We start from the raw sequence: 71,289 nt of genomic DNA, 5'->3' as shown, positions 1-71,289 counted from the left end.
CGTGTCTCGCATTCCAGACGTTAGGTTTAGCGAGGTGTCCATAGTATCGGGTTCCATATTCACCAAACTGGTCCCTCCCGGATCCAAAATCGACGGTCGGAGGGTGGCGGAGGGTTGCCCTTGATCCATGGGGCCCTCTCCGGGGCGCGAGTGCCTTTTAAACTCGGAGTTATAAATATATGTCGGCGGAGCTAGGAAAACCACGTCCGTTAGAACGAGCGCTTCGTCGTCGTCCCCCCCTTCACTTCTGAAATGCCACCAAAAGTTATGAAGCAGTAAATACCCTGGAGCGCGAGGTCTCTGCCTTTGATGACAAGCACCCAAAGCGCGGCGAAGGGCGCACAGTCGCAGCACTCGAAAAATCGATAATCTTGCCACGGTTCACAAACCGCGCAGTCGCAGCTAAAATCGAGAACAAGACACGAATTAGCTCGTGCCCATGGGCGTGTGAAGATTGGGACTATTGCGCTTATGGGTAGGAATTTTTGTAAGATTAATTACGACTCACGAGACATAATGGCGGGAGTGCCACGGTGAAGCACGGGGTTCCGGATTCACTTAACGGCTTAGATAATCTAACGTATAAGCCACAAGTCTGCGAGAGAATATGATGGTGTACAGAACGTCTTACCTAATTTTGTCATAGAGCAAAGAGGTTGACGCATGAGCAAGAGGTCCGAGGATGATTCGGGGAGACGCCAATGCAGCATATGAGATTTGTCCAAAATTGGCACGGTAAGAAACGGGAGTGTTTAAAACAGTTTTTGACGTCGTAAATTTTGAAAAGCAACTAGGACACCGAGATCCGGGTTATGTTGTGAATTCGTATTATGGTTGAACCCTAGAAATATATTCCAATAAGTCACCAGTGTGACTTAAAAAAATTCGAATATAGTGTAACGTATTAAGGCAATCAGTGGCTCAGTGCATACGGTGAATTAACAATATTTTTTTGCAATTGTAAGAAAAACTCTAATAACTTTCCGATTATAGTATCTAGTTTTTAAAATGAATGTAAATGACTCAAATTCATTCAATAGAGAGTGAGGTTATAAACCAACACAAACGTTACTGAAGGTAGCATCCGATTTTTGTTTTAAAATTGAATGCCAATGACGCTGCAATATCGTTAATATTGGAACCCTAATACAACTTGCTATCCAATTTATCCAGTGTGGTACCATAACTGCCCATTTCTGGAGAACATTGGAAGAACGTTAGGGCTTCATGGGACGTGGTATCCATTTTATCCGATGGGGTGCCAATGACTGCGCAATATTTAACAATATGGCAAACTCATTACCAGTTCATTGGAAGTAGTGTTTATTTGATACAATAAAGTGCCAATGACAACCTAATTGTTTACAACTTTGGAAGCTTGTTAGCAATCCACTGGAAGTAGTATCCAGTTTATTCTACGGGGTGCCAGTGACTGCCCTATATTTCAAAACATTAAAAGCCCATTGTCGCTTTAATTGAAATACTGTCTAATGTATCCAAAGGAACTTCAACGACGGCACAATATTGGAAAATATTGGAATCTGGCACTTCGTTGGAAGTGGACTCCAAATTCTCCAATGGGATATTGTCACGAATTAAGGCGACGAGAAGTTTAAAATGAACTGAAAATAAAGATTTAATGGGCGAACTTGTGCCAACCAAAAATAAATAACAAAAGAGCGTCGAGGTAGCAGAAAAGCGGACGGCGGTTCGGCGGCACTACAGAGCGCTAGCGAAACTGGGACTGACTCGACAAGGTCGCGGGAGCCGCTTATCTACCCTGCGTCACTATCTCGAAAGTTCGGCAAAGAAGGTTCGAGCGTCGCGCGCTCGGGGCGAGGATGAACTGGCACTTTCGAGAATAACAAAGCAGAACGAAAGTTACGTCTGCTGCGAGAATGACCGGGAATCTTCTAGAAGACCGTGACCGAGCGTTGCCTTCTCGGCTCTGCGGGTGGCATTATCCCCCCTTTAAAAGTGCATCGCCCCGATGCAAAACGAAAGGAAAACGGAAATGGCTAAAACAATTACGGCGAAACAAAACAAACATGCAGTTTCACAATCCTAACGCGCGTAGAACGGCTTGAGTCGAACTACGTGGACGACTTCGGGTCGTGGCTGGCGGCGTCCTGATGGGCGAGTTCCGTCGGGGAGCACCTCGTAGTTCAAGTCCCCAAGGCGGCGGATGACCTTGTAGGGTCCGAAGTAGCGTTTTAACAGTTTCTCGCTGAGGCCGCGGCGGCGAATGGGCGTCCACACCCATACCCTGTCTCCGGGCTGGAACTCCACGTCGCGGCGGCGGAGGTTGTAGCGGCCTGCGTCGACACGTTGCTGGTTCTTTATTCGAAGACGGGCTAGCTGTCGTACTTCTTCTGCTCGTTGGGTGACCAGCTGGGCGTCGTCGGTGCCGTCGTCCGTTGGATCGTGGGGCAGCATGGCGTCGAGCATCGTCGTCACCTTTCTGCCGTGCACCAGCTGAAAGGGTGTAACGCCGGTAGTTTCTTGAATCGCCGTGTTGTACGCAAACGTGACGTAGGGCAGCACTTCATCCCACGTCTTGTGTTCCACGTCCACGTACACAGAAATCATGTCGGCGATGGTCTTGTTTAGTCGCTCCGTCAGCCCATTGGTCTGCGGGTGGTATGCCGTGGTCCGGCGGTGGTCGGTGTGGCTCAGGCGGAGTATCTCTTGTGTCAGGTGCGCCATGAACGAGGATCCTCGGTCCGTAATCAGGACTTGGGGAGCGCCGTGTCGGAGGACGATAGACTCCACGAAGAATTTGGCTACTTCCACGGCGGTCCCCGACGGGAGTGCTTTTGTCTCGGCGTACCTGGTGAGATAATCAGTTGCCACGATTATCCACCGGTTTCCCTGCGCCGACGGTGGGAAAGGTCCGAGAAGATCCATTCCAACCTGCTGGAATGGTGCAATCGGGGGCGCGATCGGTTGCAGGAGACCTGCCGGCTTCATCGGTGGTTTCTTGCGTCGTTGGCATTCGTGGCACGAACGGACGTAGAGGTGGACAGTCTTCGGAAGCTTGGGCCAGTAGTATTTTTCTCGGATCCGTGCAAGGGTCCTACTGTAGCCAAGGTGACCAGATGTTGGGTCGTCGTGGCAGGCTTGGAAGATCTCTTCTCGAAGACTGGCAGGAATCACCAGCAGCCACGTCGAGTTGTTGTCCCTGAAGTTTTCTTTATAGAGGATACCTCTCCGGACGGTGAATCTTGGCAGGTCACGTGAGAAGGCTCGGGGAATCGTACCCCCTCGTCCCTCCAAGTGGTCGATCAATGCACGCAACTCAGGATCGTCCCGCTGGAGCGCTGCCATGCCGTGAATGCTCACCGCGCCAAGAAAGTGGTCGTCGTCGTCGCCGTCTTTGGCACATCCGGTAGCTGACTCGACAGGGGCTCTGGACAGGGAGTCGGCGTCGCTGTGTTTTCGGCCTGACTTGTAGACCACGGTTACGTCGTACTCCTGCAGTCGTAGGCTCCATCGAGCGAGGCGTCCCGATGGGTCCTTCAGGCTCGCTAACCAACACAGCGAATGGTGGTCGGTGACCACCCGAAAAGGAGTTCCGTACAGGTATGGGCGGAATTTCGTAATGGCCCAGACGACGGCCAGACATTCCTTCTCGGTCGTTGAGTAATTGCGTTCCGCGTTCGACAGCGTCCGGCTAGCGTATGCGATCACGCGCTCCGCACCGTCTTGTCGTTGGACCAGTACCGCTCCGAGTCCTGTATTACTGGCGTCCGTGTGGACCTCCGTTTCGGCTGATTGGTCGAAGTGGCCGAGAATCGGTGGTGACTGCAGCCGTCGCTTTAGTTCGTCGAATGCCTGTTGTTGTTCTCCACCCCATTCGAAGTTCACGGCGTCTTTCGTAAGGCGCGTTAGCGGCGCAGAAAGCTTGGCGAAATCCTGAACGAATCGCCGGTAGTATGCGCAAAGTCCAAGGAATCTTCGGACGGCCTTTTTGTCGGTGGGCGGTGGAAAGGCCGCTACGGCGCGAGTTTTCTCAGGGTCAGGACTTACACCTTCGTTGCTCACAACGTGGCCCAAGAACTTCAGTTCGCCGTAGGCAAACCGGCACTTCGTCGGCTTGAGTGTGAGTCCAGCGGTCCTGATTGCCTCTAAAACGGCCCGAAGGCGTCGCAAATGCTCGTCGAAGTTGGCCGAGAATACCACGACGTCATCGAGGTAAACAAGACAGCTCTGCCACTTGAGGCCTGCCAGGACGGTGTCCATGACACGTTGGAACGTTGCCGGCGCCGTGCACAGTCCGAAGGGCATCACCTTGAACTCAAACAGTCCATCGGGCGTGACGAAGGCAGTCTTTTCTCGGTCCCGTTCGTCGACTTCGATCTGCCAGTAGCCACTCTTAAGGTCCATCGACGAAAAGTATCGGGAGTGGCGCAGCCGGTCCAGCGTGTCGTCAATGCGGGGGAGCGGATACACGTCTTTCTTCGTGACCGCGTTGAGCCGCCGGTAGTCAACGCAGAATCGAAGCGTGCCGTCTTTCTTCTTTACCAGCACGACTGGAGAGGCCCACGGGCTGCTTGAAGGCTGAATGATGTCGTCGTTGAGCATCTCCTGTACTTGTTCGTGAATGGCCTCTCGTTCCTTTGGGGAGACCCGGTACGGCGGCCGATGCACAGGGAGCGCGTCCTCGTTGGTAATGATGCGGTGTTTCGCAACTGTTGTCTGGCGCACCCTCGACGTCGTCGCAAAGCAGTCGCCGAACTCGGCGAGGAGGTCTCCGAGCTGTCGTCGTTCCGTGGCGCTGAGCTTGGGGTTAACGTCTAGCTGTGGCGGCACTGTACTGGACGGCTGACATGGCGAGGGCTCGTCGGAGATCGCGGCGATTTCGGCGTCGGCCTGGAGTTCCTCGACGTGTCCTATAGTGGCACCTTTCGTGAGATGCTGCGTCTCCGGTCGAAAGTTCGTCACGAGGACCACACAACGTCCATCCTGCAGCTCTGCTACGCCCCTTGCGACGCCTATTCCTCTTCCGAGAAGCAGTTGGACGTTGCCTTCCAGAAGGACTTTCCCGCTGGCAACTGCGTCGGTAACGACGGGCACAAGAACACTCGACCGTGGCCGCAGGTTCACGTGGTCCGCAATGACTCGGACGGCGGCTGGCGACGTCTTGGATCCCTCTGGAGGTAGCACGGGCTTTCGCAGCGTCAACCTGTTTGCTCCAAGGTCGATCACTGCACCGTACTCACAGAGGAAGTCCATGCCAAGGATGACGTCTCTCGAACAGTCTTTGAGGACGACGAACTTCACGGGGCAGGTCTCTCCGTGGATGTCCACGCGCGCAGTACACCTTCCCACTGGTGTGATGAGATGTCCACCGGCGGTTCGTATTTTCGGACCTTCCCACGGCATCATCACCTTCCGAAGGCGGCGAGAGAGCTTCCCACTTAAAACCGAATAGTCTGCTCCGGTGTCGATGAGCGCCTTCGCGTCGTGGCCGTCGATGGTAACGTCGAGGTTATTCGACACCGTCGAAGAACCGTCGTTCCTATCCGTCTCGCGGCTAGTGTGGGAGCCCTCCGACGTTTGTGGAGGATATTGGCGTCGTTCGTCATCGGCAATACCACCTCCCGGTATTGCCGCACTCAGTTTTCCCGGCGGGACACGGGAGACAGGCTCTCTCGGCGGGACCTACGATGAGGCGATGCAGGGCGTTGCGGTGATGGCGATCGGTAACCGCGGCGGGGAGACGGTCCTGGGGATGGCGAACGGCGGAGGTATTCGTCGATGTCCCTAGGTCGCTCTCCGTAACGTGGTCGCGGGTCGTCGGGGTGGAAGCCTCGTAACCCCAGCTGCCGGTACGGGCAACGGCGATAGACATGATCGGCTTCCCCGCAATGGTAACAAAGCGGGCGTCGGTCGGCCGTTCGCCACACGTCGGTTTTCCTGGGTGCTGGTTTTTCCGGGCGCACGTACTGCCGTTCTTCGCGACGTTGGGAGTACTGTGGCGCTGGAGGTTGACGTCGTGGTGGCATCGTAGCTTGGCGGGGAGCTTGCGGCGGTCGTCTGGCTATGGCGGCGTAGGTCAGCCGCGGTTCCTCAGGGGCTTGCTCGTTGACGGGAGTTTCAGGCTGCAAGGCCCGCTGTACCTCGTCGCGCACGATCTCGGTGACTGACAGCGACGCCGGACGCTCAGCAGCGGGTAGCAGCTTCCGGAGCTCCTCTCGGACGACGTCTCGGATAGCGTCACGTATGTCGCGGGTACGGGCGCCGATGTCGTCATTAAGCAGTGTGGAGGCAACGACGCCGGGATGTCGTTGGTAGTAGGAGGCGCGTGCTTGGAGGGCGCGCTCCATGTTCGTAGCCTCCGTGACAAACGCTTCGACGGTGGTCGGCGGGTAGCGGACGAGGCCCCCAAAGATGTCGTCCCTCACCCCGCGCATAAGAACACGCAGCTTCTTGTCTTCGGTGGATTGTGGGTCGGCACGCGCGCTCAGTCGCAGGACGTCTTGAACGAAGCTGGTGACGCTTTCGTTGGGGCCTTGCGTCCTCGTCCGAAGGAGGTCTTCGGCTCTCTCCCTGCGGTGCTGACTGGCGAACGTCCCTCGGAGCTCTCCTTTCAGCTGGTCCCATGACGTAATCGAGGTTTCACGATTCTCGAACCAGTGTCGTGCCGTTCCCTCGAGGGAAAAATAGACGTTTTGCAGACGCTGTTCCGGAGTCCATTGGTTGTGCAGCGCCACCCGTTCGTATTGCTGCAACCAATCTTCGACGTCTTCGTAGATCTCGCCGTGGAAGGACGTCGGTGTACGAGGGGCGACGGGCAGGTAGACGACGGGGGCGGCGGTCAGAGTCTGTGACGACTGGGGGTCCATTGTCGGCTTCGTCGACTGGTTGGTCTTCTTCGGCAGTAGACCGAATTCCGGGGCAACCCTTGAATACGGCGGCTGGCTCGATGCTCCGAGTCTTCAACGGAAGGTCGTCGGGAAATGGGGCTTGCTGATCGAGTTCTTGTAGGGGTACACTACACGGGTTTTGGTACCCCGCACCTCCACCAGAAATGTCACGAATTAAGGCGACGAGAAGTTTAAAATGAACTGAAAATAAAGATTTAATGGGCGAACTTGTGCCAACCAAAAATAAATAACAAAAGAGCGTCGAGGTAGCAGAAAAGCGGACGGCGGTTCGGCGGCACTACAGAGCGCTAGCGAAACTGGGACTGACTCGACAAGGTCGCGGGAGCCGCTTATCTACCCTGCGTCACTATCTCGAAAGTTCGGCAAAGAAGGTTCGAGCGTCGCGCGCTCGGGGCGAGGATGAACTGGCACTTTCGAGAATAACAAAGCAGAACGAAAGTTACGTCTGCTGCGAGAATGACCGGGAATCTTCTAGAAGACCGTGACCGAGCGTTGCCTTCTCGGCTCTGCGGGTGGCAATATCAATGGATTCCCAAAGTTGGTAATAGAGAGGATAAAGGGGTCCGATCATTGCTGTATTTTTCCAAGTCATTTTCAATATTGGTTACAGTGAGAGGACGTAATGGACCGATGATGACCCGGATTTTTTTCAAGGTACTCCCATTATTGATAAATGCCCTGTGCTGCCTGGGTTAAGGTCATTCCAGAGTATAGCTATTGAGTCACGCACAGCTTTAAAAAAAACCTGAAAAGAAACCATTTTTTATGTCTGGTTGCGAGACGCGATTTCGTTGATTGTCACCTCCCTTCCCCCCTTTTTTTTTTTTTCTCTCGGCATTTCGGGTGCGTGGAGGAGAGGTGCATCGCCATGGCCATCACGTTGAGGTAGAGAGAGTGTATTACCATTCTGCGACGTCATAATCTAACTCATCTGGCGTCATTGAGCGGGTGAACAGATTTAAATATTTAGGAGTGTGCCTCTCTGAAGACTTATCATGGAAGAGTCACGTCAACTACATTTGTTCTAAAGCTAACGAAACATTAGGATTTTTCAGAAAGCATCTTTTTCTCGCAAACTCCTTCGTTAAATGTTTAGCATATATTACACTTGTTGGAACTAAGCTGGAGTATGCATCAGATATATGGAACCCTGATCAAAACTATTTATTTAATCAACTGGAAGTTGTACAAAATCGTGCTACTCGTTTTATCACTCGTAACTGCGCTAGGAATAGCATCTGTTCTTTAAAACAGTCCATATTCCTACAAACTCTCGACACTCGTAGAAAAATAGACCGGCTCTCGTTCATGCAGGGATTGTACTATAACACGTGGTCTCAAAAAACCTCTATTTCTCCGCCCCATCATATTTCTTTTCGTCTCGACCACCCTGTAAAGTTTGAGCCTATTTCTTCGAAGACCAACACATTCAAATACTCACCTCATCCATTATGCACATCAGAGTGGAATAGCTTGCCCGCAAGCTTGGCAACCTCCAGTGGCCATAAATGCTATTCGCAGCTGATGTCTAAAATGTTTGAATAATGTTTATATAATGATGTTTCCTGAGCTTTTCGTCTTTTTTTTTTCTTGTAGTGTTTTTTGTTGTCTTGTTTTTGAACCTTTAATACGACACTCCCCTTATGTAATGCCTCCCTCAAGAGGGCCTTAAGGTAATAAAATAAAATAAAAAATAAATAGACTTGGCGCGCAAAATTTAAAAATAAGTCTCGCCCCGTAAATATTGCACTCATTTTTTTTTTTCGTGCAACATAATTTTTGACACGCGTGTCCCAACCCAAGTAATTTAAAAAAAAAAATAAACTCTTTTTTTATTTTAGGGGTTTCTTTTTTTTTACAGCAGGGCGTGGCCGATTATGTTAATGCTTGGTGCTCCGTGATTGGTTCGCCAGCGTTCGTATCGGTCAATGCCTCACCCTCATTGGCTGTGGAGCAATGACGAGATGCAAGGAGCTCGCCACACCCTGCCTTTCTTAGGTTATCCGAGACAACAGTTGTCGCACGTCTTTACTGATAGACCGCTTAGCTCGCTTCCGGCGTAAAACAATAATAGACCCATGTCACCAGCTCCCGACGTAGATCATAGAGCCTGACTCAAGCAAGTGCTTTGCTCGAAATTACGGGGGGGACTACTCTTTGCTGCCGATAGTTGGCGTAAGTAGTTGGGACGCCCTAGAGGCATGTATTGGGAGAGTTTCGCCATTCATTGGTTTGAATAGGCGAGCATCTCGTGGCCAACCACAGGCCGCGAAACAGCCCCCAGCTGTGGTAAAAAAAATTGGGTTGTGTGGTATGTTTATACAGCCTAGAACTTGGCCTGCCTCACAGGGGCGACGAGTCTCCCAGCTGTAGATGAGCAATTTAGCCAGTGCAGTACAACCGCTAGCCTGGGGTCTTTAACGTGCACCACGCAGTAGTGATACACGACCGCACGCCGGTACGATGCTCATCCAGATCGAAACGGGCAGGGGTGGGGATTGAACCCAGGATCCCTGAGTTCTGCAGCGCGAGCTTTCGCTCCACGTGCTCCGAGCTGGTGTGCGCTAGCCCACTCGGCCACCGATCCCCCCCCAGCTGTGGTAGTGAGCTATAAAAAAAAAAAAAAAATGCGACTCTACTCATTTTAGCCGTTTTAGCGTGGCTAGATTAAAAAGGTGTAACTCTTAGCAACTGAAAGCTTGGCGCAAGTGAGGTTTTCGTCACGTCCATGTTCAACGATAGAATGAACGAACATGCAGTCCAATCCGGAGCAAACTGCGCAGTTGCGATTAGAGCCACTAAATAAGCTCTGCTTAGAGGATCCGCACTCCGTTCCCCGACATTGTTTTGGGTGCCGCCATTTTGGTGCTTGTGCAGAGCAGGCGCAACTGCCGATCGTCGTGATTGAAAAGTGCGACTTCTTCAGCATTAGATTCAATGTTAGAAAGCTGATGTAATATTGTTTTGCTTTGTCGCGAACTGTTTAAACATTTGTGGAGGACGGTAAGCGTTTCCTGTGATTTCAGATAAAGCTTCAGATAACTGGCAACCATTATTTTAAGCCACAATAGGCCCGAGTGTCGTTACTCTGAAGCGTAGCTTATCTAGTGGCACTAGTTTCGATCATTGCTGCTGACTTGCTATTGACGCCATTGTCACCAAGACGCCGAGATTGAACTCTTCTTTTTTACGCTTTAAATGTCGTTTCAAATGTTGTGACGTCGTGGTCTGCTGATCGGTCGACGTTGTCTCACATTTTTAGTTTACGCTCTAACCTAGAGGAGAATATTCGGCGCTGACGGCTGCCTTTGCTCCGCTCATTGGCCAAACTCTCCCAATATGCGGCTCTGGGACGCTCTAGAGTCTAGAGCCTGTATTGGTGAAGAAGCGATCACGTGCGCTGAACTGGATCCAACCTTCATGAGGAAAAATGACCTTGAGGGAGCCGAGTTTTGGGCGGAGCATATTTCTCGCTTAGCGTTTGAGAGAAACACACCCTACGCCAGAATCGAATGAATTTCAAGGTTCCTTGACCATTGACCATTATATGTAGCCACTGCGTACAGTATTCCCGCGTTGATTTATAACGCGAGTGGTGTATCAAAACCTGTTTCCAATGTCTGGGAAGCAGACATCACGGAGGAGTATTGCGTTGCTCGCGTCTGCGGAGATCTCGGAGCGGTACGCGACCTGCACATTTGGGCACTTTGGAACAGAAAACAATGCGTAGCTACGGTTTTCAAAGGGACGGCGTTTCCGTGGGCTACTGGGTTCTACCGATGGCATAAAGACAAATAGGAGACAAATGACTAGACGACGGCGCACGGGCGGCATGTCGCCGCACTATATCTTCTCGGCTCCGCACGTCGGAGGACGTCGCCTCGCAGCCACGCCATCCGCGCCTCCGGATCTCCTGGAAAGGCGACGGTCGGTTTTCGCAGTGTGGCCTAGAATCCAACATGGCCGCCCTGGGAGCACCATTGCGATACTGTCCTCCGCAAGCAAAGCATATACAGTTACTCTAGGACGCGCTAGAGCTCCCGTATAGGCTCCCCAGGGGAGCCCGAGTTGCGCGTCTGTTTTCCACGTGCCGCATTGCCGCTATTCGCCGATATCGATCACGTGAGGCGCAGAGAATAGACCGATCTCACCAGCCAGTTTGACTACGCCACCGCTGCCGCGATGCATCGAGGGAACTTTAGTCTTTCTGCACGTGCGACAACCTCGCTGGAGCACTGCGCGTGTAAAGCACGAGAAGGCACGAGCCCTCGCTTGCAAGGCCGTCTGCCTCCTGAGAACTAAAGTTATGGCGGCGTCACGCATGCGCCGAACGCTTAGTGAGATCGGTCTCGCTTCGCCGACGTTCTACACGCGCCCCGGCGTATGTTCCCCAGCTTCTGCCTCCTCCTCTTTTCTTGAAGTGTTGTAAGCTGGGCGAGTTGGTATGCAGACATATTGAACAGAACAGCGCACAAAACGAAAAGGACAGAAAGGAGGAACTGACAACACGCAAGCGCTTACTCACAACTGAATTTATACACTAAAGAAAGAAGAGGACGTTCTGAAAGCCACGCAAGTGCGTGTCACACGCGACACGACACGATTTAACCGTGGGGGCAAAGACATTGTAGTTAAATAGTGATATGTCGCGTGTGACACGCACTGCGTGCACTGCGAGTCTTTCAGAACGTCCGCTTCTTCTTCCGTCTGTGTATAAATTCATTTGCGAGTCAGCGCTTCTGTGATGTACATGTTCCTTCTTTCTGCCCTTGTCTTTTTGTGCGCTGTGCTGTTCAATATGTCCTCTTTTTCTCGTTTCCCGTATAGACGAAATAGCGGCGCGCGGAGCCGCTATTTCACGACCACAATCGACAGAGCACTGCTCCAACAAGCGCGAATATCGTAGCTTCCTGCACGACTTAGCATTTCAAGATAGCCCAACGCGCAACTCTGTTTTCTGTAGGCAGCCAGAGATGGCCTACACACAGGAACTCCAGGATGTGCGAGTGTCCAGGAATAAGCTTCGGGTTTGGATAGAAGTTTCAGACTTCTTAGAGTGTATACGGATGGGAGCGTGATCACGTGACGAACGGTTAACACGTATGGCTGGTTGAATTAACGAGCATGCAGCTTCCGCCCCACTGTCAGCTTTGGAATGCAATTCTCTCCTCATCAAAACAAATTTATTGAAGAACAAAAAACTCGCGCTACTCCGTTTCATTTTAAACATGACCGCACTTAATCAAGCAGCGTCAAAAGTGCACCATCACGGCTGTCGTCGTCTTTGTGCGTTTGCTATATTGTCCCGAATGACAAGTGATGAGGCGACGAAAACTGAAGCAAACTGAACGTTTAATAAGGCAAACTTGTGCCCAAAAAAAAAGAAGAAAACAGAATAAAACAGAAGAAAACAATTGAGCGGTCGCGGGCGTCGATAGCGCCGTAACAGCAGGATCGATCGCTGAGGCGAGACTTACTGCGGCTTGCCACGCGTAGCCCCTTTTGTACATGCGTGGGCTTCTCGAACAATCGGCGTAGAAGGTTCGCACATAGAACGTTCTAACCTCGAACATGCATCAGAGCTCACGAATTTACGAGAACAGTAAATTGCAAGAATAAATAAAGGACGTCGCGCCCAGGAATCGAACCCTGGCTCTTGTCGTGGAAGGTAAGCACGATAACCGTTGAGCCACGGCCGCGCGGCCCGCTTGACCAGCTACGCCCGCGGTATCACTCCCCCCTTTAAAAAGTACATCGCCCCGATGCGACGCGAAACAAAGCAAATAAAAAGAACCGCAAACTAAACAATTGTTTAGAACACATAAGGTCCACAGTCCTATCGCGCATAGTACGGCTTCAGGCGCACGACGTGGACGATTTCAGGTCGTGGTGGGCGGCGTGATGATGTTCTTGTTCCGTCGAACATCACCTGGTAATTGAGATCCCCGAGTCGGCGATGCACTTTGTAGAGTCTGAACTAGCGCTTTAGGAGTTTCTCGCTGAGACCACGGCGGCGGATCGGTGTCCACACCCACACCCTTTCTCCGGGCTGGAAGTGGACGTCCCGACGACGAAGGTTGTAGCGGCCAGTGTCGACAAGTTGTTGGGCTTTAATCCGAAGTCTGGCGAGCTGATGGACTTCTTCTGCCCGTTGGGCAACCACCTGGGCGTCGTCGCTTCCGTCTACAGCCGGTTCGTGGGGTAACATCGCGTCCAGCACTGCTGTTATCTTGCGACCATGCACCAGTTTAAAGGGTGTCACCACGGTGGTCTCTTGTACGGCCGTGTTGTAGGCAAATATGACGTACGGCAACACTTCGTCCCATGTCTTGTGCTCCACGTCAACATGCATGGAGATCATGTCGGCGATTTTCTTGTTGAGTCTCTCCGTCAGCCCGTTGGTGTGCGGGTGGTACGCTGTGGTGCTCCAACGGCTGGTGTGGCTGAAACGAAGGATTTCTTGCGTCAGCTGGGCCATGAACGATGATCCACGGTCTGAGATCAGAACTTCGGAAGCGCCGTGGCGGAGGACGATGGATTCGATAAAAAACTTGGCGACTTCCACAGCAGTCCCTAAAGGAAGGGCTCTCGTTTCGGCGTACCGTGTGAGATAATCTGTGGTGACAATAATCCATTTGTTTCCTTGCGTCGATGTTGGAAAAGGACCAAGTAGTTCCATTCCGATCTGCTGGAACGGAGTGGCCGAAAAAAACCAATCCCGCACAGTGCCTGATTGGTCCCATCAGCTTGTGACGTCGGCTGCGTCTGGATTAAGGTGAAACGAAGTGCAGAGAATATTCGCTGGATGCAATATTAGAGGGCGATGTTTAGAGCACATGCTCAGTATGAGCTCACATTGATAGCTAAAGCCCCTTCATGTTTCAAAAGTAGCGCAATGTTCGTCGATGCACGAGGCACGCGAATCGTGCAGCCCTTTGGAAGACCATGGCGGCGCAGCGCAGCACTACAGTGTTGCAGCACTGAGCTAGATTTCAGACGCCATGAATTTCCCAGAAGTGGCACGCGGCACGTGCCTCGAGAATGTCTACAACAATGAATGGCGCCGTCTTTGCCAGGATAGAGGTGCTTTAATTAATAGCCTGCTAAGAGCGACAGTCTTGATGGTGCGGAATGCACATTGCAAAAGAACCGCGGAACAGCTCGCCGTCAGATCACGCTCAGAAGCCGCGCTGCACACAGCTATATGGCCGCCAGAGAATACTCCATATAGTTCATAGCCCGCTGTGATATGGATGTTCTTTAAACACGAAGAATGTTACAATGCGCGGGCCAACCAGACAGTATATAAAGGCGAGAACAGGAGCATTCGAGCGTGCCTCAGCAGCCGCTGCCATTCATTATGTAAGGGTTCGGGGCGGCGCGGCGTGGATCGCCGCTGCGCTCTTGGTTCGGGTCCAAAACTTTCTTCCCGCAATTCAGGCAGACCTCCGCTGCGTTTCACATTACGATGGACCGCAACGGACGCCTAGCGAGGCGGAGGAGCGAGTCGAATCCTTGGTTTTTTTTTGTCGTACTTTTACCCTCGCTCCGATTTCATGAAAACTGATAGTGTACAATCTTCGCGCGCGCTCTAAGATCAACTATATGCTTCATTTGTATGGGATCCTCATGCATAACTCGCTCGTCCTGTCTCTGGAATCCATTCAGAACCACTATTCTCGTTTGATCTTGTCTAACTGTTGTACCCGCTTAGCTAGAGCGTCGCGGATCAAGAAAAAAAAATTAAATCCACCTGATCTTTCAACGCGACAGTGTATGCGTATTTCATAAAATATAATATACCTATATCTATCAAAACCAGCTCTTTCTTACAGTTTTTACGCGTGAGTACCCACCTTCAACTGAATGTCGGTGTACAAAATACTAAAACAAACTTTGACTCTTTCGTTCCCAAACACAAGTCTGCACTGGAACCACGTCTATCCCGTCACCGTCGCCTCCCTCACCAACCCTTTTGCTTTCGAATCTGCAGTTTCCAAGCATCGGTCGTACCAGGTGTTTGTACATATGTTGTTTCAAGTTTTGTTTCGTCCACTCCTCGCTGTAACGCCCAAAGCCGTGGTAATGCTACTAATGCCTCGCACAAAGGACAGTCCGCAGACACTGACCCTAGACAGTGTCTTGGGACACCAGGCGCAGTGTCTAGAGACGTTCTAAATTACAAATAGCGCTAGGACAAGGACAGACGAAGAAGTGGAGAGGACAGGCGCTAACTCACAACTGACGGTTTTATATACAACGAGAACGAGATTTTCTAGGGACATTGTTTAGGGAGATTGTCTAGGGACAGTTTCTGAGGACACTATTTCTAGGCACTATCTGAGGCGCCTTTCTTGTATGACGTCAGATTGCTCACAAAGAAACTACCTACAGAAATGTTCGAACCATAAATATGCGTGAAGGAAACCCACTTAATTCGATCATGCCTGAGGCCTGTCCCCGGATAATTCTGTCGTCACGTCCGGAGCGTACACCGTGCCCTTTTGTATGATGTTGGAGCAGTATGACCCCGGCTTTACGGCCCTGAGGAGAGACAATATATGAATAAATATAGCCTCAGTGTGACCTATGACATTCGGGAGCGACGCTTGCGCGCGGCTCGAAGTCACGTGACATATTCGCAGCGCTAGATTGGCTGGAATGACTCGTAGCCTCGGCAGCAGTCCACATCGTGAAGGCGGCAAAAGCCGAGCGCAGCGTCCTCGGCGGTGAACGAGAGGAGAATCCCCCGGCGCAGCCTTTCGATACGCAAAAAAACTCGGAGCCGGACTCGTGAATGTTTGATCCCACGGCGCACGTCGCGGCGGTTTCTATGTCTGAGAATAGGGAAGCCAGGCTGGCACAGTCAAACAACATAAACAGGAAAAAGGCAAAAAAAAAAAAGCAATGCGAGAACGGATTGAGGAACTCTCCAAAGTTTCCATCTCTCGTCCTCGTCTGCTCTGTGCCTTTCCAATAATAATGATGATGATGATGACAATAAAAATTATGATAATGATGGTGATGATGATGTTGATAATAATAATGAGACAAGCTAGACAAATGTACAGGGAGGGGGGGGGGGGGGCAACACCGGATTGTGGTGAGCTAGAAGGGAGGGAAACGAGGAGGGGTGTGGAGCGGGAAACCGTGGAGGCTATACTCTGTTTCATACTCGGTGTGCAAGGCTGCCACAGCTACTGGCGCGAGCGCGTGACTTCATCTATGGGTTTGTTTGCGCGAGAACACGTGCAAATGATCAACGAGATTCAGCCCCACGGCTGTGCCAATAGCTTTGACAGCGTTGCACGCTAAGTTTGAAACAGAGTATAGTGTTCTACTCCCGGACAACATTCTGTGACATCTCAGAAGTGAACAGTGCGTGTGCGCAGCTTTAATCGGCGCTCAAAGTTGCGTGGGCGCCCGTGGGAACATAGCGTTGGTTGCATAGCCACCGAAAGAGCCCCGGACGCACAGCAAATCACAGCTCTGAGCACGTGTAGCGAAAGCTCGAGCTGGAGGACCCAACAATCTCGGGTTAGCAGGGCGACTGGCCGGCGCCATGCTTCTGCCCGTGCGGGCAAGTACGTGCAATTGCAAGCTTGCCAAAGCACGGCCGGACTGGAAGCGCACGTTGCACATGCTTGCACGCACATTTCGGGCACCAGTCAAGATCCATCTTTGCAATATAAAGACAAATCTCACCAGCCAGTTTCGTTAAGCCATCGCTGCCGGCGTGTATCGTGGGAACTGTAGTCCTGCACGCGCGACAACCCTGCTGCGGCTCGGCACGAGCAGACCACGAAAAGGCACGGATTGTCTCGTGCACTGTCGCCTGACTTTTGTGATCTACAGTTATGGCGGCCTCACGCATACGTAAAAAACTTACTGACACTGGTCTATGGTCTATAAATGCGTATTGAACCGCCGAGTGGGTGTGTGTCACTACTGCATGATGCAAGTTAGAGTCACTGAATGTTGCCAGAGTATCGCATCCGATCACGTCCGCTGTTACTGTCCAATTTTGTCTTTGATGGGTCCTTTTGGCACCGAAACATATACAGGGGAAGGGGTTTCAAAAGAACATTTTATTTTCACATGCACAGGTTGTATAAGTCGTACGCCAGCATGTATACCATGTAACAACTACAACATAATTCGGTGAACAAATTTACACTCAAAAAATGGCACGTGGCACGCAGGCCACACGGGCTTTGATTCGAGACGGTTCACTTGAGCGCAGTACAGTTTCGACTCCTAATAACCAGAATAAAGTGGTTGGGGACGGCAGAACCCCACCGCCGCGTACTACAAAGAAACGGGAATGCCGTCGCCTCAGGAACTCCTGCTCCCCGAGTTCCCACACCTCGTTCTCTATGTGGTCGGCTAGCCGTTCCCGCAGCGTTCTGAGCATTGGGTTCAGCAGCCTAAACCGCTGGTGCTCTACCATAGCATGATTTTTGTGTTCGTAGAGGACTTGTCGCGTTAGAGCCAGCAGAAGTCTGGTGACGCGATGGCGCTCACCTCTTCGCGTGCGAAACCAGGCCAAGAAAGGTGCGCGCCACAACACAGGTCACGAAAACGTTGTCGTTACTTTTAGGGGACGCACAATTGAAACAAGTGTCATTCGCGGTGACCACCCACCGTAATAACCTGTCCCTGGTCGGTTGGACGTTCCAGCCGTGCTTCCATCCAGTGTCGGTCGCCCGCACTGGCCCGTCGGTCGCGACACCAGATCTCCACACTGTACTTGCGCACTCCGTGCCAGGTAAGGGGGTGACACCTCAGCGACATAGAGTGCTTCACAGACCCTAAATACGGGCGACTCAAGGGCACTGACGTCGGGTAATTCTTGAGTTACCCGCCTTGGCATCGCGACACTTGAGGCGTAGTGCGGCATGGGGCTGTCGGCTGCAGGACGCAAATTTCCGAGTCCCTGGGGTACGAGGGTACAGAGCGGGTATCCCAACCAATACAAAACAAGACTGCGCCCTACATAGTGTCTTTCAAAATGTTTAAAACACACTTTAGAGCTAGGAGTCACGAGAAAGTAGCCAGACACGGCATATTACAGCCACCGTCAGAACGCGGCAGGCGCAGCGACTGTCTGGCTAAGAGTTCCCTCTTTCCGTCCCCGGAAGAAATGAAACACAAGGGACGTCAACCTACTCCCCACAATGGAAGCGGGAGAGCCACCCTAGCCAAGTACCACAACTTGGCGCACATAACCCATTTGATCACAAATGGCTTGCATTGAAAGAAAGCTCAGAACCCGAAGAGACTCGTACACAGCTCTTGGCGTGGTCGATTATCTCCTCTCTAGCAAGGGGCGCAACCTCACCTTGATCAAGAGGCCCCCCAAAATCCCGTACTATTGAAACAAAGGAAATAGCATTCAAAGAGACAAAGGGAGAAGAACCAAAGCGCAATGCCTTACTCTTGGCGTGGTTAATTTGATCCCCGGATAGTACGGCATAGCTTTAAAAAAAATATTCTTAAACGCCGAAAACAAAGAAAATGTATTAGGATCACGTAAAAACAGACACATTGTCGGCGTAGGCGCAAACAGATACTGTGCCAAGGCCTCGAAGAGCAAATCCCATCATATTTCTCACTGTCGGGAATTCTTAGCAACAAAGGGTTCAGAATTAGGACAAAAAGGAGGTGCGACAAGGGGCAACCTTGTCGCACGCCCCGCAAAACAGAAAAAGCATCAGTGAGACGACCGTTTACAACAAACTCGTTAGACATGCCGCAATAAAAACTTACAAGTAACCCTATAAAGTGCTCACGAAAATCAAAGGCTGCTAGAACGTTGTAGAGGTAAGAATGCTCAATCCGATCAAAAGATTTTAAATGATCGAGAGACACAAAAGCTCCGTTCATTTGTCGTGATAATGCATACGCGAATAAGTCCCGCGTCTACGACAGAAAAGAGAAAATAAAAACAATGTTACATCCTGGGACGCTACACGTATGAAACCAAGTAATGTCTGCTGGTAGAATACTGCGAAACCTTTACTTAAGAAGGTCGCGAGGATTTCATCATCTGCATTCAGTAAAGTGATAGGCCGCCAACCCAAGGATCAGACAACTGATCAGAATCCTTGGGCAGTAAATTTACTCTGTCCGTCTTAAAGGACGTGGTGACAAAGCCAGTACACTCTTAGAAAAAAGGGTATAGATAGTCCTCCCTTAGGGGAGGAACGGTCTTGTAACCTATGTTCCTTTAGAAAGGGAGAAACGTTCGTCCCTGAAGCAGGGGAGCAAAGTTCCTACGTCGCTTTCATCCCAATATGGCGGCCCCGAATCGAGCAAATCGAGCCCAACAAGGCTTGACGAGGACGCTTCGTCTCTTGTACGGGACGAGAGCAGCAGCAAATAAAAGCGTAACACGAACTTTCCGCAAACTGTGCTTATTTCCGAAGCCAGATTCCCCCCACAGGTATAGAAACTTGCCTTTCGAAAGCAGTTACTCAGTCTTCTCGTCGACAGCACTGCGATGTTAAACGGAGTCAGCCGATACCCAGTTACTTCGCGCACTTTGCGTCTTACCTTTGGTGTTCCTCGGGTCACAATTCCTTCGTCAACCGCATATCACAGAGGAGGGCAAACTCAATCCGCGAAACCAAAAGCTGCTCTCGAAAGAACAAACTCGAAGCCGCTGTTTACCGCGTGGCGTGAAAAGTTAAATCGCTAGCCACCAGATGGCGGGGTCAAGCAGAGTAATTGCAGGTAGCTAGGCTAGGTGGCGCTAGGTACCGCCCAATTCATGTTCTACAAAAAATAGTTTACTCTTCTTAGGCCACTACTGCGCTTGAGGATCCTCTACTATACACAGTATACACACATTACGGTGATTACAAGTATCAGGTGAACATACATTGAGCACATACACGGCACACCACGACTATCAATACAACGTAACACCACACTAACACCACACTAACGCGAACACTACACCCGTGCTCTGCGTTTCCGTCTTTTATACTGGTCGTTTTGAACGTACGGAACTTTTCGGTGACTCATTAAGCAATAAAACATATTCCCAGCATGTTGATTTTTTCCCAGCAATCTCATACCTCTGAGAGTATTTTGAATGGCTCAGGGGATTAATCTCTTATTAAAACGTAAACGCTCGATCATGCCGTAATTATTTGAAAGCCAATAAATCAAGACGCTCCAATGCGGTTGGAAGCCATGAGTTTGTTTCCCCACACGGCACGCCGTAGCCTGTATTTCTATTGTTTTTTCTATTTGCGATGTTCGCGCAGAGCTGCAATTGCCGTCTTGAATTAATCTCTGTAGAGCGGATATTCACTCAGCTGGAAGTGATGCTTCACGGGCTGAGAAATCGCTTTTCGGTCAACTTGAATGCAGTCAAAGCCGCGACTTGCGGTAGGTGTTAAGAGTACGGAGCTACGCCGTGGCGAGCCCGAAAACTTCTAGCGCTCATCCCAGCGCGCCACTTGGAGGGCAGTTTCTCCAGCAACCGTAGTATATTTAAACAGCAATATAAAGGGTAGCTTTTTTTTCGGTTTTACCTACTATTGTTTTTTAATGCCGAAATTCCATACTGTAAATACACGTACTTTCCGTCACGATTTCGTACTGTTCAGTCCTTGCCCCAGAGCGCAATCGCTCTCGGGGTCGAAACAATTCCCACAGTCACATTGGCCACTGTACGATAGCGATAGGAGCTTCTACTGTTCAGACCAGCGTTCCAACATGACTATCCGCACGTTGATCGATTGCACGTAATCCCTCAAGTGGTATTAAAGTTTTTAATGCAAAGCGGAATGTCAACCTGCGACACCCCGCCCCCTCCTATCACGGCCCGACCAACAGCATCAATGCCCGACAGTTTACGATCTCATCTTGTTACACCACTGATACGCGAACACACGGTCACATCGGCGATAATTCGTCTTCTGTTCACAACCCACAACACTGCCATCACGATGTTGCAGCTATGTTGCTGACACGCACAAATACAGAACCACGTTGAACGCCGGTTGCACTCGGCATCGGAAAACAGAACCGAACTCAGGAGGGAAGGCACCAAGGCAGCCGGCAGCAAAACCCGCCTGTCTTGGACGCAGTTCCCGCGGTTTCCATAACCTCGAAAATGTCGACACAGTTCCGTGTGGTTTCGCTTCTGTAATGACTGTAGTTCCGTGCCGCGCGAGTCCCGCAATCCGGAGACGGCCATCCCCCAGTGCACGTGGCGCTGCTGGCACTGCTCCGGAACTTCGCTGTTTCTAGCGGCTTCGTTTGCTCGTTTGATAAAATTAGTGGTAAAAACGTCAATGCAACCGAAATGTTCTGCGCGTTTGGACTAGAAGACGGAATTACAGGCGGCCTTCGCTGCCGCTGAATTTTAATCAACTCAACATTAATTTATTAAACAACGTGCGCGACCTGCTCGAAAAACGAAACCGAAGGAAGATTAGTCGGGAGGGCAAAAGCTTTCTCCCGTCTGCCTGGAGAAGGAGGAAAACGTCTCGTTCTTCCCTTCTTCTCGTGTCCGCTTGGAGGCGCGTCAGTAGAAGGGAGGAAGACGCGTCGTTGCTACTTTTTTCCTCCATTTTGTTCTTAGAGTGTACTCAAAAAAGTGTTAATAACATCAACATGCGCGTCCCCCGGACGTCCCAAAACTTGGAGTAAAATTCCATGGGCAAGCCGTCAGGGACCGCTGGCGGGGCCGGTCTTCATGGAGCGCAATGTGTCTGCAGATCTCGAGTCGAGCCGCCGGACGCAAAAGCTCCTTGTTTATTTCAGCCGAGTTGGGACACCAGCGCACAAAATTACCGCACGGCGGAAGGCAGAGAGCTCTGATCACCGTTTTGCTCGGAGGAGAACAGGTGAGAAACTTAGCACTTAAAGATATCCTCGACATCTTCCTGCCTAAAGGACTCGTGTACGTCCGACAAGGTAAGCCCGGACACACTCGTCGGAGGGTCTTCTGTACCCCCCGGGCACGCGGAGGTAGCGCAATACCTCCGGATCAGGCACGGGCCTACCCTTTAGAGACTGGACACTGGCAGTACGCGAGCTGTACCGGAACAGACGGCTGTAACGGGCCCGGAGCATTATGACCTCATTCAGAAGGGCAGTCTGCGCCACCCTGCGCCGCCTGCCAGCAGACACTAGCAGAGACTGCCAGGTGGTCTTCAAGCCGTCCCACTGGACGGCGTCAAGGGGCTGCCGAGACAGCGTCTCAGCAATACAGCCACGCAACTCGGCCGTAGCCATGGTTTCTTGTAGAAGGCTCACGTTCATGTTCCACAAGGCGCTATGTTCGGACTGAAACTCCGGAACTGCGAGTGTCCCAGTAAGTGCGCGGTGGTCCGAAAAGTACCGCGTGCCCACGGGGAGAGGCAGGATCTCACAGCGGGTGACCGCGAAGGGAAAGCGTATGGGGAAGACTCGGTCCAAGAGGCTGTGAGAGCCTCTCCCGGACCCATGTATACTCGGATACCTTAGGGTGCCTAACCCGCCAAGGGTCCTCAGCTAAAAATTTTGTTTTATACTTACTATATTTTGTTTCACCTTATGATGTACCGCAGGAAAGGCTACAAGCGCGAGCTCCTTGCTCTGGGGCACATCTCGGCGGCACAAGCTCTCGTGAGTTAAGAGCAGCTGCCAACGCTATGAGCTCGCGCTTCTAGCCTTCGCTGCGGTACAACATAAGCTGAAACGAAGCATAGTTCCTTTACGTTTTACGCAAATCGGCCCCATCCCGGCCCTTGTATGCCCGCGTATGTACCTAGTACACAGATGAAATTACCTAAAAGGAAAAAAAAAAAGCGTACTTGTCAAGCAACGAAGTGTTTAGCGTCCGAAAAAACCTGTTCAAAAACGCCGGCTGCGCGAGCGCATAAATGTTGATAGCCCGAACTCGTTGGCTCCCAAGATACAAAAAAAAAAATGATAACGCGACCATGAAGGTCGAACTTGTAAAAACTGCCCTTGAGTATGGAATGACAAAAAATTATATCCCCCACGCCCGTGAAAGAGGTCGAACTGTAAGAAAAGAAACAGAGAACTGAAAACTGAGACTTAAAAGCTTCAACCTCTCGTGCACAAGAAAAATGTGTTTCTTGAATAAAAAGTAAATGACTGTCCAAACTACGGGCAAAATGAAAAACTTCGCACTGTTCGCCGGTGTTTCTAAAGCCCTGAACGTTTAAAGAAAGTAAACGAAGGGCAATACAAAAGAAAACAACAAAGTGGCGAAGACGTTAGAAAAACGGGCGATGATGGAAAAACTAATTTTAAGACTTCGTGGCAAGATGTCCGAGGATCAGACGATCCTCCCATCGACACACCTTGTTCAAGTCCGGTGCACGATCCGCCTCTCGTCCAGAGGTGTCGGAGCCCGACGTGCTAACGTGAGATCTTTTGTCCCGGCGGTCCAAGGCAGTGGTTTGTCAGTGTCGGCCCCCGAAGTCGAGGACTCAGAGCTGTCCATTCGTACCACGGAGACCTCAAGGGAAATCCGCCGAGTCACACCAATGCACTTGCCGACGAAGTTGACGTTCTGGCTGTTTACTCTGGGCTCACCGGTGACTTCTCTTGCGCAGGCTCGTTAATGTCTAACGACCCGCTGTCCGAGGAGTCCTCGACGGGGTCCACATTGGCACAGAGATCGGCCTGGGGTTCCTCTGACGCCTCGATGAGGGCTGTATCGGAGCGCGCAAGGGCTCGAGCTTGGGGGCGTCACTCGCCGCTCCGGAGGGAGCCGGTCTGCCCGCCGCTGTCACGTAGACCACAAGCTCGGGAGGACCGACGGCTTGAGCTACCGCCAAGTAGCTTCGCCGCGCTTGCAGTCTGTGGTGGCGTGGTTGAGGACGCAGCGCTTGCAAGGAGCGGTGCAGCCCTCGATGGTGTGGCCGAATATTCCGCAGCGGTTACATCGCGGCGTGCTGCACGCCGCTCCGAAGTAGCCCTCTGGACAGCAGCGGTCACAGACTCGCCGCATGCCCCGGTACTCGCACATGACACGGTTCCCAGCGGCGTTGGTGAAGTTGGGCACCGCTTTCGTCATTTTCATGCGGACGACCCTCGTGCCAATTAATAAGGTGAGGTTTTACCTTGTACGTCGGGTGCAAGACCCCGGGGATCTTGCCGTGCGCCCCGGGGGCTGCTTGAAGAGCGTCGTCCGGGACGTACGGAAAAAGTCGGAAAACCGACTCGTAAACGGTAAATGACCCCACAGGACCCAGTGCGACCACGATGCTACCAAGCAGCAGGATGCCCTACGCAACCGATTTCTCGGCCGCCTCGGTGGAGAAAACTGCGGCAAACAATTTGCTTCCTCCGTTGTGCTGAATATGCGACCAACCGCCCTCTCCAACAAGAGCGTACAATTAATGCGCCGACGATCTGGTCGACTGGAACCTCGGACGGCGCCGAGAACAGGAAGGACTCCGTCGTCGACGATGAACGAGTGATCTTGAAGGACGGCAGGGGGGGGGGTACCGATGACACTCGCGACGATGTTGGACGTGGGCCACAGGGATGCGATTCACGATAGCAAACTTGCTCGGGAACAGCCAATGCCTACCCCCCGTTTCACAAGCGGACGCGCTGCAAATAATCGCCGAAGTTAGGTCACACCCAGGTCGGGAGGCGCTCCCTGAAGTCACCAGTAAGACGTTGCTTCATAAAACAACATTTTTTGTGCCGCAAGGCCCTGTAATCTAAAATTTAAGGAAAACATCACGCTCCTGCCCTTTTGTACTAATCTCCAATAAATTTTCCATAAAAATATCTTCGTGCCGTCACGCGTGACGTCACAAGGGTCTCGCGCGGTGCATTATGGGACATTTCCCATGATGCAACGCGCGAGAAGGAGGAGGAGGGTGGAGCACGGAGGAGGATGAGGGGGAGGGGAGGAGGAAGGAGGCGGAGGAGGAAGTAGGAGGAGGGAGGAGGGAGGTTTATTGAAAAGCGTCCAAACAAGACGGTTAAAAACTGTATGTATATTTATTCTGAAAACACATTATCATGTAGATATAAAATGGAGGGGCCAAGTGAGCTGCTACCGGTAGGGCCGCCCCTGCCATTACGTGGTATATGGTCGCAAAGGCCAGTACCCTGGGCCTCTAATGCCCACATAGCGCCTCTCCAGATGCATTTTTATTGCTGTGCGGCACTGTGCAGGCAGAAAGGTGTGAAGGATAACCCCCCTAACAGGAAGAGATTTACTGTTGTGCTGTAGATAATTCGAATAAAAGTACAGTACAGGAAGACCACGAATTTTCAAGCATTCGGACTGAGCAGTAGACGTACAAATGAAAAATGAAAGACGTTTACAACTCCCTGTAATGCCGAACTAGAGCGCAGCTCTTGAGGAGGAGGAGGGGGGGGAGGATACGGAGGGGACGGTATACCTCTCCTCCTCCCTCCTTATCTATTCCTCCCTGCTCGTTGCCTCCTCCTTCTCTTCTCTTACTCCTCCCTACCTCCTCCCCTACTCCTCCTTCCTCTTCCTCTTCCCCTTTCTCCTCATCCTCCTCCCTTCTCTTCCATCCCCCTTCCCCTCCCCCTCCGTACGCCGACGCCGACGCGTCACGAAAAAGCGTTACGTCGACGCGTTACGGTTACGCCGACGGCGACACCACTCAAGCCGGAAACGGCGCCTAACAGCTGCGCTCTAATGTACTTTTTCGTTTGAAAAACATGCATTCTAAATGCTTATGGTGACCATAGTGAACAAAAAAAGATTGAACCACCATCTGGGAGCCTCGAGCCTGGGAGTTTCGGTACATTCTGTGACTCTAATGCAAGTTAAAGACCGAATGCTACCAGTAGTGATGTAATTGGCCTAAGCCGTTTTGAAGCACCTTTTGGAGCAGCCAAAACAGTGTTTCGGAGCAGCAAAAGTGGCTTTTGGAGCAGGTATTCTTAGAAAAAAAAATAATAATTGTTTCAAGTGCTGGACAAACCAAGGACACTTTGCTCGCCGCAATAAACAAATTATAGTCCATTTAGACCCACCTGGGAGTCTCTAAACACATAACTGAAATGTCAATGACATGACACATTCTGCAATGCTTCAATTAAATGATACGTATGTAGGGACCCGTTTGCACGGTGTGCATAGAAGACAAGAAGGACAAGCGCGTGCCACGGGACCAGAACGAGCTCGAGAGACGGAACGACCGACGTGACATTATAAGCTCTCTGTGATCGCAGCTACCGTTCATGGACTCCGCACATCTAATGTAAATATTGTAAAATATTGTAGATAGAGTATTAAAGAGTCAAGTACCGCGTACCTACACGTATATATATATATATATATATATATATATATATATATATATATATATATATATATATATATATATATATATATACCCGCTATAGGTAAATAAGAACCAAATTGCACATATTAACATTTATTTGAAAATGACCAGCTCAGTATGAATAGCACAACATTAGGTTGACTAGTGATAAAATAAATTAAAGCAGTCTCCAACTGATGAAACACGTGACGTAACTACTGCAGTGCAATACGAAATTGTCGCACGATCGGAGATGGCCTGTTCGATCGAAACCATGCCACTCCGCTCCGTCGCCAACTGGTTCCCAAAATTGCATGCAAAATGTAACTGTCCAGCATACGACAAAAAACAGTCCAGCGGCACGTGCTTGCCAGGCCGACAGGCAAAGTACAAGCAAAACACACAGAAAAAAAAAGAAAATAACCTGAGCACATCGATGCAAGACATCACGAGCCAGGGTGAAAAAGTTCTTGGAGCGCTTCGTGCAACGACTGAACTTGAGACAAACAAGCGCACTGAGCGGGTTCAGCCTGTAGACATTGCATTCTTTTCTTTGGCTTACTTCCCTTCACCAACTTTCTTTCGCGGCAGATTTTTCACGTACCGGGGTCCCTTCCGAAAGAAAACCCGCCGAGAAAAACCTAGGTAATCAATATTTCGACGCAGAAGTCTTTAAGCTAAAGAGGGATTTTTTTAGTAGCGTATTAAATAAGAACAGGAATGTTGATGAACATGCGGCGGTCTTTAGTTTCATTTTAGAAAGCGGCATATCTGCAGCGACGTGGGGACGGCAACACCCGACGTCGCGCGACCACGGTGACTGGCAGGCAGGAACCAAATATAGTTTTCCCATGGCCGTTGCTTTCAGGAGCGAGTGCTTCAGCTCACTAAGGAACTCCCGCCGCGCAAAAACGTGGTTTCGTTTCATAGCATGACGACATGGCTGGTACACTAGCACGTTAGCATCGGAGCGCCGCACACGTCCGCGTCTATCGTTAAAAAAAAATAATAAAAAATTTTAAAAACGCGAGACGATGGGGACGCGGAACGAGACATGACGGGAAAATCGTGCAAGACCGGACGAACGATTGATGCAGGGTACTTTGTGTCGGGCGGCCGCTTGCGCCACCTAGCTCCCCGTGTGCTCAATTGCGGTACTCAGTTTAGTTTCGGTTTATAAAGGCGACCAAAATTGGTCCTTTGGCGCAAGCTTGGCGCAGATTGCCCATATCTTGGCAAAATGTAGCAGGATGTAGCAGGGTTAGCCCCTTGGCGCAGTTTGGCGCAATTGGCGCAGCAATCACATCACTGTACCTGTCCAGGGGATCGGTGGCCGAGTGGTCTAGCGCACACCAGCTCGGAGCACGTGGAGCGAAAGCTCGCGCTGCAGAACCCAGGGATCCTGGGTTCGAGCCCCACCCCTGCCCGTTTCGATCTGGATGAGCATCGTACCGGCGTGCGGTTTTGTATCACTACTGCGTGATGCACGTTAAAGACCCCAGGCTAGCGGCTGTACCGCACTGGCTAAATTTCTCATCTACAGCTGGGAGACTCGTCGCCCCTGTGAGGCAGACCAAGTTCTAGGCTGTATAAACACACACACAACCCAATTTTTTTTTTGTACCAGTCCAACACGACGTAAACAGAAGGCCTCCACACGCGTCATCATAGTCAGATCGATCGAGGCGAGAGATTGGGCACGAGTGCTGCGTCAGTGTTCGGCCGCGGCTCGTGGCCAATCAGCGCGTCGAAGGTCGGACTCGGGTCCAATAGCCGACCGAGCGCGATCCGACTGTGATGACGTTTCATAGAGGAAGAGGAAGCCATGCGGAGGCCTTCTGTCTAGGTGGTGTTGACCAGTCGCACTGCACTGGCTGAATTCCTCATCTACAGCGTAAACCAGTGTCGCAAAACACTGGTTAATGGCAGATCGATCCTAAGCTGTCGTCGCCCCCCCCCCCCCCCCCCGCCTCTCCCCTTTCCCAAACGAAATACTTCCGCGCATGCCCAGTTCGATGTCCCCAGCTGTTTGTATGACAGAACACGTAAGTGCCTCCTATTTCTTTATATAACTTTTCTGAAATGCAGTCTGGAAACGTCGATAACTATCATCATCCGAGTGTATGGTGTCTGTCCATGACAAAGGCGTCCTCTTGATGACTGATGAAGAAAAAAGTTAAAAACAGATCTCTCTCTGGAGCCTGGGCAGCGAAGACGCAAGTCCGCCATTTTGTTGCACAATGTTAACGTGAGGATAATAATGGGCGTTGTGTGGATATTTAGACAGGTCATCCATTTCAAAGTTGCGACGAGTCACTCATTGTAGATGAGAAATTTAGCCAGTGCAGTACAACAGCTAGCCTGGGGTCTTTAACGTGCATCACGCAGTAGTGATACACGACCGCACACCGGTACGATGCTCATCCAGATCGAAACGAGCGGGTGTGGGGATTGAACCCATGATCTCTGGGTTCTGTAGCGCGAGCTTTCCCTCCACGTGGTCCGATCTGGTTTGCGCTCACCCTCTAGGCCACTGATTCCCCTTCAACGTGAAGGCCGCGCGTTTTAGGGTGCAATGTGAATCCTTGAACTCGTCGCCTTCAGAACGGGTCAAGCAGATCATAAGAGCAAAGTAGCGATTCTTTTGGACTCTCGTCCAATAAATCTGTTGGCACACACTCGGACCACAAGCCCGTTGATGTGGTAAAATCTATCGATATTTATTCAGCTAAACGCATCGTACAAAGTCGCAGCTTTTTGTCTCCGTCGAAACTCAAACGCATAGATAAAAAGTTTTGCTGCGAAGAGCAGCGTCACCTTTGCAAGTCTGCCGTTGACATAAAAACCGCCATTAGCATACATAAAAGTTAGACTGATATTTCAGCCACTCAATGGCACTAAACTTCTGAAAGGGTGAGAAGGAAGGGGTTCATGTTTATGTAGGTGAGGTTTAGAATAGGTGGCCCCAGCAGGGCTTAGGGGACACGACACGTTGACATCCTTTATTCGATAACTCCCCTCAACAAGACATAACTCGATCAACTTTACCCCTATCTCTTTATCTTTACCACTACCAACTATAAATTTTTATCTGTGTTGGTTTAAAAATGTGAGTTCGATTCAAAATGGCTCACAGCGCAGAAAAAGAACTCCTTAGGACTTCAAGGTTGCGTGCGGGACATCCTTGACGATGCGTGGTGTCCTTTTTCGATCGGTTCGGTCTCGCAATAAACTCAGCAACGAATAACGGTCGGCCGTTACCTTGATGACGCCGATCGTAAAGCGTGGTCTCTGTTTATTGACGTCCGTGGTCCCTATAGTGGCCGCCTCGTTTCTTTTTTTTTTTTTCTTTTTTTTACGGGCTGTCCCATTTGAGTGCCGCCGGCATTTTTATTATCGCTCTTGACCACCATCTAGATGATCGCTTCATTTCGAGGCGTTAAGTATCAGTATATTCGGATGCTGCACTGGCGATTTTGATTGAGCGTCTTAAAGCATACACCGTGTCCGCGACAAAAAAAATAAAAGAAAAATAAGCACAGTGTTTTTTTTTTTTTAACCCAATTATTAAACATGCATTTCCCAAGGCTCTCCCTCCACCCAACTGCAGTGGAGGGGCCAGGAACAAATGCCATAGTTTCGGGACAAACCAGCATCCGGTTCAAATGCTAATAGCAAATTTCTGAAATTTTCAATGGCTAAATGATGCCCCTTTCTGATAGCAGACATTATTCGATCACCTTCATGCATTTATGAGCCTTGTCGGGAGCCACCGCTCCTACCAAGAATTTAAAAAAAATCACATAAAAGTTTTCATAATTTTTTTGAAAATTGTCGAAGCCATAGCAAAAGTTCAACCAAACGGAGAGCCCTTCTTTTGCTAGATGATTTTAATAATAAAAATAAATAGCTGAACAAAAGGACCCCAATCCCAATATAAAACATTCTCGATAAAATTCATGCAGAATGACTTAAACCTACTTAAGATGTTCTATTATGCGGGCGAACGACTAAATAAATAATCATATTTATCATATCTGTCAATTTTTTTATTACTCTGCTGACACAGGGTGCAAACAATACTTCACCTGATTCGTCGGTCTATAAAGAAGCGGCTGCCATCGACGTGACTAGCAATCTGTTGTCTATGCGGAACAAAACATGCACGAACTAACATTACACAAATTTGAATATCCCTATATACTCTTCTTTACCGTGTTTGTTATTCAGCAATATTTCCTACCGGGCGCAGACAGGCCCCCTGACGCGACGCTGGTTACCTCACTTGCTACAAAATGAAGCTTCTCTGAGAATTCCACAATCTTCCAATGCTGCGCGGTCTAGGCCAGATGGGTCAACGAACTCTAGCTGGAGGAGCTTGTGGCTCTGCGTCAAAAACGGCCTCTGACAAGCCACATAGCTACGAAGTCCCACTGCGTGAAGGAGCTTCACAATGGTGAAGAGAGAGACCTGCTGGCCAAGTTGTCGTCGAATTTCGGCTGCAATCGTGGACGGGTCACAGCGAACAGCAGCTATAATCCAGTGGCCTTTCTCTTCCGTGGTTTCTCTAGGCCGTCCTTCACGCTCCATGTCCCATACTTGTCCCTTTACTCTGAATGTACGAACAATGTGGGTGACAGTTCTTAGGACACATCCTATTTCAGCGGCAATGCGCCTTCTCGTCCTACGCCCTTTTGCACAAGGGTCAGCATACGCACCCTGATCGCCTAATCAACCCGCAGCATCTTTGCCTCTTCCGGTGCAGTTCTTAGGTTACAGTCGCATTCATAGCCAATATTACCACGCAGTGCTAACTTGCAGGCTTTAAAAGCCAAGCCCGAAGAGCGGCGGTTAAATCCCGCGAGTCAGGATGGCTATCCTTCAAGAACTCTTATAAAGCTCGCCTATATGTGAGCCACAAACTACTGGTTTGTAAGACAGTTGTTTTTTATTGACTACATTTTGAGATTTTACGTTAGAGCAGTGCTTCCACCTTACGAGCACCCACTCACTATGCACATTCTATTAAGGTAGTGCTCTATCTCAAGTGCCGTAGACGCACAGCTCATGGCTCATAACGTAACAAGATTACAACAACAAAAAAAAGAGTGCCGTCTCACATGTGACCCATCCCCCTCAAAAAAAAAAAAAGGCAGGCGCAAAAAAAAAGTTTCTAGAAACGATGACTAAAGAGAGATTCACAACTTGCCTTGAGTCCGATTGAGTGGGAGGATTTCTATGGTAACAAGCTGCGTCGGCTCCACCAAAACTGGTTTTTACCACGTTTTGTTAGAGCCAACGCAGCTGTTGCCATAGCAACCCTCGCACTCGGTCGAACTGCACGCAACTGTGTGAATCGCACTTGAATCTCTCGAAGCACTCCTGCGATTCAAAGATAGGAACGTCCCGGCCACTCTCGCTTCGCTCCCCGTGTTATCGCAAAATACAGCGTCGCGTGTGGCGGTTTCACCGCAGCGGCCACGGATCATTTTGTGCTAATCTTTTTTACGGCTGACTGTATGTTTGGAATTTGAATTTTCCAAGACGTGGCAAATACGTTCGTCCTTACGTCCGCCCTTGTACCAGCAGTGTCACCGCGGGTTAAACTGACAGTGCAGTAGAAGCTACGTGCCCGTGGGACTATAATGCTCCCTTTCAACTTACGATGGCCGCAGCGGACGCTACGAGCGCGATGAAAGAGAGAGGTGTCTGAACCGCACCACCTCGACACAGACAAAGCATGGCGAAGGATCGCTCGCATTTCTCAGAAGCGCCGTGAGATGGCGCAGTGTGTAAGGGGCCAACAAGAGCTAATCGAAGAGCCGCCCTAATTCGCGCGCACGTCTGCAAGGCCGCATGGCGCGCGCGACTGCACCTCCGCGAAGGCCCCAAACCGACAGTTACTCCTGCAGGGATATGCGCGAAGCGCGAGCTAACTTTGACCGGCTGGCTTTGTTCAGATACCTCTCACCCTGTACCATGCGATAACGTGCTCCGTGCGTTGCCCGCGTCCATCCTGAAAGTCACATGTGACGCTCACACTGTATGTGATAGACTTCGCGACGACTCGAATTGTGTCCTCCGTGGTTCTTCATAAAAGGCCGGTTCGCACGTAATAAAAGCCGGTTCAAATATGCATTTCAACACGAGGAGCAGCGCCAATGGAGCGCTGACCTTGAACGTAGCTTAACACTGCGGGGTATGAGTGCTGCACCACTAATATAGCACAAGGTTGGTGCTGCCTGAGCAAGATCAGCGCTATTTCCAGCGCAGACTATAAGCGCTGAGGCATCGACTCGGTGTATCTGCGAAGAGGCAAAACGGCCCGGTTCACACGGCTTATACATCGTACAATAGACAGTATTCAAACACTGTCTGGGGTCTGTTTCTTCCTAGTATAATGGTCCTGCCCCATTGGTCGCACAAAAAAAAAAACTGAAAATGTTCAAAGCATACATGCGAACGAAGCAAACCCGCTTAATTCGAACTCGCTTGATCCGAAAAAGCCTGCGGCGTGTCCTCAGTCATAGCCTCCTGTATACTGAAAATGCCTGGCAGATGGCCACGAGACGCGGCCGCCGAAAGTGAAAAGGTAGAGCGGCAGACAACGGATGAGAGGAGAGGCCAGACCCATATATGGGGAGAGTCTGGCCAGTGGGTGTGGCCAGGCCGGCGCAGCCGTAGCCTTGGCTATTGTAACGCGCTCCGGGCGTTCGAGCGAGCGACCCGAAAGAAAAATCCATCAATGCAACCCTGTTTGGCAGTCAATATTTTCTAGTGGACCGCTGACTGTGCCTGACTGTACGTCAAGCATGTCTGATTGGCCAACAAGTTACTCTGACCGACGGTCAAACTCCAGTCAGACTCCACTTGTCGGCTTTCTGATGGTTTCCTAATGGCAGTTGGCCGCCGCGAAATGCCATCAAGATGTATTGATGGCGGTTCTGATTGTACATCGATTGGCTCTGACTGTACATCAAAAAGCTTTGACGTGCAGACAGACGTACGGTCAAAGGACGTAAGGTTGTTCGGGTACCACTATTTCGTCAAATCTATGAATACGAAAAATAATCTATGTACAAGAAAACGATTTCGGGACGTGAGCCCATAAAACCGCTGATGTTAGAGATATGACACGCAGCCGACCGGCAACCTTGATCAGAAGCCCGCCGAACACGCCACTTCGCTGACTTCGCTTTGCCCATAGAGGCTTCGCCGAGCTTCCATGAAGATCGCTCTTGACTCGTTTTGTTTGCTCGCTTGCTCCAACCTGTCGATCCTGCCCGGGCTCTACAATGTCTTATGTTTTAGTAGAATTTCTACTCGACAAGACCCAGCCTGTTGTGAGTTCCGACGATGTAAGGGACTTTAGCGGTGTAGTTGAAGACGACAAGGTGTACCAGGTCTACTGGGCCGGAGACGCGCGAATAAAAGGATCGTCCTACGGCGCTAAAGTACTCTACATGGCAGGTGAGTAGAACTGAAGTACGGCGAGTGATGTACGAGTGCTTTGCATAAAATGCTGAAGGCTTAACTGCATTTGCAGCCGAAGCATCTCGTATAAAACGGATGGTCAAATCGAGTTTCCTAAGCGGTGGCATAGCATAGGGGTTAAGGCGTCCGCCTTGTACGGAAGTGGTCGCGGGTTCGTTCCGCGGTGTTCCTGCTTTCTTTTTCTTTTTTTTTCGAACATTTTGTTTTATCGAGGCATTTGGCGATATTTATGAGTGCGTATAGCTTTACGTTTATATAAATGCTGCCCTTGTCGATGAAATTCCCTTGGCAGTGGCAGTCAGACGCCATCTGATGGTCCATCACGTTCCACCAAGGCTGCTGACTGGCAGTCAGTGCCCTAAATTACGTATCTTGATGGAATTTTCAATAGGGGAAGAAGCCAAAAAAGAGCGACCGATGAGCAAAAAAAAAAAAGTGAAAGCCGTTTACAAATCCCTGTAACGCCGAATTGGAGCGCAGCTCTTGAGGAGGAGGAGTGAAGGGTACTGAGGGGAGGGTAGACCCTTCCTCCTCCCCTCATTCTTTAATATGCTCCGGGGGGGGCGGTCACGTGACCTCGGGGGGGGGGGGGGGGGTGTCACGTGACTTCGGGGAGGGGGTCACGTGACCTCGGGGGGTCACGTGACCTCAGAGGGATCACGTGACCTGGGGGTCACGTGGGGGTCACCTTGGGGTCACGTGACCTTGAGATGACCTTGGGAGGGGTCACGTGACCTTGGGGGTCACGTGACCTTGAGGTCACGTGACCTTGGGGAGGAGACCACGTGACCTCGGGGGTCACGTGACCTCAGAGGGGTCACGTGACTTGGGGTCACGTGACCTTCAAAGGGTCACGTGGGGTCTTGGGGTCACGTGACCTTGAGATGACCTTGGGAGGGGTCACGTGACCTCGAGGGGTCACGTGACCTTGGGAGTCACGTGGGGTCACGTGACCTTGAGATGACCTTGGGAGGGGTCACGTGACCTGGAGGGGTCACGTGACCTTGGGGGTCACGACCTTGGGGGTCACGTGACCTTGGGATGACCTTGGTTACGCCGACGGCGACGGCGGCGGCGACGGCGACGGCGACGCCGCTCAAGCCGGGAACGGGCCCCTAAAGGCTGAACTCCATGGAGCGAATATGCGACGAATAACCGACGAACTTTTTGCGGCGGCGTTCGCTCTTGCCGCGGCGTCAAAAAACTGGCTGTTCGTCGCGTATCTAGCCGAGCTAGATATTGTGCGCCCGGCGAACGCCGCTACCGGAAGCGGCCGATGCGCGGCGGAGGACGCGGGCCAATGAGGACGTAGTACGCGATCCCACTTCCGCCTGGCACCGAAGTTTCGAAGGTGAGCGCTCTTTTGGCGCACCTCCGTGATTCTGTCAGCGTGTACTATGGAGTCGCAGTGCGCGGTGCCGAAGTCGAAAAAAGACTTAAAAGCAGCGCGGTTGGCTTATAATGACAAGCTCATTTGTGCGGTACAGAAGCGGCCGATTTTGTGGAACTTTACCCTGGGTGACTACAAACATCACAGGAAAAAGCTTTCGATCTGGGACGACGTGTTGGAGGAGGTCGGCGAAGAGCCCGAAGGCAAGAGTACTTTTGTTTTGGTGGCATCATGGCGCAGCTTACTACTGCGCAGTTGTTAGATTAACCGACCGGTACTGTACTGTAGAGGGTTGTTGCAAGGGAAGCTGGTTGCATGTACCGATTTGTGGGCATAGTCACACTCCGCCATTCAGATGGAAGATTCTTTGACAAAAAGTCAGTGGCGTAGCCAGCAATTATATTCGGGAGGGTGGAGAGGGCTTTTTCTCATCTTTGCGTGTAGTAGGCGATATACAGTACCTTTCATGGCATTCAATATTTGTCTTCCTTTACTAAAACAAAAACATTTTGTGGAAGTTGGCCGCCTGACACGTTAAGAAATGGGAGGCAGGCACACCAGATGACTCCGGCGCAGGTGCCAAGAAAATCTTCTAGTGCTAATCCAAGATGCTGTTCTACCTAATGGACTTACCACTGCGCATTTGTACGATTAGCCGGCTGGTACTTTACTGTAGGGTGATGTTGCAAGGAAATTTGCTTACATGAATTGTATTGATTTCTAGGCAACACTCCGCAATTCCGATGGAAGAGTCTTCGTGACACATTCACAAAGAAATTCAAGAAATGGAAGGTAGGCGCACCAAGTGGTTCCGGCGCAGATGGTGCCAAGGAAGTCCGCTGGTGCTACTTCAAAATGATGTTCTTCCTAAAGGACTTTGTCGATGTTCCAAGGCATGTGTGCAGGTCTTAGAGATATCGGAAATTAGGTCAGATTTAGTTGATCCGCACCAAGCACATCTGCAGATTGATTACTGCAGGGCCCAATTTTTCACTGTGTGCACTCTCTTTCTCTTTGAGTCCAAATTTTGTTCTCCCCCCCATGTCAGGCTACCTTCTACCTTTTTTTTAGGCGAGATGCCCGATATATAGGGAATTTTAAGCATCCACAACACAAAAAACACGGCGTAAAAAGTAACACAAATCTGCTTGCCTACATGAAAGTTTGTCTCTTCTTGATATCAAAAGGAATAAACAATTTTTGCTTCGATCACATGGTAAAACAGGGCAGTGGCAAATGCTTTATTAAGCAGTACAATAATTATTGCTTACCTTTCTACATTACTTTTTTAGCACCACAAGCAGCATGGTGCAGGGGTGCACAAAGACTCAGGAGAGCGCAGAGGCCGTCCTCATGGAGATTTACAGTGAGCGAAAAGGTAACAAACAACGTATTGACTGAGAACGAACATTATTGGTACACCAATGCACCAGCCAACTTGGGGACAACTGTACCTACTGTACACTTTTAGAGCTCTTATAGTAATGCTCTATTGTAGAGCCTGGCCTGCTTGACAATAAGTTGTCAAGACATCTCCTTACCTGATGAATTATGAATACAGGCAGTGTTAATTTATTGTTATGACTTTTATGGCACATTTTTCTTCTAGACCCGCTGGAGCACGGTGATGCACCAGACATCCTGAGCTCAGACAGCTCTTGCAGCCTGTCAAGTGAGGCTGCATCACCAAAGGCACCACCAAAGGCCAGCACTTCAACTGCTCCCAAAAAGCGATGTGGCGTAAAGTCAAACCGAAAGAAAAGCAGAGTTGATGTTGAACTAGACAAGGTCGACGAGCAGCTCGATCAAGTAGAAGAGGTTGACGAGTGCGCCCTCTTCGGTGAAATCATGGCCCACAAGATGAGGCTGTGCCCACAGCGACTGAGAACTGATTTTCAGATAGGTGTGCTTGGGGCAGCCAAGAAGTTTGAGGGGGAACAATAAACTACTTGTGCACACAAATCATTTGCCTGATGCAGTCTGCCTAAAAGTGTCATTCGATTAAGACTGTGTCTGATGTGCAGCTTGACACTGCAGTTAAATGCTAATAGTAAACGGTGTTATTCACAACTATGTTCCGTCTCGTCCTATAGTGGACAAAGAGACAAAGCTACAAGCCGCCTGGTCCAACCATGAGCCAGCTAGAAACCGTGTTGTATTATTGTTCCGGTGTGCGTGTCATGTGAGAAATATAGCACTTGCTTTCTAGCTGGCCAATGATTAGACCTGGAGGCCAGTAGCTCTGGCTCTTAGTTCATTGTAGAGCCAGATACGGTAAGTAGGCTAAAACTGCAAAATAGTATGATCATGTCCCATCACGCCAGTAATAGCAATTAAAACAAGTGAGAGGGAATACATGTTTTAATGTGTTTGATAGGTACACTTTCTGCTTATGTGCAGATCAATACAACCACTACCGGTTTGTGTTGGCATTCAGGTCTCCATGCAATGAAAATATATACCGTATTTTCCTAACTATAGTCTGCAAAGGCAAAATTAAGGTCAAAAATAAGTTTTTGCTTGGATAGTCCGCACGCCGTGCTTAGTCTGTGCCTCGTCTGAATGTAAAAATTATCATATGCAGCACACCTTGACAAATGAAACGTATAACAGCGACAAGATTCTGGGGGGTTTGGCCGAGATTTACGAACCGGTGGTAGTGTTGCATCATCGTCTCGAGCAAGAGCCCTATTAGCTTCACAAAGAAGCTTGTATCACATATAAATCAACATTAATGTACCCCGTTATTAATAAAACCCTTCCCACCTTGAGACACCTGAACGATCTAGAAAAAAACAAATCTTTGTATAGTTTGTGCCCATAGCTAGTCCAAATCGGGTGAAATTTCAACTTTTAAACATGTATGGACGGGAAAATGTGGTAATAACACAAATTCAATTTTATTAAAAAATTCAAGCTTATTTGTTTTATGCTAAGAGACCCTGTACCACCTTGTAAGTAGCCAGACTGGCCTTGGACCTCATTGCATTGGTGGTGGCTGAAGACCCGTGTGTGCCACTGCCAGCGAACTGCGCCTTTCTTCATAAAGTACTCTACGAAGGTGCTCCGCGTCCCACCAGCAGTTTTCTTAAAGTTTTTTGCAGAAGTACGCTGCAAGTCACTTAAGTGGCTTTTATCTACTTCAGATCTCCACCTACCCAGAGTGACATTTCCCTGTTTATCCTCAGTGTCTACATACTCTGCTGGCATGTATGCTTGTTCTCGTCCTGCACACAAAAAGTTATGAAGAACGCAACATGCCAGGACGACAAACTCGGCATTTTGTGGAAGGAGGTTCAGTCGACCGAGAAGGACCCTCCACCTGGCTGCCAAAATTCCAAAGCCGTTCTCCACGATGCGTCTGCAACATAATATTTTTGTCTTCGTGACAACATAACAGTAGTGTGTACATACATGAGCTAGAAAAGCTGTCCCCCAAAATTAACTATAAAAGTAATAAATGCTTGTCTACGTTATTTGCTTCACGAAAAATGGGATTATATTTTTAAATATAATTTTAAACGCGAGCACAAAGTTCGAAATCGAAACTTCGGCTCCATCCGCCAACATTGGCCTAGGGCCACCAAGAACACGGCTATCACGTGGTACGAGATGTCACGTGATCCTCTAGGCAACGACGGGCGGAATCGGGGCGGGCGTGTGCCAAGCGTAAGCGTCGTCTGCACCGCACCCTTTACCATATTTTGGTGTCTACGACGTTCGACGACGTCTGCAAATCTGTGACAGAAGTCCGCACACGTAGCATACGTAGTGCGGACGAAACTCCGAGGCGATAATCACAAACAATGAGACGACGATGGCGGTTGTGACGCGGAAACAATGGTAATGGCAGGACCACGGTGGGGCGGCCGGACAGCTCTTAAGAAGCGCGCTGCGCAGGCTTGTTATGCCAATAATGTGGACACTGCTGAGCGCCGAAAGGAAACGTTGCTGACGTCACCCGTTACGCTTGCTCGGAGAAGTAAAAACAAGCAAAAGGGGGCCATGGTGATGACTTTTAGCTCAATGCTGCCTATGCCCATGCCATAGCCTTGACTGCACTGTTGGTTGCGCCTCAATTCGCCCTCTCGAGTAAGCCAATTTTGACAACTTGGCGAGTTGCAAAGTTTGCCAGAGCGCTTAAGAAACATTTAGACAGAACTAGGACATAATTTTTTATGTGTGGTCTTCCTAGGTGATACTGAAGAGGACTGCACTGTTTTTTCAAAAACAAAAATGAAGTGGAGTTATTCTTTAAGTAAACAGAAGTTAACTTTTGATTATCAGTCTCTCCTAGCATAGTATATTTGTTTCTAAATCTGACACATCTTGTCTTTTCGTACCTTGCTCGGCTCAGCCTATAGTTGAAGACATTATGGTCTGGCTCGAGGTCGGCTCCAGGAAACGGGCGCATGAAGTCATGGCGAAGCTGAAAAGCTTCATCGCCCACAAACACGTGCGGTGTCACTTTTGTGCTCTTCGGAAGCTTCGCTGGGCCTGGAAGTTCCAATGTTTCGTTCTCCAGCCGTCTCCCAAACTCTGAGGCCTTAAAGACACCCCCATCGCTGTGTCTCCCTGGGGCACCAACGTCAACCATTACAAACTTGTAATTTGCGTCCACCACTGCCATGAGTACAATGGAAAAGGATTTCTGAAAAAAAAAATGGCATTGCATCAATTATAGTGTCAGCATATGTTCCAAAGAAACTACCGCTTACGAGATGTCATAGTGGGGACTTCAGCTTAATATTGGCCATTCCAAGCTCTATTTCACAATCAATTATAACAAAGTAATCTGGCACATTTCTGTTCGATAAAATCTGGGACAAGAAAGTCATAACACCTTCAGAAACCATTTTAACTGTAGTGATACAGGTATGTACAAGGTAGAGTAGGCTTTACCGACTCGCACCAGTGCACACACGAGGCTTCTCCTACTGCCCCAGTGCACTGGAAGAAGCAACCAACGCACAGGAGCACCTAAGTTAGCTGAATAAGCTTATGTTTCTGACGTGGGCATTCAATATGCCCTCAGCGAGTTTTTCAAACGTTTGAAACCTGCCAAGTGGGTGCTTATTATGGCATAGATATATTATCAATATTTTACGCTACTACAACTTAACAAACCATTAAAGGGGCCTTTATGATGATTCCACGAAGATTAAGTCAACAAACAAAAGTGATATCAAATCGTGTTTTACAGACAGCATGGAGTACAAGTTGTGGAACCTCTGGGACCAAACCTGCCCTCTGTACCTTCAGGTGGCACAATGTGGTGCACCAGTGTCACAAGTAGAATGTCGTGCAATGCTGGCGACAATGATTTTTCTACATTATGAGACACATAATTATTGTGTAATGAAACAATAACAAATAGTTGCTACATTTTTTCTTTTCGAAATGCAGTATTCAATGCAAAAAGCCAACTCACAAGTCATACAATTAATAACCTATTCCCAAATAGACACCGCACATCTGAAATAAAACAGTGCAAAAGATACAAAGGAAGAGACAAACTGGACAGCACAGGGTGCTGAAAAGGAGAAAGAAAAACACATGTTGATCCACGCAATCACTCGCGCACCTTTCACCCATGGTAGCTGACTACGGCACGCGCTGGACCATCATTGTCAACTTCAGGAATTCCAGCTCATTGCCACATAACGCCGCTGATGCTGCGCTGATACAATTTTCTTCTCTACTCTGGATGTGGAAGGCCTCCAGCATCTCGCGTGTCACTGTGTCCCTGTGTCGTCCCAAGATGGTGGTGGCACAAAAAAAAACGGCTCGCACAGGCACTCTTGGCAGTGAACCGATAGGTGTCCTCCCACTGTCGCTCCGATGGAGTACCTGTGCACGCGGAGCCTATCATTCAAGCAATGTCCCATTTACCCCACATAGGTGCAGCCGCACGAGAGGGGGATACTATAGACTACTGCCGTAACTCATAAGACGAACGGCCTGACGTGCTTCTTACTACACTTGTTCCGTGCTATTCCCTTTCCCTACTACCCCAGAGTTAATGCAAAGGTGGAGGGAATAGCAAGGAACAAGTGTAGTAAGAAGCAAGTCAGGCCGTTCGTCTCATGAGTTACGGCAGTAGTCTACAGTATCCCCCTCTTGTGTGGCTGCACCAATGTGGGATAAATGGGACATTGCTTGAATGATAGGCTCCGCGTGCACAGGTACTCTCTCGAAGCGACAGTGGGAGGAAACCTACCAGTTCACTGCAAAGAGAGCCTGTGCGAGCCGTTTTTTTGTGCCACCACCATCTTGGGACGACACAGGGACACAGTGACACGCGAGACGCTGGAGGCCTTCCACATCTAGAGTAGAGAAGAAAATTGTATCAGCGCAGCATCAGTGGCGTTATCTGGCAATGAACTGGAATTCCTGAAGTTGACAAGGAGGGTCCAGCGCGTGCCGTAGTCAGCTACCATGGGTGAAAGGTGCGCGTGTGATTGCGTGGATCAACGTGTTTTTTTTTCTCCTTTTCAGCACTCCGTGCTGTCCAGTTTGTCTCTTCCTTTGTATCTTTTGCGCTGTTTTATTCTATTATGTACAACGATTACCAACTAGCCCAGCTATCAACCTTATTACAACACATCTTGTACCTTGTAGTTGAAATAGGTGCTCCCCGAGTTTGGCGGTGCCTTTATGTGGACGTGTTTCCCATCTACTGCCCCGAGGCAGTTTGGGAAGTTCCACCTCCTTTTGAAGCCATCCGCGATGTTCAACCACTGTTCATTTGTTGGCACCTAAGAACAGTGACATATTTGTAAAGTGGGACCCCAAAACAAGTAAATTTGAGCCACGACAGCAAATTGTGGCCAACCATGCAGTTCTCTTGTATAGATAACAGGTAACAGGAAAGCCCTGCAAAATAAGGAAACTGGCCAAGTCATACACTACAAATACATATGAATGCTTACATGCCGTATACACAAACTCATGTTTACGAACAAAGTGGAGCGCCTTTAGCCGCACGCCACCAGCGTTGCAACCCGTGTCAACAAACCATTGGAATGTGATGCTGTCGGCGTCGGTGTGAGTCCCTGTGCCTTTTTCGCGTTGAAATTTTTTATTCTGCGTCTTACTAGAAATATTATATTACTTTAATGGCCTTAGCAAAATTAACAAGGCTGGTCACAATGTAAAACTGTGGGTACATCATGTGACGTTCTGCAATTCATTCCATGTGAATGTTGCAGAATGGACGCTAAAGCCTGATTCACATAAGACTCTGCTTGCTATTTCCAATCGTGATGTCGCTCAAGCTGCCAAAGTGCGGACTGCAGTTGCGATGCTCAACGTCTTTAGTGAAAATTGCAAACAGAATTTGAACAAGTGAATTGGGCACAACACGTCGGTGATCAACACTATAGTAACAATGCTCAACACCTCCTTGTATCTGCTGTTTACACCTAGACTACTTATCCAAAAAACCTTTAAACGTAGGTATTTTGAGGCCCGCCTTTCGTATTGGCATGTTTGGTACACTGGCCGTTGTCGTTTGGAGCAGACGACAGTTTAAACAAGTCGAGGGAGCAAGTTTGAGGGAGCAGACGACAGTTTGAACGATCAGACGGCCATTTGAACGTGAAGACATACTGATCGTGGTCTGCGGGTGGACTAGAAAACTTTATGGTTTTCCCCGCATTCATGTTGGAACAAAGCAAACAAATTTGACGACCACAAGTATCCATGAATTCAACCCAAGCAGCTGCCCGCACAATCAATTGTGGTCCAACAGTGTCTGGATTTCCCTTTTCACGGCACCTATTCACGTTTTCGGACGAACTGAGCAGGCAGAAAACGCATGAAAACGGATATTCACACTTTTCCTGGCTCTTTCAGTACAGCCCCAGTCGCGGCATTTTGACAAGAAGGCAAGTTTTAGTCTGGTTTCTTCCAAAACAAAACGGGAATGCCCATCCAGCAAGGCGACTTCCACCCACAAGACCAGACCAGAAGTGTGCCTGAAGCACCACCACCGCGGCGTGAGGAAACAGAGTTGAGTTGGTAACATCATTGAAAGAAAACCTGAGACTGAGACAAATAAAATAACGAACAGCACGACACAGAATCTGTTGAGACATTCTGTGTCGTGCTGCCAGTTATTTTATTTGTCCCAGTCTCATGTTTTCTTTCAATGATGTTTCCTAACCAGCTTGTCTGCATACTTTCCCTCTACTTAGTTCTTTAAATCAATGAAAAAACAACAATCCTACTTACCGGAAGGTATGTTGCCCTCAACCTACTCCAAAGAGCTCTGCAGGTCTCGTGGATGACCTTCCGGCAAGTCTGGGGACCAACCCTGAATGCCAGGGCCACATCCTTGATGGCGCTGCCAGAGGAAAGGTACCTGGACATGGGAATAATCTGAAATTTTAGGTTTTTGTTTACCTTAACAGACATCTGAAGATTTCTTTTAATTTGTGGTTGTACCTAAGAGTGATGGCAAGCCTCTGTTCAGAAGATAGTGGCTCACGGCAGAGAAACTCTTTCGTCAAGTCGTCACGAACAAGAGCATGAAGTTGATCGAATTTGTCTGGCATCATACGGTAAAATTTGAAGAATAGAGGAGGATCATTTCTCATGACTTGCATCTGGAAGAGTAGCACAAAACCATGATAAACAAAGCAATCAGATGAACCAATCACAAGATTATTCATATAACGAACGTAATTATCGGCATTCTATAGGTAATAGCTGGATTATTCTTGCCTGAAAATGTATTTCGTTTAAAAGCAATGTGCAACGATTATGTTACATTTAACGCGCATTACCCAGTGCTGACACACAACAGTAGGCTGGTACGGTACGGGTAGGACTACCCCGGATGCCTCGGTTCTGGAGCGCGAGCATTTGTGATCTTGTATGCAACTTGGCCTCTGCCCGCACACGATTCAGCGAATATATATAGAATACAAAAATATTGAACCAACCTACTTAAAGCGCGAACGTAGAAGTAGCTAAAAGAGAGAGCTTTTAAATTGCTAAGAACGCGCGCGCTTGTGCAATGCATGCGTCGTTGAGGGCGACATTCTTGCTCTTATAACTTTTGTTTGAGCGATGCTATATCCACTACGTAGTGCAGCTCCCACGGAAGTTGCTTTATGCACGACAGGGCGGAGAGCTCATGCCATTTGGGTCACCCTTTTCAGACGGCACGTGAGTCACTGAGCAGCTCGTTAACCCACCCCGCACCTGCGTTCACGCCGCTTCGCGCCGTCGGTCTGCGGCTGCTAATTACAAACCTATACGCCTCGCAAGTGGGCTCATTTTCGTCTTCTGCGCATGAGAAAGGAAGTAGCGGTGACGTCAGAACGCCGAGCCCTGATTGGCTGATCGCGACCCCCTATCTCGGCGTCGTCTGCTCCTTTGCAACGTCGTCCGCTCGCAACGTCGTCTGCGTCTGTCTTATATGCCTCGCAAGTGGGCTCATTTTCGTCTTCTGCGCATGAGAAAGGAAGTAGTGGTGACGTCAGAACGCCGAGCCCTAATTGGCTGATTGCGACCCCCTATCTCAGCGTCGTCTGCTCCTTTGCAACGTTGTCTGCTCGCAACATCGTCTGCGTCTGTCTTACCTTTCCTGCGACTTTGGGAAGTGCAGGTCTTTACGAGCGAGCTCAAGTTCGCCTTTCAGAGAGGGCAGACGAAATAACCTGAGCGGTAGGTCGTTTATGTCTAACTAGCAGACGCGTATCAAGGAGGGAAGTCAAAGGACTCACTGGCGAGGTGTCCCGAGGCGCCGAGGTTTGTTTGCTAAGAACCGAGAGTAAGCGTGTTAGTGCCCGCAAGTTCCCTCCCAAATACTTTTTCCCTCCTTTCGTGTGTGGCGAGACCCCTCATTCATTAACGGCGTCGGCGCGTTGGCGCAGTTAACGTCGTCTGCTTTACGTCTGCTAGTCAAAGCGATGGCTGTTTTACCTTTCCTGCGTCTGTCGGAGATTCACCACTTTTTCACCGGCGAGAGTCACCGTTGCCTCGGGAAATTAGGAGATAACAAGAGGAAGAAAGTGACCTCTTAATCTAAAATTGAGGTCAGCAATCAAAGTATAATACGGGAAGGGTTCACAAGGGTCGCGCGGGCATATTCCATTCAGCACGCCAGCCAGTTGTGGGCAGACGGTCGCCGAGTCGCGGAGTGCCTGCTAGGCCTAACTGCCATACTCGCTTGGTCGTGTTCGGTGTAATCGTGGCCGTTTGAGCTTTTTCCGGGTGTTTGTGGATTCTGCGTTCTTGTTCGTCGTAATCTGTTTCAAGTACTTTTTACTTTTTTCTTGCTGCTTGAAGTCGGGACGCGTGAGAAGCGCACGTAGAAAAATAAACGTCAGTGGGTCGTCGCGACAGCGACGCTGTCGGCCATGCGATTTGATCGTAAGAAGTGCGTAAGACAGCTTCGGAGCTGTCGTAGGATTCCGTCGTAACCTGCGCAAAACTTACGAAAATTTTGTTTCGTGAATACAAATTTGTTCTCAAGTTTTGTCTTACACACATTTTTGGCGTAAGATCGTTTCGTGAATCTGGCCTCTGCACTTCCGAAAGTCGCAGGAAAGGTAAGACAAACGCAGACGACGTTGCGAGCAGACGACGTTGCAAAGGAGCAGACGACGCTCAGATAGGGGGTCGCGATCAGCCAATCAGGGCTCGGCGTTCTGACGCCACCGCTACCCCCTGCGCAAGAAGCAGACGAACTTGCCCTCCGCATTAGCCCACTTGGCTCCACGTACAGAACGCTTCGCGGCGTGCAGCCGGCAACCCGCTATCCACCACTGCATCTCCGGAAAGGGAATGTCGACGAAACTTTGCTAAACTAAATGGTATCATTTAGTTCAGCAAAGTTTCGTCGAAATTATTTTTTTTTTCAGTGATATGTGTAAAAAAAAATAATGTTGTAAATTCTGCTAAATGCACTGTGAAAAAAAAAAAAAAAAAAAGTAGTTTTGCTCCGTGGCTCGAACCCGTAACCTGCTGCGTATGAAGCAGACACCTTTCCGCTGCAGTAAGCTGCAGCTTCGAAAAATTCGTTTTGACAAATCGAGTTTCGCGTAGTATATATAGCAACTTTCGATAGAGCTGCACTACGTAGTGCACATAGCATTACTCCTTTCGTTTTGCGTTCTCAATTAAAGTGAGAAGGAGTGAAGCAGCCCCGAGTACTACATCAAAGGCCTGCGCACGAGCTTATAAAATTGAAAGATATTTTTCTTCCTCTTGCTGGACGAGGTCTCGAGCGTCTTGACTTAGCACTGCCGTGCCGCTCACTCGCTCAATTTTCCAAGGAAATCCAGTCCTCCATATTCTTTATTAGCAACGCTGACGCCGGGTATAGGCACGTAAGCTGGCCCCGTATGCATCAGTCTCTTGGCGCTTGCATTGGGTTACTTACCGCTGTGTCGAACTCGCCTTCTAACTTTCTCTTCTGCCATATGGGGTGTACCCAGAACCGTCTCCTCTTCTTTTCTTGTTGGAGTTGTTTCAAGAGTAACAGTTTCTTCTTCAGCAGAAGAAGCCGTCGCCGGCGGTTAAAAGGGTTCATACTCGCGAAGCTTTCAGGAAAAAACTCTGCTCTGAACCTCTAAACAAGCTTAAAAGTCTTCACAATGCTGAAAAAGAAAACCATAGAAACTCGATGCACAGTGTTACAGACCAATCATGCTCCCCGCCTCATCTGGAAAATCCTTTTCCAAACAAACACTTAAAGGCATATTAAAACTCAAGAGTACATTATTATAAGTTACTTTCTCGTTTCATCGAATTTGTTTCGCGCTTTCTACAAATATGGCGTGTTTAAACAAAGGTTTATAATTGCTTGGTTTTAGTTGATATCACGTCCCCTCTTGGCAACACTGACTGTCGCGCTGGTCGCCGCCGACGGCGTTCGTCGCTTGTTCGTCGCTTGGAGTTCAGTGGTGAGCGTGAACGCGGCGGCGCGTCGTTATAGATTTTTGCCGCTTGAATTTCGTCGTGAAAGTTCGCTCCATGGAGTCCAGCCTTTAGAGCTGCGCTCTAAAACGAGAAAAGTAGGATGACGTCACGGCGACGTCAAATATGTTGATCACCCACTCCGGCAACTAGGACGGGTACAGCGGTTAACATCCATGTTCGCTCAAGACGCTCTTTCTGCGCTCAAGCGTAGGGTTCTTATTTCCGCCACCTCAAAACATAGCGTTACAATCGCCGCCTCTCCTGCTGCCAGGCCACCCCTACTGGCCCCTAGATGGCGCAAGTTGTCCTGTCGCGTCTTAGGCGGCCGGTACGCTGCCGCTCGTTCCCCCCCCCCCCCCCCCCCTTTCCCCCGGTTTGCTTGCCTGATTTCATTTCTCCTCGATTTCATTCTCGTCTTCTGGGGCTTTTATTTTATATCTTTTTTTATAAACCACTGTAGCGCAACTTCAGAGAAGCTGCTCCTCAAGTGGGTAGGAGGCAAGGAGCACACATTTACTTTTCATACATTCTTTATTATTTACACAGATCTCATACATAAAATGGAAGATATATACAGATATTACAATTTACGGAACAATAGAACAGATGGCACGAGAAGCACGTAAGAGCACAATGAAAGAAATATATATTTATAAAATATATCGCACCGCCACAGTTTTGATCAGCAGAAATTTCAATGTTTTGTAGACAAAAATTGTGAATTTTAAGGGCTCCGACTGTTCTGCCAAAGAACTAAGATTCTCCATCACATTATCCTTGTATGCCAGACTGAGAATACACGCCAGAAAGCACTCAAGCTTGCCCACAAAAATAAGGCAAGGGTCTGTGGGCAAAAAGAGAGCACCAAAAATGCCTGTGTCGTCCTGTGCGCTTAGCACCTGGTACGGTTCGATCTGCCTGAGAATTTCAGGTGTAACGTCGCTCATACGTATGAAAAAACGAAAACAAACGTGTGTGAAGTGCTGTGTTCACGGGGTTTCTGCCGCACGAGACTGAAAATCGCAACCAGGATCGCACAACATGAAATTGGCTTGAAACGAAAGCGACGAAAACCGAAACTTTACCTCTCGCTTCGGAACTCCTTTGGGAATAGAAAGAACGACAAGATTTTCAACTTGCTGGAGTTCCCGCACCATTTCTCAGGGTAGTAGCGCCAAGGTATCCTCTTCCGAGAGCACCAGAACTTTAGAAGTAAAATTAGCGCGGACCGACGAACACCACGTTTTCCGCAAAACACTCGGAGCAGAAGACCATAGAGTTATTATAATGTACAGCTAGAAGGTTCAAGTGGCGCTAGTGTGCTGAGGCAAATTGATGCAGACAGAAACTAGTCTAAAACTGACTTCCGGTAATGTAGTTGTATGGAAAAAGGCGCACGCATTTCCTCTCTGCGCTCAATTATATGAGAAATTATTAAGAAGAAACCAAGCCTGATAAATAGTTTATAACATTTCTCAATCATATATGCAATTAAATGTAATTTACAGAGGATTTTTCTGTCGATTTCATGGCATAAAACAGAGCGCTAAAGTAGCTAAATATACGTGTATACTACGCGATTATGGTTGAGATCGCTGCCGCAGCCTGCGTATTTACCGTGGTATTTACCCATAAAAACGCAACCAAAAATCGCATACAGTTAAATAAACTGCTCTCAGCCCCCCAGGCGAAAGCGACGCTAATGTGTCACGTCAGAAGCATTATAATAACTCTATGGTCAGAAGAGCAGACGACAAACAACGGGGACAGCTCCAATGGCTCGTATCAACTCTGCGAATATGGTTGTTTTTTTTCTTCTTCGAATGCATGAATACGAAGATCGTCTTGTGGCATCGTTCAATATATGTTCATATAGTCCAAAACATTCAAAAATACCGGGAGGCACCTTCACTGTACACCTTATCTGGTGGCCCGGTATATAGCTACCGGCACAGTGGCTACCGGTGCAAGGCACGGCGGGGGTGGTCAAAGGCGGCCGCAACTTATGAAATAATAATAATATTAATACCGTCTGTTAGCCCATATACGTTTTCTGTTTTGCCTTTTTTGTTTCTTCCACTGATTGCAAACTTTTCCAAGGAGAGCAGATCAGATAAAAATTACATGAGGCATGATATGTCGTCTGCTTTCTGCTTTCCCGCTCGCGCGGTTAAATTTGATCGAGGCGCAAGCGCTTCACGTCGCTAAAATACGGGAATGCCGAGGTTGTGCGCAGCGCTGGATTGCAAGAACCGTGAGGGAAAAACCTCAAGATTATCATTTCACACGTAAGTAGCAATCACACATTTATTTAGTTACTACATATCACTAAAAATCAAATAATAGCGCTCGACCGCTTGTACATAATGGCCTGTATCTGAGCACTTTGTTTCATATTCCAGGTTCCCTAAAAAAATGACAACCTTTTGTAGAGGTGGTTAAAAGTATGTCCGGACAACTTTACTCCTGCTGCACATCATGTCATCTGCTCGCGGCACTTCAAGCTCCAGTGCTTTAAGGATGGGTTGTATCCGTCACTGACCAGAAAAATGCGCTAACTAAAGCAATTGCACTTTTGCAATGTTAATAAAGGTACATACAATAGTATGTACCTTTATAGTATGTACCCAAGAAAAGTGTTCTACGATATTTTCCGGCGAAGAGACAAAATGCACGCACGTTTTCCCATAGGGATGCACAGGAGCACTGCAAAAGTAGTCTGGTTGCTGTCTGCTTCAATTTGCGTCACTGAAGTCGCATAGACACTAGCGCCAGTTGAACCTCTAGTGTACATTATAATAACTATGTGCAGACGACCACGCTCATCGGATGTCGGCGACCGTTGCACCGGCGGCACCGGTGGCGCCGTTGCCATGACCACCGGCCCGGCGGCAATGTCGATCGTAACGCGATAATTTGAGGCGGTGGCGACAAGAATTCCGCGTTTAAGCGCAGAAAGCGCGCCCCAAAGTAACACGGATGTTAACGGCCGTACCCGTCCTAGTGGCCGGAGTGGGTGATCAACATATTTGACGTCATCGTGACGTCATCCTGACTCTTGGCGGCCTCTACCGAGGTTTCCTTTAACGCTGCTGGCTGCGTGAGCCTGGCGTGGCGACGAAGGCGCTGGAGAGAAGAAAAGTGAAAGAAAGGGAGGAGAGCGCCGAGAAAGCGAGAGAGAAAGACAGAAACAAAGAGGAGACGACCGCCATTTTAACGCAGCGCTGTCGGCGCGCCGAGCACTGTTGAAGCTATGCGTCGTCTTCTACGGGCTTATTTCTTTTTCGCCTGAATAAAAGTTTGCGTTCAAACGTGGAGAAACTTTATTCGTTAGCTCTTTGCGCCCCCGAGGAATAACAATATATCATTTTCTTGCCAGAGCCTGCGACATAAAAGGAAATAGCCGAAATTCGGATGTTGATCTCATGCATTCCGCCGGGCGAATGATTGAAAATGGCGGTTCTCCCCACTCAGCTGGGAGCAGCCGGGAGTTCACGCGCATGCGCTCACGCCTCTCGCTCTGCGCCGCGGGCTGACTGGCTCACTCGGGAGGGGGCGTTACGGCGGCGAGATCATAGACTGGCCAAACTCTCCCCATATGCGGCTTTGGGAGAGGCATGTAACTGGCGTCCTGCTGTGGCGGGACGCCGAAACACATTTTCCCGAGCGACGGAATGTCCGCTTGGGCTTCTCGTGTTTTTCGCGCTACCGCTTTGTTTCTCGTCGGGTTTGAAAACCATTTTTAAGGTCCTCGCCGCTGCAGAAGCTGTGCGCTGAATCCTAGAAATGCTTGAAGCCCCTTCATGTATTAAAAGTAGCGCAAAGTGCGTCGGTGCACGAGGCACGTGCAACGTGCAGCCCTTTGGAAGATCATGGCGACACAACACAGCACTGAGCTAGATTTCGGACGCCATGTTCTTCCCAGAAGTGGCGCGTGGCACGTGTGCCGAGCCTTTCCACAACAAAGAATGGCACCACTTTTCCCAGGATAGAGGGGCTTCAGAAACGCTCTGTGCTACCAGATCCTCGCGCTCGAGATCTGCGACCGGGCACTCTATATGGCTCCGTTGACGAACTGCCAGGCTTTGTGAGTACAGAAAAGGCTATTCCACAGTTGATTCTGTCATCTTGCCTGCTGCGAACACTGTGTCTTTTGCATGATATCGGAGCAGCGTCAGTGCGGCTCTTCTGTCAAACGAGGATTAGTCATCTGTCCTTCTTTCGCCCCGTGATCGCGTTCTCTCCCATGTGACCACGCTCAGAGGGAAGGAGAAGGGTCACGTGACGAAAAAAAAGGCGGATGATTGGTTCGGCGAACACGTAGCGTCCATCGCACCGCCAGCTTCGGAGTGAACGGAGTAGAGTGACGTTGTTCTTGTTTTTCTGATTCGGCATTCTTGGCGCCACTTTTCCGCAGGGAGGTTCGATTCATCGACGCACGTTCTGTGTTCTAAGAATTTGGCGCGTCTTTTCGTCGGGTAAGGCTTCGCGCATCGGTGTTCGTCAACAGCCGAAGTTCCTAAGGTTTCAAAGTCGAGCTCGAAGGGTGTATATGGGCCAACTATGGAAAGGCTTTTTTATTTGGGAGACTCGGCGCGAAAACACGTTCAGGGTGAAACCCTAGTAGAGTCTGCTGTTATCTCTTCAAGAAAAGAGTGAACGACGTATTCGATTTAGGAACGGCCGCTTTATCAAAAGAACGTGACTTTAAAACATTTTTTTTGCAGTTTAAACTCAGAAACACACGCGCAAAACAGGGAACGAAAATCGCACGTTATTCGGAACGTGCGAACACCGTTTTGTGCTATTTACGAAAACCAAAGGGTGCACTTAAGTCAAAATATGGCTCCGTTAAAAGCACGTCTGCATTTGCCTTACAGTATATACCGACATGAACATTTTTTTTTCTTTTACCTAGTGTGGAATTATTTATTTAGGTTCCAAATTTCGTGGTACTTTTGTTTCGTTTCTTTGTATATATAGCACCCTAGCGAGAAAATAGATGTTCCAAAAGCCATGCGGAGATAACACGGAATTCAATAGATGGGGAAATTGTCTGAGGCACGGGCGTAGCAACCGGGGGGGGAGGGGGGGGGGGAAGGGGGGCGCCTGCCCCCTTCAGTTCTCAGAGGGGGGGGGGCAAAGGGATGTGTTTTGCCCCTCCCCCTCCCCTCTGAAATAGCCGCCACTGGGCAGGGCAAACACTGTCCGGCGGTGCTTAAGGGATACCAATGGCCCCCGGCCGGGGGGGGGGGGGGGGGGGGGGGGAGGAGGCGGGGGCATTTACTCTTACTCAAAACTTACCACTTACTCAAACCACTTACTCAGAAACAAGTTGGTACGCCACTGGTCTGAGGCTATTTTAGAGCAACGAGCATATTTATTTCACCTAAAACTTTCGTTATGTTCTCGTTAAAAGCGAACATTCGCAATTTTTATAGCGCCAATACACTTGTGAGGTTCGGTTTTGTTTTTTTGTTTGTTTATTTGTTTGTGTGAGTGTGCGTGTGTGTGTGTGTTTTATGGCTTTAAGCTATTTCTAGTTACAATTAAAAACGAGCGTGTTGGTTAATAGATACAAAACTTGAAAGTATACAACAGAGAGGACGAGGACGAGAACAGGACATCTTTCATTTAGCAACAACATAGAATGGCACAACGATAAAAAACCGCCCCCAAGGGTCTCAACGTTCTCAAAGAGGGAAAGGAAATACTAGTTATGAAGGAAAGGGAATACACTAAAAGAAAAGTTTGAAAAGCGCATCAGTAATCTAGTTATTTTCGATTAGTTAGAATTAACCTTGGTCATTGTCAGTGATAATGCAGAATTATTCTTGTTTGCAGTCCAAAAAGAGAATTGTACTATAAATATAAGAGTTTAAAAATCTGTAGCGTCACGACGAGGTGTCAATATTCTAGTCATCTCTGGTGTTAAGAATTCGACCTCTGTCTTTGTCAATGATAATGACGGTGCAGAAATGTTGTTGTTAACAGTCCCCATGGCAAATGACTCGATGATTTCTCTCCCAAATCTGTTGTTGTGCCCGCCCAGTATCTTAGTATTAGAAAAATGAGGAGTACAGTCATCGCATGTGCGGCTGTGAACGACAATGGGGTGATACGACTCAGTTGACGCCTTTGATGCTTCCAAGTTATGTTCTCTGAGTCGGTGGTTGACGCATCTCCCAGTCTGTCCAATGTACTGACTGCCACAACTTAGTGGAATCGAATACACCTTCCTTTCTTCGCATTCTACGAACTTTTGGAATTTTGGAAGAAAGTGCTTTTAATGATAAGGTTCTTGATGCCTTGTCAAAGAATTTTGAGCGCTTAAAAACTAGGCCTTCTGGTAGACTGCGTTCGAAGGCAAAGGAACTTTGTTCCTCCTTGAACTTGACCTCTCTTAAGAACGTCATTGGAAGTCCTGCCAAACAGTATTTGTCTGTTTTCTTTACTGCAAAGACTCACAAGTATGGAGTTCCCTTCAGGAGCATAATTTCAGAAATTGGGTGTTGGCAAAAGCCCCTGGGTCGTTATCTACAAAAACATTTGTCTAATATCATCCTCCCTCAGCCTTTCAGAGTCCAAAACTCCCTTGAATTAATCCCCCGCTTCGATTCGCTTCATTTTTGTTCCATCCCGCACTCAGTTATGTCCTTCGACATTGAAGATATGTATTACAGCCTAGAACCAAAACTCATCTTAGATTCTGTGACAAATGCAATCCATGAACACGGAATTTGCGACTTTCAAAATTCCTCCGGTGTTTCGGTTGAGGGCTTCATCGACCTGATAGATACTTATTTACAGTCCACTTTGGTAGAACACGAAGGAAATATTTACAGACAAAAGAAAGGAGTTTGTATAGGCTCTTGCCTCGCACCTGTCCTTAGCGAAATATTTCTTCTTTTTGTTGACAGGGCTATCAACGATCAGTTGAAAAAGTCCTTCCAGGGTTGCCTAGTTTTTAGGTATGTTGACGATTACTTGGTCATTTATCCAGATGCTGCGTCCGCTGAGAGCATCTTTGAAGTTTTCAAAGACTGTGCGGCAGGGCTTACTTTTACCCGGGAAAATCCTTCAGTGGAAGGATTACAATTTCTGGATTTACGATTGCATCCTCATTCCTCAGGTGTTTGTTGGGCCTTCCAGCAGAGGTCGGAGAAGCCAGTCCTCCCTTTCACCAGTGCTCACTCCAAGTCCGTTAAGCATGGAATAGTAAGGTCACTTTTCAAGTCCTCATTCTCCAAGTCATGCACGCATTTCTCCGAAAGTAGCCTCAAGTTGCAGCAGCAGAGGTTAGAAAAAGCGGGCTTTCCTGCTGACCTACTTCGCTCCACCCTTGAGAGGTTCATTATCAAAACCACAACTTCCGCAAGTTGTTTTAAAAAAGAAAGGTCGTTTCGCTGTGATTCCCTACATGCACAATTCCGCGCACCGTCTAAGGTCTATTGCGTCCAAGTTCGACACGAGTGTGGTTTTTTCTTGTCGTATGCGCCTGAAACAGATGTGCAAAAAGGTTAATGGGAGCGACAGTCCCCGAGGGTGCAATGTAAAACATGCAAAAAAGTTCGTAGAATGCGAAGAAAGGAAGGTGTATTCGATTCCACTAAGTTGTGGCAGTCAGTACATTGGACAGACTGGGAGATGCGTCAACCACCGACTCAGAGAACATAACTTGGAAGCATCAAAGGCGTCAACTGAGTCGTATCACCCCATTGTCGTTCACAGCCGCACATGCGATGACTGTACTCCTCATTTTTCTAATACTAAGATACTGGGCGGGCACAACAACAGATTTGGGAGAGAAATCATCGAGTCATTTGCCATGGGGACTGTTAACAACAACATTTCTGCACCGTCATTATCATTGACAAAGACAGAGGTCGAATTCTTAACACCAGAGATGACTAGAATATTGACACCTCGTCGTGACGCTACAGATTTTTAAACTCTTATATTTATAGTACAATTCTCTTTTTGGACTGCAAACAAGAATAATTCTGCATTATCACTGACATTGACCAAGGTTAATTCTAACTAATCGAAAATAACTAGATTACTGATGCGCTTTTCAAACTTTTCTTTTAGTGTATTCCCTTTCCTTCATAACTAGTATTTCCTTTCCCTCTTTGAGAACGTTGAGACCCTTGGGGGCGGTTTTTTATCGTTGTGCCATTCTATGTTGTTGCTAAATGAAAGATGTCCTGTTCCCGTCCTCGTCCTCTCTGTTTTATACTTTCAAGTTTTGTAAGCTATTTCTGTGTGCGATCAAATTCGGGCAATTTTGGTATGTCTTTGTTTTTTGCTCGCACGTATATTTGCACCTTTGAAGGCTGAAACGCACGCGTAAAGAACCATCCGAAAATCATACAATTTTCGGGGGGTATTCGTTGTTTCATGGAAACCCAAAACTAGCGTATTTACCTATTGCACGCAAACCACAACTATGATTTTATATTTTAAAAACAGTATGTTTGCGATTTTCCTAACCCAAATACCCTGGTGTTTTTCGTTTTCTAAGAAGAAGTCTGAGAATTTATTTTGTACATATTTTCAATGTTTTACGTTTTTCGTTTTTTTTTCGCACTTGTACAGAAAATCCACAAAATTACGTATAAAACCTTTCAGTGAGTAATTTGGTCGGCAATCAAGAAGCCATGTGGTTTTGTTTCATCGGCGGCAATCCGTACTTCCTACTACAAGTCACTCCGGCAGTTTCTGCACGACGCTGGACTGCACTCCTTTCTTTTAACCCCCTCCCCCCCCCCCCTTTCCCCCCCAAAAAAATAAAATATTACGTTGTGCGGCAGATTTTACGAATAAAAACAAAAGCATTGAAATCCGTACTTTTTCGACGGGAAACGCTGCTGGACTACAAACACCGCTGTGGCACTCATGGACGACGCGTTGTATCCCGTTATGGGTATCCACACGAAAGGAAAATCCGCTACTTTCCTTCCCGGATCGCACATTACGTGAGACGTACAGTACGTCCTCCCTTTTTGACACCTGGCGGCGCCGACCTCCTCGTTGGTGGAGGCGCGGAAGCTTCGTTTTGCCAGCACGAAAGCTCCGCGGATGGAGTTTGCATATAACTGCTTTTAGCTACACTTTTTTTGCCTCGTCTGGCCACTGGCGCCACCCCGTTCTTTTGGCGCTTTCGGAATCGCCTGCGCAATTACTGCTGTAGTAGCGCGGTGGTAGAATGGCAAGAATAAATAACGATGGCACGTTTTTTTTTTCTTTTTAATTTTATTTTCTTGTTGAGGAGTTTGCTGCGCTGTGGGACATAAGCAGCGAACTGTACTCGAGATCCAACCTCAAGGCGTCCATAGGAAAAAAGATTGGCGAAGAAAGGTTAGCACCGTTTTCGCAATTTGCGCTAAACACAGTGGGTGAATGGCGTCTTTGGTTCAGTGCATAATTGCGCACTGCGGTTGTCTCTGTATTCGCGGACGGACGCGGGCCAGTAGTTCAACGAAGACCTCATGGGGCACCCGGAGGACTCTTCTATACTCCACGGAGTCGCTTAGTGCAACTCGTTCTGTACACCAAGTTCTTTCTTCTCCATCCATCCTTTCAACCAGAACCTTTTCTTACTGGGTAGAATGTCGTCGTCGTCCGTTTCAAGCAGCGATGCTGCCATGACGGCATACCGCCGCTTCATCTGCGCCTCCATTTTCCTACTCTCGACTACGGCACGCTCTCTTGACGGGCTCCGTGCGTTGTTGTTGAGAGTGCTACCGCTAGATTCGGCTGGTAACACTGATATCCCTCACGGCTCCCTGCCGCCCGTGTGGATGCTAGAGCCGAGGACAGAGTTTCCCGGGTCGCTGACGTCAAGACATCCGGCCGCGGATTTCTTTTTCGTGTGGACACCCCTTTACTTACAGCGTGTGCTCAAAGGGTGATCCTACTTACCGTCTGCCACGTATTACAGTATTGATGTTGCGGAATGAAATTCCCAAACGTTTTGTGAATCTCGCCGTCAGCCTAGGCCTAGCAACGAGCGACAGATTTTATATCTTCCAGTGCGTACGTTTTCTATTCCTTACCACTCATTTCTCGTCTCATAAAAGGGGCCAAGAAATTAGTTTTCAACTTCTTCCTCCTACTATTTTCTACTGAACTCGAAAAATAAAAAAAGAAGGGGAATTACGTGGTCGTGACGTAGTATGTCACCGGAATGCGGTGACTCCACGCTTCCGCCCTAAGCACACCAAGGAACTTGTGTCGTCGCGGCAATCACTGACAACCAACGCTAGTAGCGCCTTGTGTTGTCTTACTTCTTCTTCGTCCATGTTGTTTCCGGCAATTTTACATCTTTTTAACTATAAACCAACTAGACCAATTCTTCTCTTTGTTCGAAATATCAGTCGACGGATCAATTCTTGACAAGCGCAAACGTCCGAGTGACACGGTGCTCGTACCCAACGCGTGAGCCGGGGTCGGCTGACGCGCTTTGAGTACCGCGAATGTATCACAATAAAAAAGGTGGAAAGCTTTTGAAGCAAAGAAGGAATAAAAAGAGGCCGTTATTTTTTCAAATTTTTGTTCCGAAAAGCAGGCCTTTGGTACGAATACCGAATACCCAGTACCAACTCGCCAACATCCTGCACTGATCGGGCTTTTTGGCTTTCTACCTCCTCTTTTCTTTGACCCACTAAGCGATATGTGATTCGTAAATTCCGAAGCTTAAATCATTTATCCCAGCCAAAATACATTTCATGGAACCCTTAATACTGGCTATTAAAGAGGAACGATGCCTTTTTCGTCGTTAGTTTACACAACATTCTCGTGCTTGTCAACCATGCTTAGAAATGCGATGTACCCGGGCTACATGCGCGGTGTCTAACATTCCGCGGGAGAGAGTGTTTGAGCGCTGCCTCTTTAACTAAGATGGCAGCGCGGAAATGGCGATTCTTCGCGTCCAGCGCATTTTTCTTCGCTTGCTGTTCAATTTCTACACCGAACTTTTCCAGAGCAGTGGATTGGACGCAGTGGTCCAGTTCCGTGGCCGGCACCATCACCAGATCTGAGCCTGTTCGATTTTTTTCTTTAGGGTTATGTGAAGAATGAAGTCTACGCCACGGAACCCACCAGCGTGGACAACCTGAAACAAAGAATCGTCGCCGCCTGTGCCGCAGTTCAGCCTGAAATGCTCGAGCGCGTGTTGTGTTCCAAGCGGAGCCGACTGATGATGTGCGTTTCTGTAGATGGACTCCCATTCGAGCACTTGTTTTGAACGCAACTGTTTCCAACTTCATAAAGTGGCCAGGCAGCGGCAAACGCTGGGTGGCTTATCACATGCCCAAACCACTTTGGCTGCCAAGCTTTTATTTATTTTTTTTATAAGTACCAAAATGCGCTAAGCCATATTTTTTCCTGCTTTTCTCGACGAACTAAAAGGTTTCCGAAGAAAACACTGGTGCTGTGAAAAGTGCTAATTTGGGGCTCTAAGTTAGACGTCAGCGTGTTGGTAAACTAAATAATACTGAAATAATAAGCAGAAGGACGGACAGTGGAATAAACGGAGAGCTGAACAAACAGAGGCACGAAAGCACGAAAGATGCGTTGTTCTGTCCGTCCCTCTGTTTAATCTTTCAGTATTATATGGGGCTCTAAGTGAGGCAGTAAAACTTACTTCTCAACAGTACCCTGTTTGAGCTACACTTGAAAAAGCGCCGATGCCGTGTTCACACTGTGCCGCGCACAGCAGATGACTACCGTAACGTGAGCCAGGACGCCGGTGCAAGGCTCCTTCCTCATTCATTAAGAGCCCATGAGACATAGATCAAAGAAAGATTATTTTGTTACACGCTGCAATAGTTTAACTGCCAGAGGGGTCAACGAGTGATATTACACAAGCATGATTACTTTGTTCTTCAAAAAAAACCTGGCTAGTTTAATGCATCAAAAAGCAAGAACTTAGAAATAAAGCAGCGGTGGCAAATATAATAGGTAGCAGAAGCCTCCAGCATCGAAAAAATATTTTTCCTAAATGAAACGCAGGAAGCTCCTCTAATGTTGCCGGCCGTTGGTAATGCATGCAACAGCATTTATTGTACCAACGAAAGCGCCGCGTCGCCCGCAGGTCAAGAGAGGGATATGACGCAGCACAGTTGACGCCGACCGCAGACGCCTAAATTACACCTGCCGGGGTAAGCAAACACCAAGGAGAGAGCAACGTATTACAAAAGCGCTGACGGCAGTGTCTGCATCACAAGTGACGTCACTGCTGTGACGCCAAGCGAGGGCGAAGATATCGACGCCATTGATGCTCTTGTTCTGGTCAGTTTCGGTTTACAAGAGCCTGTGGGAATGAAATAATTTAGCCAGAAATGCGCGCAGAAATTGTTTTTGCCTTTACTTCGCTGTGGGGTTGGAGCCTATTGTCACGGGTGGTGACCAATAAATAAGAAATAAACAGGAATAAATAAACGTTTAATATGGCGAACTTCTGCCAAAACAAAAAGGGAATAGAAAATAATAACAGAGCGTCGCGGACGTCGAAGTCGGCGTGACAGCAGAGTCGAACGCTGGGACGAAACTGACTCCGCTCGCCTGGCGGAATATCTTATGTACTCTCGTGGGTTTCTGGATCGTTTGGCGTAGAAGGTTCGGCGCGTAGAACATTCTAACCTCGAATCAGCAAGATGATTCTCGAATTTACCAGAATATTACTTTACAGAGTCAACAAAAATGTGCCTCCGCGGCCAGGAATCGAACCCTGGCTTTCACCGCGGAAAGCAAGCGCGATAACCGTTAGGCCACGCGCGCGCTGCCTACTTGGCCAGCTGCGCGCGCGGCATTATTCCCCTTTTAAAAAGGCATCGTCTCGATGCTACGTAAAAGGCAACAAAACAGAGCGAAACAAACAAAAGAATGGGAACATACCGAGGCTCGCGAAACACAATTCTATCAAGCGATGCACAAGATCACAGTTCGCAGTCTTATCGCGCGTAGTACGGCTTGAGGCGCACGACGTGGACGACTTCCGGTCGTGGAGCGCGGCGTGATGAAGTCCGTGTTCCGTCGGGCATTACCTCGTAGTTAAGATCCCCGAGTCGACGAAGTACTTTGTAGGGCCCGAAGTAGCGCTTTAGGAGTTTCTCACTGAGACCACGGCGGCGGATCGGTGTCCACACCCACACCCTGTCTCCGGGCTGGAAGTGGACGTCCCGACGACGAAGGTTGTAGCGGCCAGTGTCGACACGTTGTTGGGCTTGAATACGGTGTCTGGCGAGCTGGCGGACTTCTTCTGCCCGTTGGGCAACCACCTGGGCGTCGTCGCTTCCGTCGACAGCCGGTTCGTGGGGTAACATCGCGTCCAGCATTGTCGTTACTTTGCGACCATGGACCAGTTGGAGAGGTGTCACCCCGGTGGTCTCTTGAACGGCCGTGTTGTAGGCGAATGTGACGTAGGGCAACACCTCGTCCCATGTCTTGTGCTCCACGTCGACGTACATGGAGATCATGTCGGCGATAGTCTTGTTGAGTCTCTCCGTCAGCCCATTGGTCTGCGGGTGGTACGCCGTTGTGCGCCGATGGCTGGTGTGGCTGAGACGAAGGATTTCTTGCGTCAGCTGGGCCATGAATGATGATCCACGGTCTGAGATCAAAACTTCGGGAGCGCCGTGCCGGAGGACGATGGACTCGATAAAGAACTTGGCGACTTCCACAGCCGTCCCTGCAGGAAGGGCTTTCGTTTCGGCGTACCGTGTGAGATAATCTGTGGCGACAATAATCCATCTGTTTCCTTGCGTCGATGGTGGGAAAGGACCAAGTAGATCCATTCCGATCTGCTGGAACGGTACGGTCGGGGGAGCGATCGGATGCAGGAGACCTGCCGGCTTCGTCGGTGGTTTCTTGCGTCGCTGGCACTCGTGGCAGGACCGTGTGTAGTAGTGAACGGTCTTCGGCAGCTTGGGCCAGTAATACCTTTCACGAATTCGGGCCAGCGTACGGCTGTAACCAAGGTGTCCGGATGTCGGGTCGTCGTGGCAGGCTTGGAAGATCTCCGCTCTAAGGTTGGTAGGGATTACCAGCAGCCATGGTGTGCTGTTGTCTCCGAAGTTCTCCTTGTAAAGTTCACCTTGTCGGAGGACGAAAGTCGGCAGGGCTCTCAAGAAGACACGGGGGACAGTGTCCCCTCGTCCTTCGAGGTGCTCGATTAACGCGTGCAACTCAGGATCGTCTCTTTGACGTCGTGCCATGTCGTCGGTGTTCACTGCACCTAGGAAGCACTCGTCGTCATCGTCGTTGCTGCTGCCAGAAGGTGTTTCGAGGGGGGCTCTGGACAGGCAGTCGGCGTCGCTGTGCTTCCGGCCTGACTTATAGACCACAGTCATGTTGAACTCTTGTAGTCGTAGACTCCATCGTGCGAGGCGTCCTGACGGGTCCTTGAGGTTCGCAAGCCAGCAGAGCGAGTGGTGGTCCGTGACTACACGGAACGGGCTCCCGTGCAAATACGGACGAAACTTCGTTATTGCCCAGACGACCGCAAGGCATTCTTTCTCAGTCGTGGAGTAATTTTCTCCGCCTTGGACAGTGTCCGACTTGCGTAGGCGATAACTCGCTCGGTGCCTTCTTGCACTTGAACCAGTACCGCGCCAAGTCCAGCGTTACTCGCGTCCGTGTGAATTTCGGTTTCCGCATCTTGATCGAAATGTCCTAGAACAGGAGGAGTCTGCAGTCGTCACTTCAGCTCGTCGAATGCCTGCTGCTGCTCCTCGGCCCATTCGAACTTCTCGGCGTCTTTTGTGAGGTTTGTGAGCGGTGCGGGAATCCTTGCGAAATTCCGGATGAAGCGCCGATAGTAGGCACATAGTCCAAGAAACCTTCGCACGGCCTTCTTGTCTGTCGGTGCTGGAAATGCTGCGACGGCGCGAGTCTTCTCTGGGTCGGGGCGAACGCCTTCGTTACTAACCACATGACCTAGGAACTTCAGTTCGTCATAGGCGAACCGACACTTTGACGGCTTCAGGGTGAGTCCGGCGGTCCGTATGGCTTGGAGAACTGCTCGGAGTCGTCGCAAGTGCTCGTCGAAGTCGCTGGAAAACACTACGACGTCATCGAGGTAGACGAGACAGCTCTGCCACTTCAGTCCTGCCAGTACAGTGTCCATGACACGTTGGAAAGTTGCTGGAGCCGTGCACAGTCCGAAGGGCATCACCTTGAACTAGTACAGCCCATCTGGCGTGACGAAAGCTGTCTTCTCTCGGTCCCGTTCGTCGACTTCGATCTGCCAGTAGCCGCTCTTCAGGTCCATGGCTGAAAAGTATCGGGAGTGGCGCAGCCGGTCTAACGTGTCGTCGATGCGGGGGAGTGGATAGAAGTCTTTCTTTGTCACTGCGTTCAGCTGCCGGTAGTCCACGCAGAACCTAAGCGTTCCGTCCTTCTTAACCAGTACAACTGGAGAGGCCCACGGACTGCTTGAAGGTTGGATTATGTCGTTGTTCAGCATCTCTTGCACTTGCTCCTGGATTACCTCCCTTTCTTTAACGGAGACTCTGTACGGCGATCGATGCACAGGGCGCGCGTCGTCCTCGGTAACGATGCGGTGTTTCGCAACGGCGGTTTGGCGCACCCTCGACAACGTCGCGAAGCAGTCACTGTATTCGGCGAGGAGGTCACTTAGCTGCCGTCGTTTCGGGCTCGGAAGCTTATTGTCAATGTCGAGCTGCGCTGGTGACGAACTGTCTTGCTGAGGTGGCGAGGTTTCGTCAGTAATCGTGGCGATTTCGGCGGCGTTTCGAAGTTTCTCGACGTGGCCCACGGCTGCACCTTTCGTGAGGTGTTGCATTTCATTTCGCAAGTTCGTCACGAGGACCACAGTCCGCCCATCCTGAAGTTCAGCTACTCCTCTTGCGACGCATATTCCTCTTCCCAGGAGCAATTGAAGGTTGCCTTCTAGGACAACTTCGCCGCAAGTAGCTGTATCGGCCACGACGGGTACGACCACACTTGATCGCTGCGGCAGGTTCACGTGGTCGGTGGCGACTCGGACGGCGGCTGACCCTGTTTGGGGTTTCTCTGAAGGCGGAACAGGCTTCCGCAGCGTCAGTCTGTTCTCACCCAGGTCGATGACGGCGCCGTATTCACACAGAAAGTCCATGCCAAGAATGGCATCTCTGGAACAGTCTTGTAGAACGATGAACTTTACCGGACACGTCTCGCCGTGAATCTCGACGCGAGCAGTGCACCTTCCGACGGGCGTGATGAGATGTCCTCCTGCGGTTCGTATTTGGGGTCCATCCCACGGCGTCATGACTTTGCGAAGGCGGCGGGAGAGCCTCCCACTCAAGACTGAGTAGTCTGCTCCGGTGTCCACGAGTGCTGATGCGGTGTGGCCGTCGATGACGACGTTTAGGTTATTGGACACCGTTGCAGGGGCGTCGTTTTGGTCTCTGGTAGTGCTCGAGTGGGGGCCCTCCGACGTTTGTGGAGGATCTTGGCGTCGGTCGTCTTCGGCAACTCCACCTCCAGGGATTGCCGCGCCTAGTTTTCCCGGCGAGGAGCGAGGGGTGACAGGCTTTCACGTCGGGGTCGGTGCATTGGCGAAGCTGGACGTCGTGGCGACGGCGACCGGAATTCTCGGCGGGACGCGGGCTCGGGGGACTGAGGTCGTCGCAGGTACTCGTCGATCTCCCGTGGTCGTTCACCATAACGAGGGCGCGGGTCGTTCGGGTGGAACCCGCGCAGCCCGAGTCGTCGGTATGGGCATCGGCGGTAGGTGTGGTCTGCTTCCCCGCAGTGGAAGCACAGAGGGCGTCGGTCGGGCGTTCGCCACACGTCGGTCTTCCGGGATACGCGGGGCTCCGTGCAGGCGTACTGGACTTGATCGTCGTGGCGTCGGTTGTGCTGCGGCGCAGGAGAGTGACGTCGGTGCGGCGCGACATAGGCGCGAGTAGGAGGTGGTGGCCGTCGGGCCACCGCGGCGTAAAGGCCCGTTCACACTCTTGCGACCGAGTACGACTGAGAGAGGCGAGATCTCTTACAACTTCTTAAATGTTTTTAGAATGAGGGAACACACTGACATTGTGGCGCCATCTATGCGGTGACCCTAGAACTGCATTTCACAAAAGCGAAGGTTTTGCGGGATTTCCGAGGTCAAATGTGCGTAATACCCATAGAAAGGCTCGTTTATAACATTGACAAAAGCTTTTCGAGCCAAAAAAGAAAGGATATTGCGCGAGAAATAAAAAAAAATATGCCGGACCGCCGAGTTTACACTGCTTCCCAATAGATGGCGCCAGTGTGTTTTCTGGTTTAAGAAGTTTTAAGGAACCCATGTTTAAGAGGTTGCAAGCAGTCGCAAGAGTGTGAACGGGCCTTAAGTTAGCGTGAGTTCTTCGGAGACTGCCCCGCTGATGGGAGCCTCTGGTTGGATGGCTCTCTGCACTTCTTCCCGCACAACCTCGGCGATGGAGATCGAGGCGGGGTGATCAGTGTCGGGTAGAAATTTCCGGAGCTCTTCCCGGACGATGTCCCGGACAATTTCACGAAGGTTGTCAGCGCGGATGCGGCCCTCGTCGATTCGGGAAGATGCCAGCGTCGAAGCAACAGACGTGTCGGGGAGTCGGTTGTAGTGGCTGGCTCGGGCTTGCAGGGCACGCTCGATGTTCGTTGCCTCGGCGACAAAATCTTCGACAGTTGTCGGAGGGCTGCGGACAAGGCCACCAAAGATGTTTTCTCTCACGCCCCGCATGAGGAATCGTAGCTTCTTCTCTTCTGTAGCCCGAGGGTCGGCGCGGGCGCTCAGGCGCAGGACGTCCTCTACGAATCCGGTGACACTCTCGTTGGGGCCCTGGGTTCCGGTTCGCAGTAGGTCCTCGGCTCTCTCTCGGCGGTGGTGGTTTATGAAGGTAGCCTTGAGAACGGTCTTGAAAATGTCCCACGACGTCAGGGAGGACTCATGATTCTCGTACCAGTGCTTCGCGGTCCCCTCGAGCGAAAAATAGACATTGCGCAGGCGCTGCTCGTCGGTCCAGCAATTGTGGCGGGCGACGCGTTCATACTGGTCAATCCAGTCTTCGACGTCTTCGTACTGCTCGCCGTGGAATGGAGCCGGTGTACGAGGAGCGACGGGTAGGTAGACGACGCCAGGAGCGGCGGCGGTCTGCGACTGGTTGGCCATCGTCGGCTGCCTGGTCCTGGGTGGTAAAAGTCCGTATTCCGGGTGTAGGCCCGGGGTGCGGCGACTTGATCGAGTCTCGATCTGGTCTTCGTTGGGTCCTCGGGAGCTTGGGTTCGGACTTGTACTGCAGGAACTCGGAGGGCTGCGCTGCACGGACATCCGGTACCCCGCACCTCCACCAAAACGTCACGGGTGGTGACCAATAAATAAGAAATAAAGAGGAAGAAATAAACGTTTAATGTGGGGAACTTGTGCCAAAACAAAAAGGGAATAGAAAATAATAACAGAGCGTCGCGGGCGTCGAAGTCGGCGTGACAGCAGAGTCGAACGCTGGGGCGAAACTGACTCCGCTCGCCTGGCGGAATCTCTTATGTACTCTCGTGGGTTTCTGGATCGTTCGGCGTAGAAGGTTCGGCGCGTAGAACATTCTAACCTCGAATCAGCAAGATGATTCTCGAATTTACCAGAACATTAATTTACAGAGTCAACAAAAATGTGCCTCCGCGGCCAGGAATCGAACCCTGGCTTTCACCGCGGAAAGCAAGCGCGATAACCGTCAGGCCACGCGCGCGCTGCCTATTTGGCCAGCTGCGCGCGCGGCAATATTAAGGTTGGGCTTCAATTTCGTAAATGCAATAGGCCCTCTAAAAACAATAATTAAAAAGGTGATTAAGAAATTTTTGTTAATTAGTCACCTAGTTGCACAGAATACTCGGTTCCTAGTGGGCGCCAGGTCGGGCGTGCTAATGGCATAACTAAAACTGCCCTGACGCAGCTCTTCTTTTTTTGAAACTTTGGTGCAGCTAATACACCCTATTTATATATATATATATATCTTTTTCCTTAAATTAAAAATTTTACATAAAATCATTCATGTATATTCAGCAAAGCAGATTGAAACAAATTGAAATTACTAATTGTGGCTATTAGAGAGGGAAGGCGGATACAGCCATTAGAGGTGCGTCGAATAAAATAATTAAAAAAGAGATTCGTATTTCAGGAAATGACCCCTGCTTTATGAAGGTGATCCAACCGTGACGATCTATATGAAGGTGACGCAAACAGTTCTTCGCTGAAAGTGGTGTGACAAACATTTTTTATAGAATAAGCGAAGTCCTGCATTTTTGCGTCGTGATTCAAGGGGTGAAAGACCACGGTTAGAATTCATGGAGGACACACTAGCAACTCGTAGGTAGTCAGAGTACAAGAATCGAGCTGAGTTGTTTTTTTTTTTTTAATTTTTTACTGATTAAAGGGAAGCTACAGAGCTTCTTGAAAAAAAATGAGTTAAAAGTGATTTCTAGTGTATTTTTACCCCGTGAACCCAAATACCCAAACCATTTGCTGCGCAGGTATTGTTCAACGCGAGAAAACGCGAAAGACAGTCGCTGTCCGTGACGTCATCGACGGCCCTTTTGGCTGCCCAAGGCTAGGGGGGCGGGGCTTCAGCCCTATTTTGAAATTGCTCCGATTGCTCTCCGGCGCGTCGCATTGAACCATAATTGTGATATCTGTTATCCTAAAGGCCAAATGAACGCATTTCAAGTGTTGTTTCTCAAATGCAGAAGGGCCCCATCTTCCCTTTAACAACAATTATGGCACCAGGATCCCAAATTCATGAAGCATATTCTAGTTGTGACCGCACAATTGTGTTGTAGAACAGTAATTTAATAAAAGTAGGGCCAAGTGAAAGTTACGGTTTACGTACCTTAGGATAAGTTAAGCATCGATATGTTAGGCATCGACGAAGTCAGGCACCGATTTGGCCAATTCAGCTACATTTTTTTGTACTTCACACGTTGCGGGTGAAAAGTCCTCGGTTACACGCCCATTGTGCTCTTTCAGTTTAGCTTTAGCCTGAAGGACTTTTTCTCAAGTTTTAAAACTAGAAAAATTTATTCTTACAGGGCGGCACATTGAGCTCCAGAACTTTCCTAGACGGCGGGCGCATTCGTTATAAACCGAGGCTAGCTCACTACCAAGCCATTTGGACTGTAGGTGTTATAATTGTTCTTCTGCCTGTGACCATGTTTTCTGGGTATCTGGTATTCTGTGGAAAACCAAATTATCCCGCCGAGACCTATCCTCGAGTTCGTCAATACGAGTCTGCGAAAATTGGTTTGGTCTTCGAAGACTTTCATTTATATAGGAAGTATTTCGCAAATCTTCAACGCCATCTAGAACCTCCACGTTCTCCGCGACAGCTGTTAGTCTGCTGCGTATATTTGTAAGCGCAGTTTTAATGTTTTGTTTACTATTTCGGATTTCACTGGTATATTATTTTACCTTCTGATTTCCTGTCGATATTTAAGCTGGTGGTTTCTGAAGTTCCCCCGTCATACGCACAATGTCGATGTTTTGCAGCGTCTGAGTCAATGCAACCGCGCCTGCGGTATTATCTGCTGTTGCTATACTGGCGATAGGCTGGCTAGTCCTTTCTATGGCGGACTGTGACAAGGCAGACCGTGGTTTAGGGCAGGGGTTGGCCTCTGCGACACCCGTCGTCAATGAACGAAGACAGTTCGTCAAGCACTTCAATATCACGCAATGAAACAGCCGTGGGCTCGGGAACGGCAAAAACAAACGGCTGTCGATTTTTTTTTTTTTTCTTTTTTTTTTTATGAGCGCGTTTTAGGGTAATCAAGCGCACGAGATGCGCAATGGGTGGAGGGACTTGTACACCGCATTGAAATGGTCTAAACGGCATCCTGCTTTGCTTTCTTAAAGAGGCGATAAATACGTGCCCAAAACAAAGAGCCAAGTCAATCGTACATAGTTAAATATATCACTCAAAACTTTCTACCAGAGTAATAGCTCAAAACTCCGGGAATGTTCAGTTCTATCTTTTTTTCCTTTTTTAAACCATCCTCCGTTTCCCGGTCTAGTCACTAAAACCGCGCTTACACCGTGCAAAAGACAGGCTGCAGTCACCGTCTGAGCTGCGTCCCTTCCTTGTATGGCGTTCCGTTTACATTGGCCGTACAAACACTGACTCCAGACAGGTTCGAAGCATACATATATGCGTGAAGCAAACCCGCTTAATTCGAACATGCCCGAGGCAAACCCGCTTAATTCGAACATGCCCGAGGCAAACCCGCTTAATTCGATCATGCCTGAAACGTGTCCGCAGAGAAACCTGTCGTCATGTCCGCAGAGAAACCTGTCGTCATGTCCGCAGAGAAAGCTCCGCGTCTCTTACATGATGCACGTGCAGTATGACTCAGCGGCTCAGAAACTTTCAAAACGTGGAGCATGTCGATTTCCGAGCGAGGACGCCCAAGAACGAATCACAAGTTAGGAGGCGCAAACATAAAAAAACACGTCTTGCGCTTTTTGTTTCTTCTTTTTTTAAGCTATCAGTGACAACAGCCGGGTCGCGACTTGTCACGTAATGGAAGCCCCCACCTCTCCGGGTTATCCGTTTATTCTAAACAGAAAATAAAGAAAAAAATAAGCGTTTTGGAGATTTCACGGTTGGCAGCGAATAGGCAAACACCGAAATAGTGCGTAAACATTGCAACTGTTTACAAATAAATAAATAAAGGTGTAGCATTTCAGTGCGCAACGAAAACAGTTCAGCGGAGCGAGCTTTGCCTTCTCGTCAAGTATGGGAAGCACGCCCCAAAGGCGCCTACACCAAGAATGGAGACTGCTTTAAGCACTTTTTTTTTTTTTGTGGAATAATGCATAAATCGTTTTTTCCCTTTGACGGTTGCCAAGTTGAACTGACCTAGTTTATTTGGGCAAGGATAAATTCGGTAAACAATATGCATAAAAAATGACGGCATGCAAATCCTTTGAACAAAGCTATCACTAAATTACCCGAGCATCAAAGAGAATGCTGGGAAAGTAGGTCTACGCGCCGCACGCGCGCCCCTTGCCTGTATAAAAGATTTGAAGTAGATAATCAAAGTAAGGCGTTGATAAACGCGAGTGCAAGATGGCATTTGTTTTTGGCTATTGATTTAGGCGTTACTGCTGCAGACGCTAGCACGTGTACATCTCCATCATTCTCGTTGATGCTTGGGTAATTTAGCAATAGGTCTATTCAATGCACCTTTCTAAGTTTCGAAATGTACAGCCCAGCGTGCGATGTTTTTCACGGACCAGCACACACGCGTTCGACGCTTCAGAAAACGAGCAAATCGCCCGCCTTTCAACGCTAGAAGCGGCGCCGCCCAGGAGCCCTTTCCTAGAATGATCTATGGACAATTGCAAGCATGGCACCCGACTGGTGCCCCGTGCATGCAAGCACGTGCGGAGTGCGCATGAACGTATAGCTTCGGCAGGTTGCAATTGCACGTAGTCGACCGCGCAAGCAGAGGAATGGTGGCCGCCAGATGCCCTGCTTGCAATCGTCTATACAAGATTCCAATGTTTGCAAATCAACAACCCACCGTGCGATCCCCACAGCCTATCACGCGCGTGTCACTCGCTTTTAAATTTGAGGAAACAAAAGCGCCACACGTACTCCGCCGAAAATGACACCGGCAGAAACCCCTTGAAGGGGCGATGAGACAATGTGGGTACCTTAAGTAAATATCGCGTGAAAGTATTCCTTCTCATTCGTAACCTATGTAACACACGTTGTTCTTTTTAGTTCTCCGCGCAATTGCTTTCGAAAAAAAAAATCGAGGGCAACGAGCAGCATTCACTCCCTCAACTAGCAGCCAGAACAAGCGGCCACTCGATGGGGAGCAGATTATATTCCGCCAAGGTTTGTCATAGCCACGCACTGTGGTTGGCAAACAACAGGTCCCGCGCTGAGTTCCACATGTTAGGAAGTTTTAGAATAGGGGGCCCCAACGTTAGTTAGGGGTCCCAGAGCCATTTATACCGGGAGAGTTTGGCCAAAGGGCGGAGCCAGCTGCCCACTGAACCGGCCGATTTCGCGATAACACGAAATGGCGTCACTTCTTTATTCCTGAGAAATCGCATTGAATTCGTTTCGGTCAGAGCCTCAAAATGGCGGACGGAAGTAGTCATTCCCTCGGTTGTCAGACTGCGCTGCTGTGGTTGCCAGACTGTCAAAATCTTTTTTCGGTATAAACAGCTCCGGACGGACCAATAAGAAATAGGGGGAACGAGAAACTACTTTACTAGCTCTGCCGGCTTTTTTATTCGAACAAGCGAACATGAAGTGCTTCGCGCATTTATGGGCCTAAAAAAGAGCAAAGCTTGTGATATTGACGACCTTTAAATCAAGCCAATTAACTTTGTGCTTGATATAATTACACTATGCCTTGACATATTTTTATTTCGTGTTTTCCATGCGGAGAAATTCCGCGGAAAATTAAACTTGCCATACTGTCTGTGATATATAAGGGTGGCGACAGAAATGTCCTGTCAAATTATGGACCACTATTCCTTTTGCCTGTCTTTTTTCAGAAGTATTTGAAAAGGTTAATTTTTGGCATCTTGATATTTGTTTCTTCAGAAACACTGTAATTACAGAATCCCAGTTTGGCTTTAGAAAAATAAACCTAGCGAATCCACACTTCTTTTACAGAAGGAGATTATATTAGAGAATATAGAAAGCAAATACTTGACACTATGCATTTCCATTGATTTCAGTAAAGCTTTTGATTGTCTTAATCATATTATACTTATGGACAAATTAAGCAGATATGGCACGCGTAGTACATCACCTTTACTTTTATCCTCATACTTAAATGAACCTAGGCAATCTGTAATAGTCGCTGGTCGTTTCTCGCCACTGTTACAGATTAAGTACGGCGTGCCACAAGGTAGCATTTGGGGTCGATTGCTTTTTGATATCTATATCAATGATATAGTTGAACGTGAGCGCGTTGGTTTTGATGACTTGCTACAGAAAGATGTCCGTCCCTGTCCGTCCTTTTTGTTTTTTTCTTTTTGTAACAAGTATATCAATGATCTTGTGAATATTTACGTAAACGTCCTTCTTGTCTAGTATGAGGACGACAACAGTCTTTTTACAGTGACGTGAATGCGGATAGCCTAATAACAAAAGCAAATATTATATTGTCTATTTTTTTTGTGGTCCCAAACAAATGGCTGATATATTAATGAAACAAAAACAAACGCGATTTTATTAAAATCGTTCAGTAAACAAGTAAATATGAATAAAACATTTCATTTTCAATTCATACCGATCGAATTAGT

General features: G+C 49.1%; 2 protein-coding genes across 2 annotated transcripts; one reads left to right on the top strand and one right to left on the bottom strand.

Moving 5' to 3' along the window:
• The first annotated feature begins 35,076 nt into the window (after positions 1-35,076).
• LOC115314249 lies at positions 35,077-37,013 on the top strand. Its single transcript, XM_040211468.1, has 4 exons — positions 35,077-35,272; positions 35,794-35,962; positions 36,362-36,447; positions 36,679-37,013. The coding sequence occupies exons 1-4, from the start codon at positions 35,077-35,079 to the stop codon at positions 37,011-37,013; spliced, it is 786 nt and encodes a 261-aa protein (XP_040067402.1).
• Positions 37,014-37,922: 909 nt separating this feature from the next.
• On the bottom strand, positions 37,923-43,678 carry LOC121046760 (protein ANTAGONIST OF LIKE HETEROCHROMATIN PROTEIN 1-like). The gene is made up of 5 exons (XM_040501334.1): positions 43,518-43,678; positions 43,305-43,434; positions 41,684-41,827; positions 39,413-39,720; positions 37,923-38,430 (listed from the first exon to the last, which is right to left on the bottom strand). The coding sequence occupies exons 1-5, from the start codon at positions 43,676-43,678 to the stop codon at positions 37,923-37,925; spliced, it is 1,251 nt and encodes a 416-aa protein (XP_040357268.1).
• Positions 43,679-71,289: the final 27,611 nt, after the last annotated feature.

The sequence above is a fragment of the Ixodes scapularis genome, unplaced genomic scaffold (genome assembly GCF_016920785.2).
Source record: "Ixodes scapularis isolate PalLabHiFi unplaced genomic scaffold, ASM1692078v2 PGA_scaffold11__112_contigs__length_91849675, whole genome shotgun sequence".
NCBI lineage: Eukaryota > Metazoa > Arthropoda > Arachnida > Ixodida > Ixodidae > Ixodes > Ixodes scapularis.
The sequence above is the reverse complement of the archived record's forward strand: the minus strand, read 5'-3'. Positions and strand labels throughout refer to the sequence as shown.

What these genes read in the sequence shown, in the direction of transcription:
- LOC115314249 (XM_040211468.1), top strand. Translation starts at nt 35,077, where the DNA reads ATGGAGTCGCAGTGCGCGGTGCCGAAGTCGAAAAAAGACTTAAAAGCA. An exon ending in GGTCGGCGAAGAGCCCGAAG is followed by an intron (nt 35,273 to 35,793) that starts GCAAGAGTACTT and finishes ATTGATTTCTAG; the next exon opens with GCAACACTCCGCAATTCCGA. An exon ending in GATTTACAGTGAGCGAAAAG is followed by an intron (nt 36,448 to 36,678) that starts GTAACAAACAAC and finishes TTTTTCTTCTAG; the next exon opens with ACCCGCTGGAGCACGGTGAT.
- LOC121046760 (XM_040501334.1), bottom strand. Translation starts at nt 43,678, where the DNA reads ATGCAAGTCATGAGAAATGATCCTCCTCTATTCTTCAAATTTTACCGT. An exon ending in AGGCTTGCCATCACTCTTAG is followed by an intron (nt 43,435 to 43,517) that starts GTACAACCACAA and finishes TCCCATGTCCAG; the next exon opens with GTACCTTTCCTCTGGCAGCG. An exon ending in TGAGGGCAACATACCTTCCG is followed by an intron (nt 41,828 to 43,304) that starts GTAAGTAGGATT and finishes CACTGTTCTTAG; the next exon opens with GTGCCAACAAATGAACAGTG.